This window comes from Glycine soja, chromosome 9 (assembly GCF_004193775.1).
Source record: "Glycine soja cultivar W05 chromosome 9, ASM419377v2, whole genome shotgun sequence".
Taxonomy (NCBI): Eukaryota; Viridiplantae; Streptophyta; class Magnoliopsida; order Fabales; family Fabaceae; genus Glycine; species Glycine soja.
Window position 1 is genome coordinate 31,821,068 of NC_041010.1, and position 72,089 is coordinate 31,893,156.

Below are 72,089 nucleotides of genomic sequence, written 5' to 3' on the forward strand. Positions count from 1 at the left end.
ACCAAGGTCGACTGAAAAGATTTGTCCAAAAGCTAACCTAAGAGATGAAATGGCCAAGGCTAGGCCAAAAATGTCCCTCTACCCCGACATACATATAAATAAGAAAAACATATAAAAATTCAAAATTAACTAAAATGATTTTATTCAATTAACATAAAGAAACTCATACGAGTAAAAGGGTCACATTCTCTTTAATATTACCAAATAAATCTTATTGAAAACATATCCGGCTCATAATAAGGCAATCAAAGTTTACAAAAGAAATTTTGTTAAATTAGTGAGGTAAAATAAAATAATATCATGCAATTAAAATAAAAACTCATCCCCAATGTCACATCTTATCATAGCATTGAGTCCCAGCGTTCTCTAGTATGAGGTTCTTTAAAGTCATCTACCCAGTCATCTGCTCCCACGAACACAAAGTTTGAGATCATCACAGGATCCAAACACAAATAGCACACAAGGAGTGAGTTATCACATTTCTAAAAAAATACAAATAAACAAAGACGAGATGAAAATAAATTATGGAAGTATTTATAATATAACTCAACTTAATACAATCCACGTCACTTCACCACTTTATCATTTAAAATTCATTTTTCAATCACCAATCACATTACACATGAATCACACACTCAGGTCAAGACATAATAACATTAATCAATTTCATAATAAACAATTAGCAAACATTATGCAACAATTATACTATGACTCAAGCCTATATGCAATATGGTATCATATCAATGAAAAACCACATTGGGGAACTTAGGAGTACATAACAAGACATACCACACAATGGGTATGTCAAGTTACTCTCACTAAGTAAAATCATAAGGTGACCAGTCAGGGTCACTCTATTTTGTGAGAATGCTCCAACCATATGAGATCAACATAGGCTTAAAGGAGCACTCAAACCAAGTGTCTTTATCCCCAAGGCCTAGACTCTGAAGAATCTGTTAGGGTCTCACCTTCCTGATTCAAGTCCAACCCCAAAAACAATTTTTGTACATAGATACTACTCATGAATTATACAGTACCCACAAGCTCACACTTGTGTTTCAAACATGCTTAATGCATTGTGCTAAAATTTAACACTTTAGGTTCCCAACTAGGAATCCTAAACTTTCACTTTAACACTATGCATAAACACTTTTCTCAAGGTAAACACCAGTTGAGTTATTGTATAATTCACAGCTCACAACACAATTATTGTCACATCAAGTGTTAACCACACACTTATTCACAACCAAATCTCACGACCACAATTTAAACATCTCATAATGTCACAATCCATCATCACATGTTTACGTGTATCTTACAAATTAACACATGTTTAACTTTGTACTTATACTTAATCTCAATGCAGCACGTTATGTCACAATTCATCACATATTCAATTTATCATTTATACACAATTTCATGATCTCAATATAGTAATCTCGCAATTATAATCATACATGAAGAATTGCAATACAATAAACATCACGAAATAAATCTCAATTTGATCCCCTAAGGATCCCTAAACATGTTCATTATAACCCCAATTGCGATAAATTCATCTCTTACCTCTAAGTGGGCTCATGTGTGTAATCCGAGCAGTGATAGAGGTGTCTCTAGCAATTCTCTAAGATTCCTCAAGTTTTTCCTATATTTGCTCTATTAGGGTTTCCAAGCGTTAGAGAGAAGAAAAAGAAATTGTAGTCTCCATTTCATTTTCAACATGCGAGACTGATTTCTCTCTGCAAAAACATTATTTCGCAATTCCCAATGGTGAGAATGAGCAAAAATGGGTTTCGAAGCTGGTGCAAATTTCATGACGATCAAATGGTTGACGAGTTCGAGATCGTAGTTTTACTGGGACAAGTTTGAGTGTATGCGGGAAAACAAAAAGCTCAGTGCGAGGGAAATTTATTCCACCAAAAACATTATCTCGCAAATCCCAACGATACGTATGTGCGGTAATAAGTTCCAAACCTCATGTACAAATTTCAGAATGATCCAACGGTTAACGAGTCCGATATCATGGTTTTACTTAGATAGGTTTAAGTGTATGTAGGAAAAGGAGAGAATTTTGGGTAAAAAAGAAGGAAAACATATTTGAGAGGGAGAGAACGTAGATACGTGTTGTAAACGTAAAAAGTGACATATTACGTCTTTATTTATAGGGTACTTTGGGCCTATTATTTACTCTATTTTTCTTTATTTTATCATTTTATATAAAGAAAATCTATTTTAGTCCTTGTTAAATGAATAAATAAGATATTTTTTTCTAAAAACATTATTATTTTATTTATCTTAAAACTATTATCTTAATTAATAAAACCATTTCTCTTATTTATTTAATTACAAAAAGCTCATTATTTTTCTAAAACTTTATTTATTTTAAATGAAAAATGAGATATTACACTCTAGCTAAGGTTGAGTTAAATATGTCTTGGTCGAGGTCAAGCTAAAGATGTTTTGGTTGAAGCTAAGGTGAAATCTAGTTGAGACTAAGTTAAAAATATTTTGGGTAAGATCGAGTCAGGACTAAGTTAAAATTACTCTGATTGAGTCCAAATTAAAATTAGTTTGACTAATGTTGAGTTGAAAATATTACTTTTGGACAAATGAAAAAAATAGTCATAACCCTCTTTAAGCAATGATCCTATCCTTGCACTAAGTATGGTTGTATGGGTTGAGGGCTTTTAGGAATCCTCATTAGGTGAGTCAAAAAGCCTTAGGACTATTATAATGGGCTAAGTGGACTAACCTTTGTTAAATGACATGTAGCTCCATTAAAAACCTCATTATTTTTTTGAATAAAGAAAAATTTATTAAAATCTAGGAGTGGGAGTGATACGAATAGGAGAGAAGCGGTGCAGACAACAAGGCCCAAGAGGCAAAGCATCACACCCATGCACCTAAAGGATTACGTGACTACGTAAGGAGCTGATGTACATGCAGTTTGGTAGCTAGCGCGAGAATATTCGAGAAGGAATAATCATGTAGTAGGTGCTTGCGATTAGACCGTTAGGCTTGTTGTAACTGCCATTTAGTGGTTATAAAATGTACCCACCATCTTAGTGAATGGTAGCAGAATAATAAGCATCCATCTTCTTCCTAAATCTAGATTCTCTTTCTCTCTTTCTCTCTCTCTCTCTCTCTCTGCGTTCTGGGAGGTTTGCTTGGGCCTCAAACACCAAGCACAACCATTGGTGCTTTCATTGACGTTGCCATGGCTGAAGCTACTCGTTCAAAAGTAAACACTGATCTTTGGGAAGAAGCGTTCGCGCGACTCTCGTCTTCGATGTCCTCCAAAATCGATGAGCTTCTGCATCGCATGACTCAATTGGAAACGGCTCATACGCCACCGCGAGCTCCGTCACCGGCCACAGGTGTGACGGTCGCGAACCCTAACTATCGTATGCATCGCGTTTTGATGGCTATGATCCAGAGGGATGGATTTTCAAGATTACACAATTCTTTGAATATCATTCAACACCAGATCATGAACGGTTAACCATAGCCTCTTTCTACATGGAAGGATCAACGTTAACTTGGTTCCAATGGATGCATAGGAGTGGTCAACTGTCATCGTGGCCTGCCTTCTTGCATGCCATTCATGCACGATTTTCATCTTCCACATATGAAGATCCAACAGGATTACTCTGTAAATTGATGCAGCAATCCACGGTCTTAGCATACCTATCGGAATTTGAAGCTTTGACAAACCGCATCATTGGGCTGTCGGCACCATTTGTGCTTAGCTGCTTTATTTTAGAACTGAACCCAGCAATTCGGCGAGAGGTGCAAGTGATGCAACCTCATTCATTGGTTCAAGTGATCTCCTTTGCCAAGTTGCATAAGGAGAAGATGCTGGATGGGCGACGACCTGTTGCGAAGGGAGCTCCGAATCTGTCTTATGGCCCTCCTCCCCGAGTCACGCCGCCAGTACTCTCCAAACCAGCTGAGTCACTCTTGCTTCCTCCACCAGCGAAACCACCGCCAACCACCATTCCTTTCAAACGTCTCTCCCCAACTGAATTAGCAATTATGAGGGAAAAGGGATTATGCTTTAATTGTGATGAAAAATACACAAGGGGGCATAAGTGCACCTCGTCCTTGTTTCTGTTTGTCACAGAGGACGATGAACACCTACAGGACGCGGAGTCACCTCCGGGGTTGCCACCATTATCGCTTCCAGTCTCGCAAGAAGTCTCTCCTGCTCAAATTAGTCTCCATGCACTTTCAGGTCAAGGAGCCCCTAAAACTTTACGAGTTACAGTCGTCATTGGACACCAACGTGTGCGCATCCTCATTGATGGAGGAAGCACACACAATTTTTTGCAGTAGAAGTTGGTTACAAAATTGAGTTTGCAGCCACAATCAACTTCAACCCTTCGCGTGACAGTGGGGAATGGCAAGGAGCTGCAATGTAATCAGATTTGCCACAAGCTTGCGGTACACATTCAATCATAAACCTTTTTGGTTGACTTCCATGTTCTTCCAATTTGTGGGGCTGATGTGGTACTAGGAGTATAGTGGCTTAAGATTCTGACGGATTACGCAACTTTAACTATGAAATTCATTTCCAATGATAAGTTGATTGTGCTCAAGGGGGATCGCGAAGCAAGCATTGATCAGATTTCGCCGTCACAGTTACGATGCCTTGTAAACACAGGTAACACTAGTACCTTCTTCCACATTCATCTTGATTCACTTACACCTGAACCCTTGCCCTTAACACACACCATACCCGCAATCCATACCTTACTCACCAAATACTCTTCCCTCTTCCAACCATTAGCAAACCTTCCTCCATCTCGAGCAACAAACCACTCCATCAATCTTATTCCTAATGCAGCACCAGTAAACGTAAGACCCTACCGATACCCATACTTTCATAAACAAGAAATTGAAAGACAAGTGGCCTCGATGTTTCACACTGGTCACATACAACACAGTTCCAGCCCTTTTTCATCACCTGTTTTGTTGGTGAAGAAGCACGACGGGACGTGGAGATTTTGCATGGACTATAGGGCATTGAATGCTATCACAGTGCGTGACCGCTTCCCTATCCCTATGGTGGATGAGTTATTAGATGAACTGGGAGGCACAACCTGGTTCTCCATGCTCGATTTAATGCAGGGGTATCACCAGATCTTAATGAAAGAATCTGATATAAGCAAAACCGCCTTCCGCACGCACCACGACCACTATGAGTTTCGCGTAATGTCGTTCGGACTTTGCAACGCACCTTCGTCATTTCAAGCAATGATGAATCGCTTGTTTCAGCCGCATCTGCGCAGATACATCATCGTCTTCTTCAATGACATCTTGATTTACAGTCACTCCTTCAATGATCACCTGAGACACCTAGAGATCGCGTTCCAAGTTTTAAAGAAAGGTGAGTTCACACTCAAATTTTCTAAATGCTCCTTTGCTCAAAAAAAGATCGAATACCTGGGTCATGTTGTCTCCGACGAAGGGGTTCAGCCATTATCAGACAAGGTGCAAGCCATTCAACAATGGCCACAACCTCGCATGGTACGGGCCCTCTGTGGGTTCCTCGGCCTTGCTGGCTTTTATCGAAGATTTATAAGGAGCTACGCAACGTTGGCAACACCACTTACAAGTCTGTTGACCAAGGAAGAGTTCCACTGGACCGTGGAAGCTGATGTTGCCTTCAACAAATTGAAGCATGCTATGACACATTCTCCAGTCTTAGCATTGCCTGACTTCACGAAACCTTTCGTGGTGGAGACAGATGCCTCAGGTTCGGGTATAGGTGCGGTGCTGTCCCAAGGAAGACACCCGATAGCTTTTTTTAGCAAGCAGTTTTGCCCCAAGTTACTTTCTTCTTCAACTTATGTTCGTGAACTCGCTACAATCACCATTGCTGTTAAAAAATGGAGGCAGTATCTTTTAGGGCACCACTTTATAATCTTGATTGATCATAGAAGCTTGAAGGAGCTGATGAGCCAGGCCATTCAAACTCTGGAGCAGCACCGTTATTTGGCACGATTGTTACGATTCGATTACTTTATCCAATATAGAACAGGAAAAACGAATGTGATTGGGGACACGTTGTCGCGGTGTTCGGAGTTACCCAATGCTTCATACTTCATCCTCTCCATGCCACATTTTGTGTTTCTTGAAGATCTCTATAAGGAGTTGCAGTTGCATAATGATTTCATCACTTTAAGAGAGAAAATTCAAGCAAACCCAGAAGATTATCCGGAGCACGTGTTAACACCCAATTTTTTTTGCATCAAGGGTGCATCTGGCTACCTTCAGATTGCACCTTCATCAAGGCTCTACTCACAGAATTCCATCAAACACCAACAGAGGGTCATATGGGTTTTCGAAAAACCTTGAATCGAATAGTGGAAAACTTCACATGGCAGACGATGAGTAACGACATTCGCAAGTTTGTGGCATAATGCGTGGATTGTCAATTAGTGAAGTACGAACCTGCAAAACCCCAAGGTTTATTATGCCCACTACCAATGTCGGCGCAGCCATGGGAGGATCTCTCCATGGATTTTATCGTGGGACTTCCGGCGTATCGCGGCAACACCTGTATTCTTGTAATTGATGATCATTTTTCTAAGGGACTACACCTTGGTATGCTTCCTTCTTGTCATACGGCACAAACCGTTGCTCATATTTTCATGGAACTCATTGGAAAACTCCATGGCATGCCTTGGAGTATTATCTCTGATCGAGATCTGCTATTCATGAGCAAATTTTGGAAAGCTTTGTTTCGTCTGAGTGGCACTAAACTCAGAATGAGCTCCGCGTACCATCCTCAAACAGATGATCAAACGGAGGTGGCAAATAGGATCATTAAATAGTACTTAAGAGCCTTCGTTCATTGTAAACCGCATTCCTGGGGTCATTTTTTGTTATGGGCCGAGTGGTCCTATAACACTTCAATTCACTCGTCCACGGGAATGACACCATTTGAAGTCACGTTTGGTCGTAAACCACCAACCTTTCCTCAATACGTGACGGGCACAGCCACGGTGGACGCTGTGGATGATCTACTCAATCAACGAGAGGTCATATTCACCTTGCTTCGTCAAAAGTTACTCAAGGCCCAAACACGGATGAAGGCCATTGTAGACAGGCATCGCAGGGATCACGGATTTCAAATAGGTGACGGGTTTTAGTTCGACTACGGCCATATCGTCAGACCACAGCTTTGGGTGCAGTTCATTCGAAACTCGCACGATGTTTCTATGGACCATTTCGAATCACCGAGAAGATGGGACCCGTGGCTTATAAGCTGGCATTACCGAAACACTTAAGAATCCACCAGTGTTCCATTGTTCAAATTTAAAACCATTTTGGGGTACGGCCCCTGCAGACGCAGTGGCAGAGCTTCCTCAGTTGGCAGTGGACAATCAACTTGTCTCCATGCCATTAGCTATTTTAGCTCATAAAACTATCCCTTCAGAGTCAGGACCCAAGCATCTCGTGTTAGTTCAGTGGAAAGGCCTTCATCCGGACGAAACTTCTTGGGAAGAATGGACAGCCTTCCAAGCAATACACCACCTTGAGGACAAGGTATTGTTTGAAGGTCGCGAGAATGATATGAATAGGAGAGAAGGGGTGCATACAGCAAGGCCCAAGAGGCAAAGCATCACACATATGCACCTAAAGGATTACGTGACTACCTAAGGAGCTGATGTACATGTAGTTTGGTTGCTAGCGCGAGAATATTCAAGAAGGAATAATCATGTAGTAGGTGCTTGCGGTTAGACCGTTAGGCTTGTTGTAACTGCCATTTAGTGGTTATAAAATGTACCCACCATCTTAGTGAATGGTAGCAGAATAATAAGCATCCATCTTCTTCCTAAATCTAGATTCTCTTTCTCTCTCTCTCTCTGCGTTCTAGGAGGTTTGCTTTGGCCTCGAACACCAAGCACTACCAGGGAGTATAAGGAATACCCTTACCCTTTACATCAAGATGCAACCCTATTTTTAAAATACGAGAATAGACATTTCAAAATTTGGCTGAAGATCATAATAAGAGATTGATGGTTTTTCAAGTTTAGCTTTTATCCACATCCAACTTCTAACTTTAATCAATTTCACCACCTCTAATCATATAAAAATACTAATATATTCTATTGATATATGATACATATATGTGATTAAGGAAAATAACATATATTCTATTGATATATGATACATATATGTGATTAAGGAAAATAACATAAATCGAATACAATATTCTCTCAATTTCAAATTATATGAAATTTTAAAAAAATTGAATTATTTTAAACACTATTATCATTTTAAAAATTAAAAAAATTAATTATTTTTTAAAACAATGTCTTTCTTTATTAGTATCAATCTTAACTAAATATTTATTTTAGCTTATCCAAAAAAAAAAACTAAATACTTAATTTATGACTATATCTCAACTCTTTTTTTTTATCAAATCATGAGATATTTAGTATTTCTTATTTGTCTCTCAACTAATTCTCCTCCCACAATATCCACTCATTTTGAGATAAATTGATATCTTCAATTGCGATGTCAGTTGAACTCTTTTACTAATGATATTTTAATCAAATAAAACTATTTTATTGTAATAATTTTGTCATTAACTTTTTTTATGTTGTATGCATTTCCTTGAAAAATAAATTTAAATTTAAATTCTTTCGAGGTAATATATATATATATATATATATATATATATATATATATATATATATAATTTGAAAAATATAAATATAATTTAAAATGAAAAATACCAATTAAAATTTCATAAATTTAACCAATACAGATTAAGGAATATTAAATATATAATCTTGAAGAAGGACAAATTTATCCACCCCCTTCCTAGTACCATTTGTATATATGAGGAAAAAAAATTAAAATTCAAAAATAGTAATAAAGGAAAATATATATGAAAATTATATTTTTAGTTGATATTTGTTTAAATTTTTTCTAGTAGTGGATCATATTTCTAACTTTATCCATAAAATTAATGATAAATATTTTTTAAAAATATTATTTATTAGAATTTAAATATTTAAAAATTATGTAAAAAAAAATCCAATCTCCGTTTAATACATTCCTGGATCCCTGTTTGCTCTTTAATGTTTTCAATAAGCAAAAACATTAAAGAATATTAGAGATATTCTCTTAAGTTCTTTCAATTATTTATAAAAAATAAGTACTTAACGACTTTATATCTTTTGTTATGGCATAAAATATTTATTACTGATTTTGTTAATAACGAATTATATTAGTGAGATTTCATTTCCTAATTATTTTTCTATCTATAATACTCGAATTTGGGATTTTATTTAAGAGATACGAGTCCCATTCAAATCAAACCAACATTCAAACATGATGTTGGTCTCATTTTTATATTTATGATATAATTATATGTTTACTTTCTAATTAAAATTTTTATTTTTGGTTTCTTTAAGTATATATGGCACTTGATGTATATTAAATAGAACAAAATCTATCCCCTTGGTAACCAAATATAGCTTTAATTAAGTATGGCACTTGATGCATGAGTTTTCTGATGTTACTACCAAGCATTTCTGCATCTATAATTACATCCTACCAAACTGCTAACCCAGTAAGCGTTATTAATTGGTCACAACCGCTCTCATGAATTCCATAAATGCTTCCCAACAACACTGCTCTATAACAATCCTGTAAACTCACGAACACACACATCAAACCAACATTCAGTTCATAATTTCTTCCAACAAATTATATTTTTCTTACAAAAAAAATGGCAGGTGAGGTGGTGAAGAAGGAAGAGTCTCTCAACCTGAAAGTCACTAACAAGAGCCATGTTCAATCAGAGGAGAAAATTGGAAGAAAAGAGTACCAATTGGTCACTTTTGATCTTCCCTACTTGGCCTTTTACTACAACCAGAAGCTCTTGTTTTACAAGGGTGAAGATTTCGAGGGCATGGTCCAAAAACTCAAAGTTGGACTTGGAGTGGTGCTGAAGGAGTTCCACCAACTTGCTGGCAAGTTAGGGAAAGATGAAGAGGGGGTGTTCAGAGTGGAGTATGATGATGACATGCTTGGTGTGGAGGTTGTTGAAGCTGTTGTAGCTGATGATGAAATTGGTGTGGATGATCTAACTGTGGCTGAAATTAGTAACACTAATTTGAAGGAGCTGATACCTTATAGTGGTATCTTGAATTTGGAAGGCATGCATAGGCCCTTGCTGGCTGTTCAGGTAAATATAATTTAATTAGTTTGTTCAAATTTCAAAGCATGTTGATCTAATTAGTTTTCATGCTCTTGATTAGATTAGCCTTTTGAATATTGGAAGTCATCATGGTCTAAAGGGTCAACATAACATTCAACTTCAAGTTTTCTTGTGTAAATTAAATTAATGAAACTGCATAATGATAACTATGTTCATAACATGGGGGCTGGATAAAACAATGAATATAGGGAAAGTTGGACTAGTTTGTAGCAGATCTAATTTAAAAAGAGGTTTTGGATGGCTCATAAGGCACTTTCCATAACTTCCAAAAACTAGTAGCTATGCTTAGTTTTGACACTTTTTTGGGGGGTTTATTTTCACCTAAATAGTCAAGCAAGGGAGAAGATTATGTAAATGGAACATTTGAGTTGATGTCATCAAAACACCTCTTTTTCCCTTCTCTTTTGCACCTTCTATTTAGATCAAACCATCTAGCTAGCTATACTAGAATTTTTAATTTAGATGCAAGACATTGGGTGATTGGTTGTCTTTCTCATATACCCTTTTAGATCCAGAGGAAACTGAGCCCACCACCCTATGAATGATATCTATAAGAGGTTAGTAAGTTGTAAATTCATAAATGAACCATAAATTAAGAGATCACTTTTAGCTTTTAGCAAAAGAATATAGGTAAAACATCAAATCACCACTACCAGTGTCCGTGTCTCATTTTGTCAATGACAAAAATAACTATTTAATTATTGAGGGTTAAATTTTGGTCCACTAATAATACTTAATTATTGAGGGTTAAATTTTGGTCCACTAATAATACATATGGCATCATTTAATAGGTGATTATTAAATGAGTTTGATTATAATATTAGTTTTTCTTTTGAAAAATTACTCTCCTTGATAACATATCAATACATGGTTTGGTGATGGTATAAAATCTTTGTAATTATAAATTAAGATTTAACTCAAAATGAACAAATGATCATTTGAGTGTGGCTCAGATGAAAAATAATAACACCACAATGAAAATCAAGTTTATGCAAATAATGCATTCTATATTGCTGTCCTAATAAATATACTATTGATAGACTATGTTACAAGACAAAGATTCATTTAATTTTTTTTCTGAAATATGTTTTTAAAGTCTATACGTCAACTCTGAATTCTAAAGATAAAGGTCAGTTGCCTCTAGTCCTGTCCCCACTCATCAGCTTGTGTGAGTGTGACTCTCAATTGAGTCCATTCGTTTTTACAATAACGAAAATAAAGTTTGAATTTCAGAGTCTAAAACTTCGTATAATCTACCCAAACTTGCCCACTAGATCCATCCTAGTAGATGATCGATTCCCCTCCTTTCATAATACCTTTGATTTTGAATAAGGAAAAAAAAGTGAGAGATTCGTACAAATTCAATTAGCAGCACATAGGTGTAAGAATTATTTTTACTCAGTACAAATCGAAAATAACGTGTTGTGTTAGATGTTAATAATAACTCATGTATTCTACTTAATTATAGAATCTAATCCAAAGTTTTAAATTTTATGAAGAAAAAATTTCAACGTTTTAGAAAATACTTAGAGCTGTGTAAGTTGTCCACACAACGAAGTTTAACAAGATTTTAATGCAAATAAGGAAATTTAACTGTTGAAAATATGCTGCTAACTTTTACTAATTTCTAAAATTAAAGGCCATTTTATTACAACGATACTCCATGCGTAGGTTGTCAATTTATTAGACAAATAGAGTGTGTTAAATTGATGGCGGCACTGTTAACCACCACGTTATGCCATTATAGTGCACCCCACTGATCACCTATCACATTCACTCTCTCTTTTATTATTTTCTGTTTTTCATCTTCTAACTTTCATTGCCTTTCTATTTCTTTCTCACAGTTAACGAAGCTCAAAGATGGGCTCGCAATGGGCCTAGCGTTCAACCATGCTGTCTTGGACGGGACTGCCACGTGGCAGTTCATGACCTCATGGGCCGAGATCTGCAGCGGTTCACCTTCCACGTCAGCACCACCCTTCCTGGACCGGACCAAGGCCCGGAACACACGCGTGAAGCTGGACCTTTCGCTACCAGAGCCCAACGGCCCACCAACTTCCAACGGTGAAGCAAAGCCCGCGCCAGCACTTAGGGAAAAAATCTTCAAATTCTCTGAGTCAGCCATCGACAAGATCAAGTCAACGGTCAACGAGAACCCTCCATCGGACGGCTCAAAACCATTCTCAACATTTCAGGCTCTTTCCTCCCACGTTTGGCGCCATGTAAGCCATGCACGTAACTTGAAGCCGGAGGATTATACCGTGTTCACCGTCTTTGCCGATTGCCGGAAGCGGGTGGACCCGCCAATGCCGGAGACTTATTTCGGAAACCTAATTCAGGCTATTTTTACCGTTACAGCGGTTGGGCTCTTAACGGCCCATCCGCCACAATTCGGGGCTTCATTGGTGCAGAAAGCCATTGAAGCCCACAATGCTAAGACTATTGAGGAACGTAACAAAGAGTGGGAAAGTGCACCCAAAATTTTTGAATTCAAAGATGCTGGGGTGAATTGTGTGGCTGTGGGAAGTTCCCCAAGGTTTAAAGTTTATGACATTGATTTTGGATGGGGGAAGCCAGAGAATGTGAGGAGTGGGACTAATAACAAGTTTGATGGGATGATTTATTTGTATCCGGGGAAAAGTGGAGGAAGGAGCATTGATGTGGAACTAACCTTGGAGCCTGAGGCTATGGGGAAGTTGGAGCAAGACAAGGATTTTCTTTTGGAAGCATAAAATTGCTAGAGCAAGTGCAATAAAAAAAATGGCTAGAAAAAGTACGTTGAGCAAATTTGGAAAGTAGTACTGCTCAGATTGTTGAAGGGGTCGACTTCAATGCCCAATTATGAATTCTGATGTGATTCATGGATGCAATTTAATTTAAAGTTGTGCTGTTTTAGGATTTTATATATGTTGTGGTTCTACGTTTGATTGATTTTGAACCTACTAATGTCTGTTCCATATGTATGGTCAATGATTGTAGTTCATGACAAGTGAAAGGAATTATTGTGAGTTTTAATTATAGTAATGTGTAAGTTATATATTTATAAAAAGAGAGAAATTATATTATTATTATTATTATTATTATTATTATTATTATTATTATTATTATTATATAACACAAAAGTAGTTATTTGAAAAAGAAAAGATAATTGTAATGCTAAAAGGGAAATAACTGAAGGGAAGCAAATGGATTCTTTTAATTTCCTCTTGTAAAAAAATGATTTTTTTAACGTCAGTTTGGAACGGTAGAAAGAAAAAAACTTCGTTTTCCCATTTGGTTAATTGAAAATAAGGAAAGCATTCCAAAAAAAATGAATGGCTCCCACTTCTTTTGCAATCCTCTCTCATTTTGGAGAGAAAAGAGGCACAAACAACATTTTTTTTAATAAAAGTACTAAATTATTCTCATTTCTATACATTTTTTTTTGTTAAAAGTATTTATGTAATTTTTATATACATATTTTTTCTTTCTTTCTACTTTTTATTCAATCACATATACAGAAAAAAAATATTTCATTTTCCCTCTTATTAAATAATCCAAAAATCGTCTCACTTTCCTTCTCTTTTTTTTCTTTTCCTTTCACTTTTTTTGGAAACAAACAACACCTAAGTGACAACAGCTGTCAGGAACATGCCAATAAGGTATATATACAAATATCAATTCATATTGAATTGCTAAAGAAAATTAATATGAGAAAAAGAGGATCAAATCACTTATTCTCTTTTCTGTCTCTCTAGCAAATAAAAAGTAAAATAAAATCACTTAAATATGAGAGAAAGAATTAAATGTGTTTCTTCAATTGGGGCAAACGATATTGAATTGGTGCATCATGCATGCCTTCAATACTTGATATTGAGATATGGAGGCTACGGACAATGATTTTATACATATACATTTGTAAAACCTAGTAGGTAAGCAATAATGGGACACAGAATTCACAGATAGAGTGACAGTTCAAGGCAACTGTAGTGATTAATATGGGCACATGCACAGGGTCCAGTTCTAGCTAGGGTCTTTTTCTTGTCAAGGGAGAAATTCTTGGTTAAGTAACCAAACTAGGCGTCATTTTATCCGAAGTGGTTTGTTATAATTGAAATAATTGACTATGATTCCCCACGAATTTCACTTGTAATATATGTTAGGGATTCAAATCGATCTTGGCATTATTACTTGAAGCAGAGTTCTGCCTAACTATTAAGGGTTAGTCTCGCTGTTAATTATACTTGTGAATATATCTAGACGTGAAAGAAAAAGGGAAAAACTTGACATCATTTATAAGTAATTTATTTACCAAGGTGATGCTATTTTGGAGATCATTTATGATATTGGGTGAACTTGCAGGTATGATCTGTTGAAAGTGATAATTTCTACTTCCTTAGGGATGTGTATACATCTCTCTTTGTACGCATTTCTTTTTACATTTTTTTTAAGTATGAGTATGTTAGTAAATTATATTTAGATATTAATTTAAAATTTATTAATAATGTAACTTGTTAACATATTTGGACTAAAAAAAAAGTGTGTATATATTAACAATGAATCAATGTGTATAACTGCTCTCATGGGATATTGCGAGTGTGGCGATTAACTGGTAAACCAGCATCATCAGTAGATTGTTGAGTTTTCGAGCTCCCTTGGAAATGCTTCTAGCCTTCCAACCTGAAATGTGAGATACATTTTGCATGGATTGTTCTTGACTGGTGTAACATCCTTGTTTCTTATAAGTAATTAGTTCTAATATTTAAAATAAATTAATATTTTTAAATTGAAATTTTGTTCTTTGTGGTTAATTGTTTGTTAGGCTTGGGAGCTAGATTAGAAATTTGTTGAGCTAAGTACCTTAGACTCAGAATTCTCTTGAGTAGCACATAAAACTTATAAATGATAGTTTTGCAAGGATAAATTTATATTGATCAAGATCTCCTAGATTTCAAATTTAATTAATGGCTAAGCAGAGCTAATTGAAACTTAATAGAAGTTGGAAATATTGAAGCCATCTAGAATGGGTCATGTGGGGCGTATTCTGATCTAGTGCCGGGAGAGGAAGAATAATTTGGGAGAAAAATGATTATATAACACTGTAAAAATTTTACATCATCATCAAATTATAATTTATTATATATAATAAATTTATTAATTTTTTATGATAATTATTTTAAAAAATATATTAAAAATAATTTATAATTAAACAAAAATATAAAAGTATTTTACACTACCGTCATACTATTAAACTCATAATTTATTTAGAGAAAGTTTTATATATATTTGGGATACAGTAAAGAGAATATATTTACATAAAAAAAAAAAAAACGTTAAACAAGAACTGATAATAACTAGGTGCATGAATGTAGGTAAGAGAATAACAGAAAAAACAAAACATAGGAATAAAGGAAAATTTGCATCTGAATTCCCACAAAAGTACGTGCTCAGTGAGTCTCACTTTGCCACCAGCTTTGCGTTAACTGGTGCTTCCAACGGTGGTGTCAAACCCCTTGCAAAATCAAAGCTGTCACAAAGTACGTGTTTGGAAACCATCAGAAAGGGACAAATTTCATTTCCAACATATATAGAAGCTATATTAACTTCTGATGAAACATGGAAAATCACATCTGCCCAATGTTACCAAACACGCTAAAAAGTGTAAGTTTGTTCTACGGATTATTTTATTATTCTTAGAATTATAAGATTGAAAAAAATTATCTCATATGTATTATTAGGCCATAAAAAAATTAATCATGGATATATTTTATTTCTGAAAAAAATATAATTTCACGTTCTATCAATACTTAATCCCTGACACAGAAAACGGAGAAAAAATATTCTTATGGTACAAGAATATCTCTTTATAAGTAAAAATTCATATATATCTTATTTCATTACTCTCTCATTGTTTCTTCATAACATGTGCTTAAATTTTTTCGATTCCCACAAATTTTGTTCTTGTCCAATTAATGTTTCTGCAGTTTGATCTCTTGTCGATTTCATTTCTATATTTTACCATAATTTTTCCTTTCCCTCCCATGCCCCCTTTTGATAGGCAATTTTTTCTCTTCTTTCAATTATCTTAATCATGAAACACATGAAAAAAAATGAAGGGTGTAACAAGAGTTTTTGTAATAAGCGCATTTTAGTAATAATAATAATATATATTCTTAGGGAAAAAAATAACTCAATTATATGTTTTGATCATTCCTAAAAATATTAAAAATCATCCCAACCAATTTAATTAAATAGTTAATCAAACATATTTTTTTAATAATATCTGAAAATAACATTCCCATGTTATATTCTCATAACTAAAAAAAATTATCCATAAAATAAACACCCTGAATGAATTGAATTATCAGACGCCATGTTCATGTACAACCAATATATTTCAAGGATTCTGTTTTTAACAAGATAAAAAAAGCAAAGAAATCAATAGCATATATAACATCACATATCTCACAAGCTAAATTACATCATTTGCTTTAAGCACATGTTAATTGGGATCTATTTTGTGTGTGTGTGTGTGCGCTTTAAGTACATGTTAGGAAGCTAACAAAAGAAACTATCGTGTGTGTGTGTATAAAAAAAGTAAAATAAGAGTGCAAACAGCACACAACAAACCTACAACCTTGGCATCGTGAAATATACTTCCTCCCAGAAACTCGTATGAGTTGCCTTTAATTAAGTAATTCTCATACTATTAACAAATGTTCATAATTAACAGATATTTCTCAACATCACTTTGACTATAGTTTAAAATGATAGGTATAATGTTTTAAAATAAGATGCAAGTGCAAATAGTTATACTTTACAACATATCCTGGAAAGCATTAAAATTTCCTGCCAGGCTACAAACATTAAGTTTAGTGTTTTTAGTCAGCCACAGTATTACAAATTGGACAATCCCTAATACAGTTGAGAATGCACCAAAGCAAATGAGATGCATTAAATAATTACCTACACTCTTATGTATTGGTCTGACTTGGTCAGTTATTAGTGCAAAGTTTGCAACCCAAAAAGTAATGAAAGATTACGATAACTACTTATTGCACTCCAATTTTGCTTGGTACACCCCAAATTTTCTAATATTTCCTTTTTGTCCTTCTTCCAAACAAAAGCCTAGCTTCCTCTCTCCCACCACCTCCTCCCTGAACCTTCATCACATGTGACCACCACCACTCACCTCATCTTCCCTCCATGTCGCATCGCCACCTCCTTTCCCCCGATTTGCACACGTTGCCCAACCATAACACCATAACCCACACACCACACACCACAGTCACCTCCATATTGCCTAGATATGCACACGCAACCACCAACACCTCCTTCCATCGCGTGTGTAATCCCCCTACACACTAGATTTGTGTGCGACTTCACTCTGCCACCTTCGTGATATAGTTACAGATTGATCAATTTGTAATGTATTTGTATTATGGATTGTTCAATCCATATTGCATTTTTTTTTTTGCATAACAAGTTAAGCAATCCATAATACAAAACAATAAATTATGGATTAGTCAAATTGTAATGTATGCATTATAGATTTCTTAATCCATAACATCATAAACGAAGAAGGTTGCAAGCTAACCAAACAACCACTTACAGTGGTGGCTTCAATAGGGAGGTTGCCAAGACGTCTAATGGCTCTCTACTGTCAATGTAGGTGATGCGCAAAACAAACATAACAAAGAATGGATGTGGCGGCATTGGAAACCATAGACAAGAATTAATAAAGGGTAAAAAAAGTCCATCAAGGTATTTTGTTATTTCCAATGGGGTGGACCAGGCAAAAAAGGGATGCATTAAGTAGTTGCCCATCACGTTTCTGTTAGGCCCAAATATGAATTAGCCCAAATTGCAATACATAATAAATAATAGGATTTTTTTTTCTAATCCACGTGTATCCTTCAACAAAGGTAATTCTTTTTGTCAGAATTTTTTGTCTTCACCTTGTTTAAGGGAAAGAACTCACTTTTATAAAGGATAAATTACACATTCACAAAATAAATAGCAGCTAAATATATCGAATTTGAATTTTAAATTTAAAAGTTGTGTTAAACTTATTTAAGTTAAAAACCAGCATATTTTGAAAATTTTCATGTTTCCTATCCTCACTTAAACAATTTTTAGAAGAATAAAAATCCATATATCTCAAATAAAACTTGTCTAAGATAATCATTCCCCCCTCCCCCACAATAAAAGTTTAGGTTAATTTAATCTCAAAGACTCACTAAAAATAAAAACATATTTTATGCCTTAAAAAACACTTATAAAAATACTTATAATACTTACCAGTTATCTATCAACGAAATTCTTACATTAATAATAAAAGTCGGATTCACTTGTGAAAATATAAATCATGTACTTACCAAGTTGAGCAAGCTATCGGGTTCCTGTATATATGCACGAAAATATTCCTTTAGCACTTATATCAGTTATCTGCTATATACCATATTTTGAATTGTGAGTTAAAAGCCAACTTATTATTTAATTATTTGCTCCTTTGAAGTTGATATCTCATTTTGATCATACTGCATGATTCGTGCAATCATTCATTCTAATATCAACAAACCATAATCTTAGCTGGAAACAACTATTGATTGTTTTCCAAGCATACGTTAAATCTGCTGGTTGTTGTCAAGAACTCTTTGGATGCGATTTTACTCCGAGGTCAAAAGACAGGAGAATCAAGGTGTGACCAGCATTGGCGCACTAAGCTAGCTCATAAAATCCACATACAAACAAATTTATTTTAAGAGTAAAATATATATCCTCCTCTCACTAAATACTAGTAATATTTAATTTATTCCTTTTTACTATTAATTTTAAAAACCCACATTTTTCTGACTTGAAAGATGAAACGTATTGTATGATTTTAGTTTGGATCCCCTAGCGGAAAAGTTATAATATTTGATGTAATAAATGTTGTATTTATTATCGGATCAAGATATATAACATGCACCGCCTCACAATAAATATTTGGCTTTCTTATTACACTTTATTTCATGAAATATGTCACAATAAATTTTGCTTCTTTTCTTTTTTGTTTTGAATGACAAATTTGGCTTCTTATTCTACTTTATTTCGTGGAACGGCAAAGGGCTTATTGTAGAGAAGACAAAGTCAACGCGGAGAGCTGCATGTTATCTAACCTTTCGATCTGTAGCCAAAAGATGAAAAGATGAATGAAAACCCTAAATAGGGGCAGAAGAAGAGAAAAAGAAAAAAAAAATGCAATAAATAATATAACAAAAAATAGGATAAAAATGATATAGAAGAGAATTTATATATATAAAAGACATATCATACAAGAATGATCATCTTATTAAGAATGAAAATGATAAATATCAATCGTAAGATTAAAATGAAAGATTAAGATTAAAACATTTTAAATTTAATTTAAAGTTTTATTTAACCATAAATTTCCAAAAGATTTACCAAACGAAAAATTAAATATTTTATATATGTTCTTTATAAAAAAAATAATTTAGGTCAAGATCGTCATCATAACAACCAACTCCACCATGATCATTGTCACCACCTCCCGCAGTAATAACTGTGGAGATTGTGTTGGTGGTGACGATAGTGGTCATGGCGATGATGGTGGTAATAGTAGTAATGCTAAAAATAGTCATGGTAGTGGTGACGATTGACGATGGTTGCGATGACAACCAATTGAGACAGAAGCGATCATGACAATGGTGATGATCATGGTGGTGATAGGTTTGAGATATTTTAGGATGACATAAAATTAAATCTTTAAGATATTTTATTTGTGAAAAGGAGTTATGCAATGGACACTAAAAAGTTTTACGTAGTCATCCAATCACAATCCATCATATATGTTAAGTTTGTTAACTTTTAAAATAACTATCTTAAAATAATTCAAATGATTATATGTGATTGGATAACAATCTAAAACATTAAACTCATAGACATTAAAATCATTTGATTTCCTATATGTTAAATCTTTTAAAGATTTTAGGTTAAATAAAGCTTTAATTTGAATATAAAATATTCTAATCTTAATCTTTCATTTTAATCTAATGATTGGAATTGATCATTCCTATTTTCACATAAAATGATCATTCTCATATGATACGCACTCTATATATATTTATGAAAAGCATTAATTTTTTCTACTCAAAAGTCAAAACCCTCCACTTATTTTTATTATTTAAATATTTGAGGGTTTGTGGTGAATTTTGAGATATACATTTTTTTAAAACTCAAATAATAATTTTACTGGAAACTTGATTAAAAAAATTAAACTTTTTGAGAGTTTCAAAATTGTGAGATGATCGAAATTGGTTAACTTTAAAATTAGAGTGATTTAATTATAGCTCATGAAAAGCTTGGAGAACTAAAAGTAAAATAATTCGAACTAGAAAGGTCAAAAAGATATGATTAAACCTTTGAAATTTTTAAAGATGAAATAGAGTTTTGAACACGTTTTTATTAGCCTATAACTTCATTCAAAATTATTATCTCATATTCTAAAGTTCTATAATTATATTAAAGATGAAAGTTGACTGTCAATGATGTTAGTGTCGATGTTAGAGGAAAAAAATGTTTATAAGCAATTTGTTTATATTAAAATAGACTAAAGCATAAAATATATTAAGTAATTTAAAAAATTCAAACAAAAAGTACTACAGTTTAAATATCTAAAGAATATAATTTATCCTGTCATCTTACAATTTTCTTATACCGATTGGTGATTGTGTTCTCCTTTTTTTTTATTCTTAGCATACACACATCGAACAGATTGATTTAACCAATTAGACCTGCAGTCTAATATTTTATACAACTCAACTCAAAGAAGATTGTTTCTTACAGAGCATAATTGTAATTTCATATAAAAACAAATTAGATGATATTTCTTTCAAAAAAAAAATGTAAAATCAAGCCACATAATTTCGGGCAGCGGCTTTGATAAAAGATTTCGTACCATCTATCATTTTCTTACAAAACTAAAGTTGCAAAATTTAATTCTATATATGTGTACGTGAACCTTTATTGTATCTATAAATTCAATTTGTTGGATCTAAGAGCGTCACATAAATTTTGAAAACAAAACAAGGGAGGAAATTTGCTAATACTTTATTAGCCATGTTGCCAGATCCTGCTAATTAAATAGTTTTGGACCCTTCATTAAAAAGGCTAGTTGATATCCAGCTTTTAAGATAAGCTGTTTTCAAACAAGTATGAGTGGTGCATTTTATCCTTAAAGGACTGCATAAAGGAGAATCATGATCCCCTTAGACAATTCTCCACGACCAAATGTTTTTTTAATAATAATTAAAAAAGTTTAAGTGATTTTTTTCTTTTTCTTTTGTTTTTATCTAACTATTATATTGATATAAAATATTTATCATCAGAACGAACGAGTGATTAATCTCTCTCATAGGTCATGAGTGCTCATAAAATAAATTATTTTTTTTTAACACAATTTATTTTATACCTATAAGTATTAGACATAAATTATTATCATTTGTGTCAACCAGTATTAATGAGTAGATTGTATTTTAGAGTTCTCTAAAATTAAAATATATTTCAAAATTCAAATAGCACTTAGAAAAATATTTATAAATTCAAATAAGATGATGACATTAATAAAAAATTCAAATTTATATATGAATATGATTCTTACTAATTGGATAAAAAAAATTTAACATATTTTTTTCTTGTTTTATAATATTAAAATGTGTAGATGAACCACCGCCTACTTGTTAAATTGGAACATGTGGTGTGCTGGCTTAGCTTTTGACTGGTAGGGCCATGGCCACACAAAGCCATCCCATATGAGGGTCATCTTGTCAAATATCAGGTAGTTCCACCTCCTAATGGACCCACCAATCTATGAATTAGCTAAGTGAATAAACTTGGTCTCTTTTTGCCCCCTCCCCTTTTTCTCTTCGATATTCATATCATTGAAAGTGAATCTATAAAGTCAAACAAATAATTTAAAACTTGATATAGCCCAAGCCCATCTTGAGGGTTGTAAAGAGAACAATAGGAAATATGCTTAAAAGATTTTGAAAGTAACATTGGTCTATGAAAGAGGGAAGGGGGAGAGGAGGAATGACATTTAAGGTCTTTGGTCTATGATAGATAAAAGGATAATAATAAGGTTATTTTTAATTTTGGAATGATGCTTTGTGTCTTTCACCATTAACATTTGCCATAAAAAATGAAAAATATAATAGGGTCCATTTTATAAGTTAAAAACATTATTTCTATAAGTAAGCGTAGTTTCATATGATTATTATCTTCATAAAATTGAGATATGAAATAGATAAGTAATAAGCATTAAAGTTGCTCTAAAAAAATTACAGCTTAAATTTTATATATATATATATATATATATATATATATATATTCATATTCAAAAAGACACACATAATTAATTAAGAAAAATAGAAGGAAAGAAAAAAATAGAGTTTAATTTCTATTCATTGTCAGTGTAAAAAAAATTATACTCTATTAATTAAAAATTATGATAGATATAAATTTTAAATTAAAATAATTATGTAAAATAGAAAGGTAAAAATAAATATATAATAAATTAAATTTAAAAAATGGTTATAAATTTATTAATTAAGGGGAGAAAAGAGAAATAAGAAAGAAAAAACAATAAATATAATGATATATACGATATTATTTTTTATAAAAAAATATAGATCAAGTATAAGAATTAGTATGCAAAAATAATCATTGGGTTTTTATCCACTTAACTGTGGCAAGTGGTGTGAAAAAAGGGAAAATCCTTGTGTGAGCCATTCACACATAAAGTAGATGAATCACACTGACGTTGACGTTAAAAGAACAATCTTTTGGGTATTTCCTTTTTAATCTCTTCTGTTCGGTTAGTGGTTAACTGAGTATCTTTGGGCTAATCATCCACATCTAAGAATAATTATAGGTTCAATAATATAGCATTCAACCTTTTGGTGTCGCAGGCAAGGTTAAAAAGTGGTGTTAAGGTAACAAAAGTTGCCTTTTGCTAGTGTTTTGGAAGAGAGAGAATAAGGGTAATAGAAAAAAAAATTAACAATTAATATTCTTAAGATATTGGTTAAAAAATTTTAAAAATTATTAAAATACACAAAATTATGTTATATTTGATATTTTTAAGTTATTTTATAATTTTCACAACAAATATATTTTATGTTAATTTTTTAATTAATATTCTAAAAACACTGGATAGAAAAATTCTAGAAAAAAAAATGAATGTGGAGTGAAGGATAATGAGTAATGAATGAAGGGAACCAACAGGTTTAAAAAAGAGAGATGCTTTAAGGGAATGCCACAATCTCTCTCTCTTTCTCACGCGCGCACACACACACGAGGGCTATGCACGAAAACCCATTCACATATGTCACCAAAATGCAAGTGGATTCCGCACACGTGCACAGCAACTTTCACAATAGAATTGGTTCTCGAGCTCAACCAAAGAAAGAAAATAAAAAGTATGCATCGCAAGGACCAAGGAGGAAGGAGCTTCTCTTATCTTTCTGTTTCTTTTTTCTTTTGATTTTTTTTTTAATTCATCAACCACCCTATTTCTCTAATTTGAAAATAGATGACATTACTTCAGTCACTTAATCAATAAAATAGTATTTTATATGATCCTTTTTCATACATTAATTATAAAATTGATGGATTGAATTAATATATTGTTATTTTTTAAAATTAAAATAGTGCTAACCTTTAATGATTAACGGATAAATTGATATTTTAAATCTAAATTAATAGATAAAAATTTATTCAAAGTAAAATTTGATTAAAATGATAATTAATCAAACTAAAATCAACCTCAAGTTTTAGATTTGATTCATTTAAATAAGTAGTTTAAATTTTAACAAACTTTTCTTCTATAAATCAAACCTAGTGTAAATGTATGTATTAAGTAGAGAAACCCATAAAGAAATATTTGAGACCTTTTTTCTTTAATATATTAACGTGCATATTAATGATTTTTTAATTTGTACATATTTAACTAGGAGTGTCTATCATTTTTTTTATTCTTTGTTATCCTTCACCAACTAAACTTTTTTTTTTCTAACAAATATCTCTTTTAAAAAATTAAGTTCAGTTAAATTAAGTTATATTATGATTATTCCTTTTACTCATCTACATTTTTATTTTCAATTATAATAATTTTATATATGAAAACAACCCTGGCTAAATATTAGAAATTTTTAATATTACTCTTTATAATAATAAAGCAACCAACAAAAAATATATTTGTTAACTAACAAGTTCAAATATTATAATTAGATTGTTTAACAGAGATATGCGTGTAACTAAGTAGAGAACTTTACGAGGCTATCAAGTTTTCTATCTATCAAGTTTGGAACATAATTTTTTTTAGGCACAGTGATATTTTCCTTATTGTATAAGACAATTATGTACCTAAAGGTCGTCTATGGTGATTTGTTCATGAATAATTGACTTTGGGCCATCTTTTCATGTGAGCTCAAATGTGAATTCTTCTCATTTGACTTTAGGTAGGATGTTTTAATTATTCTTAAAAAAAATTGAGAGTTTCTTAATCAATTTCAAGTGCGTATAAAATAATTTGAAGAGTTTTTATCATCATGTAATTAATTTGTCTTATGAACTAATGAGATGATTATGATATGTTATATGTTGAGTTACTATATGCACATGAGGACTTATAAATACTAATATGTTGAAGTGATGACACATGTATATGTCTTAATTATTGTAGGAAGAAATGTTCATAATTATGTTAATCAATGGATGTATTGAGTTGTGTTGGTTGAATTATTGATGATGATGATGATGAAATATGGTTAAGATGATGTTATTCTATGATTATAATTGACTTTAAGTTGAGATCATGAGATTCACTTTCATATAATTTTTTGGTGAATTGTTTGCAAGAATTTAAAGTATTGGAATGTCTTATTATGCTTATTGAAATATAGGTGAGTTCATGAGTGTGATGGACATATGAATGATGAATCTATGATATTATGACCTCTTATGATGTGTTTTGTGTATTCCAAGATGTTGGTTTGCTAACAATGGATGGATTGAATTTATTTCTTGAGTCCTTATTGTAACGTGAATTACTTGGCACTTCTTGTGACATTGCATGTAAGTAGACATGTAAGTTGTAAGTTGGGGGTGCTAAAAAGACCTTCAACCTACTACTAGAGGTTGTCGATGTTGGCTAATGGTGAAAGGGTTTATAGAATGGATGAGTGAGTGAATCTCTAGATATATTAAGGTCTTTGCAAGCCTTACTGATATAAGTCACTATCAACGCTCATCCATTTTTTTATAAAACCACATGTCATCTATAAGGTTAATTTGAGTATCTCTGAATGGTCAATGTGTGACTATGCTAAGAGATGTACTTGAGTAAATTGCTAAAATGTGAAATCTCTTTAGAGTAAAGAGTCAATATGATAGATAGACATGTATATTGATAATTGCAATTTGAGAATGATGTGTTACTCGATGAGTCACGAAATACTTTGATGTATGATGATTGATGGACTGATAATGATGCTTGATAGATGAATCATGGTGATGATGATGTATGATAATTGAATCTTGATGTGATGGTTGATGGTGATGATTATTATGAGATGTTTTGTTATATGAATTTCTAATATTTATGCATTAAGTATGATTTCCAAATATTACCTTTTATATGTATATAATGGTGTTTATTTATGCTTTAACTATTAACGTTGAGATCATGAAATTCATGTCAATATGCGGTTTTGGTGAGGTAGTTATGAGAATTCAAGGTGCGGAAGGTCTTATTTTGCTTAGGGAACTAATGATAGTTTGATGAATTTGATAGAGCTTATGTAATGTTAAGGTTTTTAAATTGTTTTAAGTATGCTTGCTTTTTGTAAACTTATCCTTGTATTGTTGCACATTTGGTTTTGCTTGTGATGATTTCATATCTAACATACATGGGAAGCAGATGGATAGGAGGTGACTTTGTGTCTTTGAAGACTTCATAGATATGGCTACATGGACGTGAAGACATGTTATCTATTTTTTGTTTCCTTTTTAAAGTTATGTATAGTTTTAATCAACTCAGATTTTATATAGTTTATTCTTATAATGTTATTTATATTTATAGGCATGTTCAAAGGAGATGAGTTATTATGGTATTTTGTGTGTGTGTGTATCATGTGATGTTTTATTTTAGTGTTTTGTGTTTTAGGATTTGACCTTAAAAGTTTATAAGTAATATCATAATTAAAGTTAATGGAAGAGTTTCAATTTAATTAAAATAAAATCTTATGCTTAAATTAATTCTTAGTTCCACGTAAGGATGATGAGTGGTTGCAATCCTCATATTCCATGCGAACTAAATATCGAGCCAAGAAATGTATAAACTCCTTCATAAGCATTGATATTATGGTTCACTCGGTGGAGACATTAGCTCTATTACCATATTGTAGAGAAAATGAAATACTATCACTATATATTTGATTTTCATTAATTATCGGCGTTTTAAAACTTAATTGGAAATCATACTTATGGTTAATTCTATCAAATTTTTCAATCAAAATTGCAAATGATTGGCTTGACTCGACTTTGAATTAGGCAAAATCCATGACTCGACAGAGTATGGAGTTAAGGAGTCACTCTCCTTTTCACATGTTGCATCATCCAACAAAAACTTTTTTTTTAGTCACACTTAACTCAAACTAAATTTTAGTCTGTACATTGATATATAGCATGTTTGGTTCAACATTGTTAACGTTCGTATGAGCTTTTTTCCATGCCCAATTGAAAAAAAATAAAAAAAACATGAAAGCTACTCTTAGTAGCGTTGAACCTGACGTGAGTTCAAGGAAACAAAACGCAAAACCAAACACACATAATCTATGTAATCACATTGGTTGAATTTTCATATTCTTTGAAGTTCTAAAATTTTCACGCATCGGGTTGAATTTTCATATACTTGAAATGCTAAAATTTTCACCCACATGAGTGACCATGTTAAAATTTGAAATAAGAAAACAAATTGACATGAGAGAAGGTTTAAACCCATGTTTATGAAGTATTTAAAAAAATTGTAATCATTATGTCAAATAGTTATATCAATTTAAATTTATGATGGAAAACTTATTCATATTTAATATTCTTCATATCAAATTAAAATATTTAATTATACTGGTTTAAACAGTTTAATTAGTGACTCACTATTCCGATTGAATCAATTATTGATCGGATTCTAAGCATATTATTAATTGTTTTAATATTAAATTAAGTATTATTCATTTACTTCATATTGAATAACTGGATTTTACTCCCAAAAGAAAACCTAATTTCACTTTCTTATTACCAAGGAGATATAAATCACGTGTGATAATTAGTTGACAATCGTTTAAATATGTCAGTTAATTAATACTACTAAAATACCAACATGAATCTTGGTTATTTCGCGACTGCGTAATTCTTTACTTATTATGAAAAAATTGCAACTCGTACTGAAAATAAAAATTAACACGTAAGGTTATTCAGGTCAACAAATTTAGACAAATTAAAGATAATTAGGACTTTGACAAAAAAAAACACCATGGTTGAATCAAATGAGGATCACAAGACCAGCCATATATATATATCAGAATGAAACATATCATTACAAATCAACCATAGCTTTCTTAAATGGTGGGGCCTAATGATAGAGTTGGAGCAAGATCATTATAATCTTCATTCAACTCTTATGTAATATGGATAACCTAACCAGGATATAAGATTGTGCAATCCCTATGTGCATAATTCACAAGATAATAAATATACTTGCAAACAGTGAGATTAGTTTATTTAAAAAGTAACTAATGTTCTGTTTAGCTACCTGTCCAAATATTAAAATCTGCATTAATAGTCAAATTGTAATTAATAAAAAGTTGTGCAGAAATTAAAATCTATATTATTATTATTATTATTATTATTATTATTATTATTATTATTATTATTATTATTTCTTCCACGACTCCAGAACTTTAAATTGCCATAAATTTGCATCTTTGAACGTTTTGCATAAATGGTAATTTGGCAACTTTAAGTTAAAAGGAATATATTGCCATTTCACAAACATGAAACATGTTAGTGTTGGTAGGTTGCTTTGTACAAACACTTAGACATGCAAATGAATCATCTTTAAATTTTAAATTTTGATTCTTTTATTTGTCTTCAACAGTAATAATACAATGCCTGTGCTTAAAAGAATACAACACAAATGTTGTGACAAGAGAGAAACAAATCTAAATATTTATCTCTAATTAGTAAACTGACCTTTTTTGTCTATTCTTTGAAAAGATTGTATAATTTCAAGTATGGATTAATATATGTGTAACATTTTTTCTGATGATTGCATTTAATTATTTTTTATGTTACAGGTGTAAAATATTTACTAACTGTAATAATGATTAATTTCTATTAAAAAAACCTAGTTGATTATTTTTTTTCTATCATATTTTTTCATCCATAAAATAACATAATACTTTACTTTGAAGGCATCCGAATTCAATTTCATATTACATCCATTTCGAAAATTTCCTTCAATTAATGGTGTGTTAGTCTATGAGAGAAATAGAGAAAGTACTATTTATATACCACATTGATCCCACTTTCACACCATATTCTTTGATTTAATCATTGGAAAAAGTAATTCTAAAAAGATATATACTATCAGCTAAATTAATTCTTAAATAATTAAAAATATACTTGAAATATATATATATATATATATATATATATAATTTATCAAATTGACCCTAATGTCAAAAATTTAAAGCAAAGCAAAGAAATATATATATATATATATATATATATATATATATATATTTGAGAATTAATTTAAACAATAAAATACATCCAATTTACATTATTTAAAACTTAATACAACCAACATTATATTTTACAAAAGTTTAATTTCACAACGTTTTTTCCTTCACAAACTTGGCAGTTATTAGATCATGACTGTCTGACTGAGTCAGATGCAGGTCAACAGATAATCGGAACACTTAGTCTACTGAATCAGTGGTCCTGATTCTCCTGATCAGAAAAGTTCCACCGGAAGCATGTGGTCCTGGCCACACAATGACCGTCACAAGTGTCACGTGAATGCTCAGAAAATAAAAAAGCAACAACAACATAACAACAAGAACAACCGAGTGCAGTGCAGTGAATCACGAGTATCTCACACCACCCTTAGTAGCCGCATCATTTCGTGCCTTTTTCACTGAGTGGCACAAAAGGGTAATTTCCACTCAAAGGAAAAGGTTAGTTCTGTAAATTCAAACCCACATTCACGTTTCACAGGCTGCGCTGTCATCATTATTATTTTATTTTTTATCCCTAACTTGCTACTACTAGATCTTAATTATTTAGAAATCTTAGTTGCATGAAACGTATCATATAATAGTTAGATAGTTATTAATATTTAGTACTAAAACCTAGCTTTTTCATAAATCTCCTCATTTCAACTTCCACTTGCAGCGGACATTCATTTTTTTTATTTTTTTATTTTGTGCTAACTAAGATCCAATTAATTAATTAATAGAATATTATAGCCACGTGAAGATGTGAAACCACAAGTGGCTTAAACCTAAACAAAGGATTTTTTTTTTCTCTGTAGCTTCCAGTCATCCTTTGTTATCAAAATTTCAAAGTTTGAGTAAGCAATCCATTTCCATTAATAGATATATAAATATAAAAGAGAATATTTCTTGTTAATGAGTTGGCAAGAGTAAATTACAAATAAATGGAATTGTTAAAGGTTAGTGAAAGATTGAGATATTCAAACCAATTTGAGTATGCCCTACATCCTATGTTAACTTGTTTCGTGACATATGAAGAAAAATTTAATATTTTAAGTACTTGGAAGACATTAAAACAAAAATACTAAAATACTAATAAGTTGAGGGGCTGAAACTTGAAAAACAATTTTTTCTCTGATGGATAAAAAAATCTAAAAAATTTAAAGTGTAAGGTGAAAGGAAATATTTTTGTATTAAAATACTTCATTGAGTAAATTTTATAGTTTGGCATATATTCACTTGTTTTTCGGTTTAATTTCCTTGTGTTTACTATTGTTTTGATTTTTTTAGAGTGGTTAAATTTCCTTATGTTTACTATTGTTTTGATAGACACTGCATACATCTTTTGCAATATGAATTCTTTATTTTTATTTGATATAAACGAATATAATTAATAATATATTGCTATAATTATTTAAAAATAGATTTAATTACTCATTTTGGTTTCTATAGTTTCATGATTGGTACCTTTTTAGTCCCTATAATTTAAAAGTATTTTTTTTAGTTTTTATAGTTTATATTTTAATTCTCTTTTAGTTTCTATAATATGAAAGTGATTTTTTAGTCTTTATAATTTATATTTTAATTTTCTTTTAATTCCTATAATTTGAAAGTTATCTTTTTAGTCCTTATACTTTATATTTTAATTCCCTTTAGTCCTTATCATCAAAATATGAATAATATTATCAATTACAATTAACTATAAAAATATTAACAAATAATTCGTAACTAATTTATTACAAGATAATTTGTAACACAAAATAATTGATAATTTATAACTAATTTGTAACTAATTATATATATATATATATATATATATATATATATATATATATATATATTTGTAACACAAATAATTCGTAACTAATTTATTACAAGATAATTTGTAACACAAAATAATTGATAATTTATAACTAATTTGTAACTAATTATATATATATATATATATATATATATATATATATATATATATATATTTGTAGTAAGGATTAAAAAATAATTAAAATATAAATTATAAGAACAAAAAATACCACTTTTAAACTATAAAGACTAAAAAAAATTAAAATACAAATTATAAGGATTAAAAAACTACTTTTAAATTATAAGGACTAAAAAAGAATTAAATATAAACTATAAAAATTAAAAAAATTACTTTCAAATTACAAGAAATAAAAATATATAAATCGTAAAATTATAGGTACTAAAAGAATAATTTAACCTTAATTATCATGTGAAAATTTATGAATGTTTAAAATCTTTGATATTGTGAGAAAAAAATGAATAATATGATAGATAGTGATGTGAATTTTTTTTTTTAAAGTTCATTACATATTTTCGGACTCAATGTTTAAATAACTAGTTCTTCCTTATTTATGAAACTTTGTTCATTCACTTTTTATTGATGCATATTAGCCCTCAATCTATATGGTTATCTACGAATAATCGCTTTTAATTAATGTTATCTTTTCAAAGATAGGACAAGATGATAACTGGTCATGCATACGTATGAACAACTTATCATTGCAATGGCTATCTTCCATGAAAAAAAAGCAATGCTATATCTATCCTACAGTTTATAATTTTGTACAGGAAAATGATGTTAATAATGGACACTCTAGCCATGTGTTTACATCCTTAGAAAAAGCAGAAAAAAGATAAAATTGACAAGTGATGCAACGAAAATAAAGAGAAAAAGATAATTTTTTTTAAAATATGCCTTCTCTAACCTACGAATAACTTTTATATCAAGATCTCTCTAAATTTAGTGATAGTAAAAAAAAGAATTAATATCAATTTAGCGCATATTTCAATCAAATTTTATATATAACATAATTTTTTTCAATTTATATAACATAACATTATATGTCATTTTATTATTAATATATTTTTTCCTGATTTTTATGCAGTTATATAAAATGAAAGAGATCAAAATAATGTAACAAATATTAAAGTATTAGATACAGTTTTATTAAACTTTGATAAATACAACTGTGATTTGTCTTGCGTAAAATTCTCATCAGTTTTAATCTATATTTCTTTTTCCACAAACATCCTTCGAAGCCAATCCATTATATATACTACAAACGTATGACGTATGCAATCAAATAAAGTATTCTGAAATAAAGTATTCTAAGATAATAAAAAGCTTTCCTGTCTGTATTACGTAATACATCAAATAAAATATTTGAATTATATTAAAATCTTACACGTCAAAATATTAAAAAGAATGCTACTTATAAATATGGTTAATACCTTAAAAAATGGTTAATAAATAAGTATAAAAGAACATTTATTAAAACCATCAATCCTTAAACAAATATTCATATTTCAAAAAAAATTAGTCTTTGATGAAACAAACTCAAGATATTCTCGTGAACACCAAAAAACTTAAGAAATTCTTACCTTTTACAAAAAAGAATATTATAATTTCCGACGTTATAATTTTTACTTAAATATATTTTTTATTCATGTCATTTTGTACTTTTTCACTGTAATTCATTTTTTTTCTTTTTAATCTAATATAAGATGTGTTTGTTTTATTTTTTTCATTTATAAAGTGTTTTAGATATTTTTTTTACTGTTTTAAGTATTTTTGTATTATTCAAAGAATTATCTAAAATATTTTATGAAAAAATAAAATAAGCATATTTTACAAAAGACTAAAATATAAAAATTATAAAACAAAAATGAAAAAAAATTAAATTATAGAAAAAGAATATTTAAATTTATATTTTTATACAAGTGTGACATTAAAATTTAATATTTTACCGTGATTCATATTATCAAATTTCTTCATCATTAACCTCTCACTCTAATTTCTCACATTTTTTAAATCAAATATATTTTTAAAAATAATTTTATTTAAATCAGATATACTTATTATGAATAATTTTTTTAAAAAAAATATTTAATACAACAAGTTATTGTATCTTAGTTTTAAATCCAGACTTCTAATCGAAACTTTTTGATTAAATTAAAACATTTCATTATAAATTAATCCATATTCTCTCCCAAAAGGAAATAATAATAGTAATAATAATTAGTAGAGTGGGGTCCAATAAGGTATGAGGTGACATGGCAATAGTTTGGTGCAAAAATGGAGGTATCCGGAGGATATAGACTGCAGGGAAAGTGAACCAAGACACAAACATAACAACATAAGAAGAGAGAGAAAGAGAAAACAGAGAAAAAGAATGAATGAATAAAATAATCATTCACTCTGTTTCTATTCTTCTTTCTACCATAGCATAACTATGATATGAACACCATATAATAATTAACAACAATAATTTAATAATACTCTCTTCATTGTAAATTCCATCTTCACTTCACTTCTCTTCTCTGTTCTGTGGAGTATTTAATCATTTCGTAACAACATACTTTTCTTTTCATTCTCTCAAATTTTTTTTTTTTTTTGCTTTTCGTTTGTTTTCTTTGGTTTTTAATTCTCCGTTTTCCAAATCCATGATTGCTTCTTGCTGCCGAGAAACCGTTCCGCCGCCGTCCATTCCCGATCTCCGGTAACCGGAAAATGATCCCTTTCGCGCATCCGAATCCCGGCATGGCAAGCCGCAACAACTACAACCGCGCCACCGCCGAGACGGTTTTCGCCGCCGCCAACGCCATCGTCGCCGCCGAATCCAGAGTCCAACCCACCGACGCGCCGGTGAGATTCTCTCTCTCCTCCTTTTCTCTCTCTAAAAAGTTCCTGTTGTTTCTGTGTCTGTGTACGTGCGCCTGATTCCTCGCTCTTTTTTTTTTTGCTTTTTGATTTTCGGAATTCGATGCCGTGTTTGGTTACCGAGAAAAGAAAACAACGTGCGAAAGTGGGAAAAAAAAGGATCTTGTGTTCTGTGTTTTGTGTTTTTATGTTTCTCTCTTTTTTGTTTTTTTTTGGTTGATTTTTTTTTTTTAATTTTCATGATGGTGAAGGTCTGGTCTAGTCTTCTATTATTTGACTCTATGGTTGTGGCGTTGAAAGGTTTGAAATTGTGAATCGCTTTTTTCTTTTTCTCTTTTCGTTTTGTGTTGAACATCTCAAACTGTTTCGTCTGTGGCTTTAAAAAGTGTAAAAAGAAGGGAACTTTGGAGTGTGGATCCTGGGGTGTCTCCCTTTTTTTTTATTTTTTTATTTATGAGTTTATGTTGCATAATTAATCAGAGACAAGGGTTTGCAAGTAACGAAGCACAAACAGCCTTGAATTTTTATTTGTAGTTTACTTGTTTGTATAATTTTTCATGTTTTTTGCCTTCTGTGTGCTTTGATTGATTTACCTACCTGTCAAGAAGCCCAAGCAGCATTGAATTTTCATTCTTTTTTATAGAATTTTCATGTTTTCTGCCTTCTGTGTGTGCTTTGATTGATTTAACTATATATTAGAGCTTTTTAATCTGCAGTTTGGTGTTCTGCAATTCGAGTTATAATGTCCTCTCTATTGTGCATGGTTAAGAGAGAAACAATCTTTTGGGAGAAAGTTGAGTTAACAACTTGACATGATTGATGATTTCATAAACTTTCTTTCCTTACAAATGATGAAAATTTTTGGATTAAATTGAGAGCATTGTGTTCTGATTTGTGGCTTGTTATGTGGTTCTAATTCTATAATGCGAATTAAAACTGATGATTATATAATCATGGGGACTGACTTCAGTTATCTACACGTGCGGTCCGCAATCCGACAAACTGCTGTTTTATTTTTCATGTTGCAGACCTTTGATTGTGCTTTTAATAAGCCCTCCAGGTTTTATTATAGCTAGGTGCTTCCGGCCGGTTACTCAAACTTACGTTTCAAAAACATATCAATTCAGTTAATGTGTGAGAATTTAGTCAATGTCTGAAATTGGGGGCGCCGTAAAACAAACTTGTCCTGCCAGGTAGTGACAATGGAATTTAGTTCTGATTGATTGCTATTTTCGAATAGGATGTATTTGAAAATAGATTGCGGCGGTAATGATTGTTCTGTCAATGCATTTGGATGATATTGGTGGTTTTTCTCCTTCTGTTAAAGGAATGAAGTCATGCTTTTTGTGTCGCTATTCGGCAATGATTGTTCTGTCAATGTGATTGGGTGATATTGGTGGTTTTTCTCCTTCTGTTAAAGGAATGAAATCATGCTTTTTGTGTCGCTATTCGGCAATGATTGTTCTGTCAATGTGATTGGCTGATATTGGCGGTTTTTATCCTTCTGTTGAATGAATGAAGTCATGCTTTTCGTGTCAGCTATTCGAATTCTTTACATGTCTACTAAAGATGTTTGTTCATGCGATTCTTCCATGTTCTATAAAAAAGTTATGCATTCATTTGAAATTTAAATGTTTGTTGATTCTTTTGATTTGATTGCTAACATATATTTTTCATATCTTTGATGTAATTAGCTATGTCAAACAGTTTACAGACATAGAAAACTTAGAACTTTCTTCTTCCTTGCTTTGCAATGGGTAGGCTGATGAATCAGTCTATATGCTTTAGTAGCACCCTGTCCTCATTAGTCACTAATGGAAATTGAAGACTGCTGCAAAAGATTTTTTTGAAGAAAGTCAATGTGTGTGTATGTTGATTAGCTATCAGAAATTAGATGTGCTTACTATCAAACTAATTCTAATGGATATTCCATATCTGTGTAATATCTTTTGTTTTGGCCAAACCACTCTTTTGTCCCTAAATATTGAACCATGTGTAACTTAAACCTGAGAATTGGATAGTGTGTAACAAAATTGCCAAAATGATAATAGTCACAGATCAAGATATTTGGTGCTTATTTTAGAGAAATTAAGCACTTTTTGGTATATTGTAAAATTTCTCTTTCTCTGTAAATGGATTGATATTGCTAGTGACCGAGTAATGTTTTGATTCTATTCCAACTTCTGATGTACAATTTTCTCTTCACTAACTGCAGAAAAAACGTTGGGGAGGCTGCTGGAGCCAATATTGGTGTTTTGGATCTTGTAAGAGCAGTAAAAGCAGCAAGCGAATTGGCCATGCTGTCCTTGTTCCAGAACCTGCTGCTCCAACAGGTCCAGCAGCTGCTGCTGCTGCACCAAATCCTTCAGCCGCCATTGTAATGCCGTTCATTGCCCCTCCATCTTCTCCTGCATCTTTTCTTCAATCTGATCCACCATCTGGTATTCAATCACCGCCTGGATTACTTTCACTCTCTGCTCTTGCGGCCAATGCTTACTCTTCTGGTGGTCCTGCATCCATGTTCACCATTGGTCCATATGCCTATGAGACCCAGTTAGTTTCTCCACCTGTATTTTCAGCCTTCACAACTGAACCGTCCACTGCTCCTTATACTCCCCCACCAGAATCTGTGCAGCAAACGACACCTTCATCCCCTGACGTTCCATTTGCTCAGTTGTTGGCATCTTCACTGGACCGGGCTCGTAAAAGTAATGGGAATCATAAGTTTCCATTATACAATTATGAATTTCATCCTTATCAACAATATCCTGGAAGCCCAGGTGGCCAGCTCATATCACCGGGATCAGCATTTTCAACTTCTGGTACTTCAACCCCATTCCCTGATAGACCCCCTACTCTTGAATTCCCCTTTCCCAAAGGGGAAACACCAAGGATCTTGGGTTTTGAACACTTCTCCACTCGAAGATGGGGTTCAAGACTAGGATCTGGGTCGTTGACGCCAGACGGTGCATGGCAAGGTTCAAGACTAGGCTCGGGATCGTTGACTCCTGATGGTATTGGGCTTGCTTCACGATTAGGCTCTGGGTGTGTGACACCTGATGGTCTGGGGCTGGAATCCAGGTTAGGTTCTGGCTGTTTGACACCTGACAGTGCTGGGCCAATCAATCAAAACAACATCTCTGTGCAAAACCAGATATCTAAGGAAGCAACTCTTGCAGATACGGACAATGGACATTCAAGTAATGCAACATTGATTGATCACAGAGTTTCATTTGAATTAACCGGGGAAGATGTTGCCCGCTGTCTTGCTAATAAAACCGGGGTATTGCTTCGAAACATGTCAGGGTCTTCACAAGGTATACTTTCCAAAGACCCTGTTGACAGAGAAAGGGTGCAAAAAGACACTGATACATGTACAGAGAAAACCGATGATAAGCCTGACAATTCTGTAGGAGGAGAGCAATGCCTTCACAAGCAAAATTCTGTAAATTCTTCCAAAGAATTCAATTTTGACAACCGGAAAGGTGATGTTTCTGTTACTGCTGGCAGTGGCTCTGAGTGGTGGACTAACAGGAAGGTTGCTGGGAAGGAAGGTAGATCAGCCAACAGTTGGGCTTTCTTCCCAATGTTACAGTCAGAAATGAACTGAGGTTTTAGTTTATCGCAACATGACTTAACCTGTATGGTATAAAAGCATAAAGGATTTTCAGAACCTTTAGTATACTGAATTGTATATTTGAAGACCTTATCTTGAATGCTGTTCATCATATACCTTTGAGGGGAAATTGTAGTAAATGGATGATTAAGACTCGGATGAACCAACAGTTGTTATATTCCTTTAGGACCTAAAGTAGAATGCAAGGGGAGCATAGTGGTAGTAGGTAGGGACCAATAGTTGGTTATATTATATTTATATAATTATGTGAAACATTACTTCTTGCATTTCATCCTTTCAAATATACAGAAATAGCAAAGTATAGGTATTTCGTGTTGTGGATTATTGTATCCTTTCATATGCAATAATGAAAAAAAATATTATATTATTTATCCTTTTTAGTATTATTATTCGAGAAACTAGTGAGTAGTGATACTCTTTCTGACACTCTTCCTCAAAGACTTTCTTTATGATTGGTTAAAATTTATTAGAAATCATCAATTTTGGTAGATTTTATTTCTCATCTAAAATAAAACAAAATCTATGATTTTCAATAAATTTTAATTAATTATAAAATAAGTCTCAGAAAGAATATCAAAGAGAATGTTACTAGGATTTCTCTTATTATTATTATTATTATTATTTGGGTGCAATTATTATTATTATTATTATTATTTGGGTGCAATTGGATTTATAGAAAACCATTTTGATGGAATCTCTTCTCTTAGTTACATGCCTCTGCAATTGTTGCAAAGGTGGGGTAGTTTCAAAAATACATGTGGTGTACATCGTTGGGTTCCCAATACAGCTATGTTTCTACATGTTTACCTGTATTTGTGCCTTTTAATTAATGCAATGCTTCAATGGCGGAGCTACACTTCAGCTACCACAAACTTGGTACTCATCTGCCACTAACTGAGGCATGGTCCCCTTGCATGAATGTGCAGCAGCAGCAGCTCAAAGGCTGCAACAAAGAAGTCCTTCTGGCTCATCATTTGCAGGTTGGTTCAGTTGATTCCTGATTTCAGTTTTCAACCCAAATGAATAATAATAATAAAAATGGAAAAAAGAAAGAAAAATGAGTTGATTTTTTCATCTCAGATGGTGGCAGAAGTGTATGTGTGTCATATGAAGAGGGGGGGACCCTTATAGTGCCATGCACTATGTTGTGTATAGTGTTTGTCTTAGTGTTTCTTGTCTTGTTGTCTTGCTAAGTCCACCCATAAGTACCGCCATGGACAAAATGTTTCGCTTTTGGGTCCAACCCCCTTCAATCGTAGGTGGGTGCCTGCTTCATTCGATCACCTGCAGGATCAAACTTTTCTCTTGACCTTGTCCAAAAAGGCAAAAGCTTTGTGGATTCACAACAAGGCATTGGTTATAAGTTATAACCTCTGGTGGCAGTTAAAAACTAGCAAGACCATATGCAGTAGTATGTTTCTCAACTGAAAAATAGTGTTGCCGTATCCTATTTTAACCTTTCCCTAGATTACAGTAACACCATTTTGACACCTTTGCACATACCCTTTTGAAATACACGTAATTGAATAAATTTGAGTAATATAACTATAATAATAAATAAATAATCAACGCGTAGTTAGGAAGTTTAAAATTAATTGAATACTCGCTTTAAATAGTTATGTGTACTTTATTACTTATAGGGTTAACGTGTTTTTAATTTCTGATTTTTTTTTAAAAAATTGGCTTTAGTTTTTTTTTTCAATCTATATATATTTTGAAATATCCAAACTTTGGTGTTTTTTATATTGGAGGAATAAGTGTTAGCTTTAGGGAGTGAAGTTTGGATATTTTAGAAAATATAAAGACAAATTATTGGTTTTAAAAGTTAGAGACTAAAATTAAAATTCGAAATTTTTTTACGGACTAAAAGTACCATTAACTCTTACTTGTATTACAAATTTGTTGAAATTGAAGACTTTTTTTTATGGAATTTCTTAATTCAAATTTACACAATTCTTTTTAAGTGGCACGGTGCAGCCATTCACCTGGTTCATGGTTTACTCCTAAATGATTGAAATAATGTTTTGTTTTTTGTTTTGGGTGCTCCAAACTCAGCTTAGAGAGTAAACTCAATTTTATGTCATGATTGGTTATACTCAAAAGTACGTTAGCACATTAAAATTTTGCCTTGAAAACTTCATTTTGTAAAAACTCATTGGAATCTTAAGTTTAATTCAAACTTAAGTTTGTAAACATTAATCCAAACATGCACTACTTTATTTAGATGATTTGCAATTATAATTGAGATATTGAGTTGCTCTTAGGTGGAGTTAAACATGGTTGTTGAACCTGAATCTGGGATTGCAATTATTTATTTATCTGTCATTCTCTTATCTCATTCTTTCGGACTTTTCCTTCTCTATTCGTGGGTGGCTTAAACTGGTCAAACGCTCAAATGTAAAGCCATTAAGCATTGCTGGCTCTATTCACATAGCAATACTTTGGCCCATGCTAGGTGCACCAGGCATATTGCTTGTGCACCCAGCATTAAAGAAAAAATTTCAAAAATGTCCTTAATTTTGCTTCTACGATATACATGATCCATATGAGTTATATGTATGATTTGGACCACGTAATTTGTAAATAAGTGTTTTTTAAATTTTTTTAAAAAATATGAGTCGAATTCCTGTGACTTTTAGGTTATTAGCATGACGCTCTAACCAACTAAACTAATAGGTTAATTATATTATAAAATAAATAATGTTGTTATGTATAACACTAAAATTTTTAATGTATATTTAATGCACATGTAAATTTAAATAACAAATTTTATAACAATTAATTTTAATATAATTCATATGATTAACTAATCTGTATGTTTTTTTAATTTATTAATAAATTAATTTTGATATAACTCATACGATGAGACTTATGGATTAGCTGATCCGTATCCCTTTTATGGAAGAACAAACCGGAAAAATAGTGTAATTGGTGGATGTACCAGCAATTTCGCTAGGTGCATGTAGCAATGCCCCAATACTTTGTAGGACGTTAATTTGGGCTGGTCCATTTTGGTCAAGTAAAATAATAGGGTATATGAAATTGCAAAGAATATATATTTTTTAAAACTATTTTTTTTTCACAACCCACATTTGTACTTTTTACTTTTCAAATTTTAGTTTCTAAAAAAAAAAAAAGATGCAAAGAGAAAAGGGTGCAAAAAGAAGTTACCAAAATTCTGTTGATTCTAGACTTTTAGTGGGTTAAACAAATTCATCCATAGACTGATGTTTTAGTTTTTTTTTTTTTATATAAACTTAGGTTTTAGTTGGATAGAAGTTAGAAACATATTTTTGCAAATTTTAATGCATAAAATGATAAAGAAAAAAATTATTGCATTGAGAATAAAAGTAGTTCTAAACACTCTCAATTGAAATCCAAACATTTATTTTTGTTTGATTTTCTCCTTTTTGGAACACGGTATCATTGCTTTGGATCTTGGCCCTTATTCAAAGTTTAAAAAATAAAAGTTTAAGATTAAGTTTGTCTTTTCAACTTAGAACAATTTTGTGGTTTGCATTTAAGTTAGGTGCAATTATTATTATTATTATTATTATTATTATTATTATTTAAACCCAAACAAGACCATTTGTACGATCCGAACCAGCGTAGGGATGTTGTTCCAAACTTCACGGGTGAGGGTGGAGAGGGAAGATTGTAGAAGGCTGGTTCTATAAGCATCAAGGATTGATTTTCTAAGCGTGTGTGTGAAGAAGATTTTAGTAGGAGAGACAAAATTTACTTCAACTATTTCTATGCCTCAAATGTTAGTGGTATATTTGATTGTGGGGATACCTTGCTTCCAGAGAGAAAAAAAAAAAAAAGATGATTATGTTAAAAGAGATGACGTAAAGGAAAAGTGGTGTTCCAAATTGCTATGTTAAAAGAAATGGCGTAAAGGAAAATTAGTGTTCCAAATTGTTATTGTGAATGCTAAAAGGAAAGGCGTACCCAAATTGTGAAGGTATAGAATACACGCAAATAGTATTATTCTTTTTTGATACTTCCTAGTTCCTAGTATCTATCCTCATAATGAGCGTGAGACTCATTGCATTCGGAGTAATGCCTTTCCTAACAATGTGTTATTGCGTGATGGAGTTATTCGTATTGTTGGAGAAGTTCTTCAATTTAATGTCTAAAGTTTATATATCACTCTATATATGTCAATTTATTCTAACGGAGATAATATTTTTGAGAAAGGGTAAGACATTTAAAAACTCTCGTGATGAAAACCAAAAAGAGAATAAACGGAATATTTATGAGTTGATCTATACGCACCAACATAATCGAGAGAGAAAAATATCGTAAAATTATGATTCCCCCCCCCCCCCCCCCCCCACCACTAATTGTAACATTTCCACAGTTTATATATAAAATTAAGTCATGCAGTTTAAAGGTTTAATAATATTTTAAAATAAAATTTTTCAAAATGCTTAAAATATTACTATTTTTTTTTTAAAAAAACGTTAATTCACTTATTTGCAACTTCTAAAAAGACTCCTTTTTTTTGTTACATGCGAAAAATGTCGTTAAGTTACTTTTTTGTAACCTTTGAATAGTTGTTTCTTCTAATATGTTTTTAAGACGAATAAAACACTCAAAATCAGGAAACTCACATGGACATGCATCTAGAAAGATTTCAAAGGATACAATTTATTTTCCAAAAGTAGGAGTTCTATCATAGTAGAAAAAAATGTTACGTACAAGGGATTTCATGTACTTTAGCATTTTGTTATATGACAAAGAGTATGACATAAGAAACTGTAATGCGATTTCCATAGTAGTATCCCCAACTCGCATCTGCAAGCTCATAAATAACCTCGCATAAATATTAGTAGAACTGGCTTCACACTATTACATATCTTACTTTTAACAATAATTTTGTGACATTTTTTGAATATCATAAAAAAAAATTAGTAATATTTTATAAAATGTTAAATAAAAAAATATTAATAAAAATCACATTTGTAGTAGTGTCCCTGTACAAGAAATATAATCAATATTTGTTCATCAATTTCCTTGTGCCAATGTAACATTAATTTAATCTACTGTCAAATCAAAGGCGGTTATCCAGTCTATTATATTATCCTTGTAATAACTTCATAAAATTAAAACCAACATTAGGTCCATTTCTCTTCATACTAATGTTATATCCTTACCTTGATCAACCGTCACTGCACCACATTGACTAAGAGTAATATAATTTCATTTAATTAATAAAATCATATATGAATAATATATACAATGTGTTGAACTCATCCAAATTCCTATAGATCTGTCTTCATGAGCTACGTCTTGTTGAGTTCTAGCAAGACAATATAGGTCTGAATGAGTGAATGAGTCATAGAAATGTACTGAAAGTCAAAGGTGGTTGCCGATTGTACTGAAAGTTGAAAAATATGATTTCTATTATTGGTAATTTTTACTGCTATGTTTGGTAGGCTAGAAATTAAGTGTCAAAGAAATTGAGGGAATATAAGTAAAAGAGGTAAAAAAAAAAATACATAAGATTAAGACTCTTTGATATGATGAATCGAGAAGAGAGAAAATAAAAAATTGGTGGTTCCACATTTAACATTTCTGCTCTATTTTGTAGGCTAGAAATGCCAACCATATTGAGGAGAGAGAAGTGAAATAAAAATCAAGGTTGTTGATGTTACAGAATTAGAGAAGAGAGAAGTGAAATTAAAAGAAAAATAGTGAGTCTTGTGCTTAAACTTTTATACTCTTGGATGCGATGAAATAGAATGAAAATTTCATAGAACATGCTTAAGGGTAATTTTTAATCGCAAATTTATTTGTTTTTTTTATTTAATCAATTGAATCTTTAAAATTGATTGTTTCTTCTATTTAATTAATTAAATCAAAATAATTTAATTGATTAAATTAAAAAAACAAAAAAATATTTGATTTAAAACTCCTCTTTAATTATTTTCCTCTCTTTCCTATTCTCTTAAACCGAACACTCTAATTTCTATTCTATTTCAGTAATTTTCCCTTATTTTTATTCACTCTATTTCTCTCTTCTCTTATTTCTATTCTATTTCAATATTTTTCAATCTATTTTTACTCAAAATTTATTTCTTTCCTTCCAATTGAGATGCAATGGAATAATGCATGTGAAAATTGCACATTAATACACACGTTACATGTCATTAATAATTAATTATGAACGACTCATAATTGATTGACAATCTTTTATACTTGTAATCTTTTTTTTTTTAATTTTATAGATTAAATAGAAACATTCAATTATTTTTTATTTAACCAATTAAATTAAATATTTAGCTTCAAACTCTATTTCAAAAAATATTTTTTTATTTTATTTTCCCCCCTTTTTCCTATTTCTCTTAAATCAAAAACTCCTATTTTTCATTCTATTTCTCATTTATTTTTATTTACTAATCCATCTATTCCTCTCTTTTCTATTTTCATTCACTCCATTTCTCACATATTTCTTTTGTTTCTACCCTACAATCTACACGACTATAGATATTATTAATATTCTCTCGATACTATTTCCCAACCATGACTTACAATGAATATTTAGTATTATGAATGATAATTAAAATTCTGCATGTAAGAGCATCTTTAATGCAAGATCTTGTGTAACATTCTAATTTTTCGTAAATAAATTTAAAAAGCGTTTTAGTAAAAAATAAAAAAATAAATAAATATAGAGCAAATAATAGGCCGAGTACCCTAGGTATAAATAGCTATGTTAAGTCAGGTGCTCTTTCTTCTTCTCGCAGTCCACCAAACTTGTCTCATAAAAACGACGATCTCGGACTCATTTACCGTTGAATCGTCATGAATTTTTAGCAGCACGTTCGCAATTCAATTCCGAACATTCTCACCGTTGGAAATTTCAAAATCATGTTGGAGCTTAGAGGAAAACCTTTCGCATTGTAGCCTTTTATTTTTCCCCAGAAATCCAAAACTATCTCGGTAAAACTACGATCCCGGTTTCGTTAACCGTTGGATTTTCATGAAATTTGAATATGTCGTTCCAAATTCAATTACTCACACGCTCACCGTTGGGATTTGCTAGAAAATATTCGTGGAGGGAGAAAAAGGAATCGAATGAAGACAATACAAGTGTAGGCTTCAATCTCTTCTCCGTCTCTCTGACGTTCAAGAATTCTATCGGAACAATCAGAGGAAAAATTGGAGGAATATCAGGGAACCGCTAGAGATGCCACTATCGTTGTCGGAAGACACGTGAGTCCGCTTAGAGGTAAGGGATGAGTTATTCACAATTGGGGTTTAGTGAGAACATGTGTAGGGATCCTTAGAGAACTAAATTTGGGTTTATTTTGTGATGTTTATTGAATTATAATTTTTCTTTATGATTATGAATACAATATTATTGTGTTCTATGTACCAATTGATGTCCTGATGAGAATTGATTGATAAACTTGAGTGCTTTTGATGTCTTTGTGTTTAACCCATGATTTTGATACAATTGTGAGAAACTAGTTTAGAGGTTTTACATCCCATGTTGTGATAAAATCTTTTATATAAATTGTTATGTTGAGGTTATGAAATGATGATTCAAACTGTGAGTATGTGATAAATTGAACATGTGACGGATGATGAAATACATGTGTATTGAGATGAGATGTGTGTATTGAGTTGTGAACTATGAACTGTGCAATCACACAATTATAAGACCCTTTAAGGGCGACGAGTATTGTGATGGGATCCACTGTGGGAACCCGACGAGTTAAAATGATTTTGAAAACAATTGAGTAAATGTGTGTATTGCATAGTTCATAGATAAAGTGTATATGATTCATGAGGTGTGATAACATGTTAAATTGAGATTATACCATTGTGACTGGGATTAAGTGTATGTGATAAATTGAGTATATATATGATTGAGATATATATGTGCATTGAGGTGTTGTGTGCATTGAGTTGTGAACTATGAATTATATAATCACACGATCATAAGTCCCTTCAAGGGCGACGAGTTGATGCTAAGTCCCTTTTTGGACGACGAGTTAATGTTAAGTCTCTTTAAGGGCGACGAGTTAATGATAAGACCCTTAAAGGGCGACGAGTTAAAATTATTTTGAGAACAATTGAGGAGTCGTGTGTTTTGTACGGTTCATAGATAGAGTCTGTGTGCTAAAATGTTTTCTGGGTTGGACCTGAATCAGGAGGGAGAGACCCTGATGGACTCTTCGGAGTGTAGGCCTTGAGGGTCACACGGTTTGAGTGCTCCTTTAAGCCTATGTTGATCCCATATGGTTGGAGCATTCTCGCAAAACATTGTGACCCTGACTGGTCTCCCTATGATATTACCTAATGAGAGTGACTTGACTTGCTAGTGTGTAGTTTGTCTTGTCATGTACTCTTAGACGCCCGTCGAGGTTTTTCACTGACATGGTACCACATTGCATATAGGTTTGAGTCTTAGCATAACTGTTGCATACGCTTGCTAATTGTTTATTATGAAATTGATGTGTTATTATGTCTTGATTGGAGTGTGTGATTTTTGTGTATTGTTATTGATGATTGAAAAGTGAATTTTGAGTGACAAAGTGATGAAATAATGTGAGATATGCTAAGTAAATTGTATTTGGCTACTATATGTTGTCTTGTCTCTCTCTAGTAGTTAGGAATGTGATAACTCACTCCCGGTTTGTTGTTTGTGTTTGGATCCTGTGATGATCTTGAACTTTATGTTCGGGGGAGTAGATGAATAGGTGGATGATTATGAAGAACCTCATGCTAGAGGACACGGGAACACAACACTCTGATAGGATGTGACATTAGGATATAGGTTCTATATTAATTGTATGAAGCTTAGACGGCCTTGTTTGAGTCGAGATGACTTTATTATTTATTTGGACAAGTTTGAATATGATGCAAAAGAAAGTGAATGTGAGCCTTTTACCCCTTTGAAAGGCTTGTATTTAAAAAAATGTTTAAAAAATACTTTTAATTAATATTTGAATTTTTATTCCTTTATTAGTATATATGTGAGGGGTAGAGGGTGTCACATTTAGTGGTATCAGAGCAGGTCGAACCTTTCGGCCAGTGTGTTATGTGCTTATCATATTCTGATGTGCACTTTGTATGGTTACTGCTGAGTACTTTTGTTGAGTATGCTTGAATTATTAATTGTGTTTTTTTTCTTTTTCTTTTTTTTTTGCATAATCAAATGGGACTTCTTAATAATGCTTGTATGTACCTTGCATCCTTAATGTTTACTATACCATAAATCCACTGTTGAGTCATGAGTTATGAGACTGACCATCTCTATAATTTGTGAAGTGCGGTTGGACATTATGGCAAACCATTAAGTGATCTAGATAGTCTTGATATTGATGGATGATGCCTTAAGGAGCTCTTATCTCCCTGCGTGTATGTCGTTAATAAGCTTATTTCTCTCTTCATGTGTGGGTTAGTGTTGTGAAAACCTTTTGAACAATATATATATGTCGTGGATGAGTATGTCTTTCTTGATGTGCAAACACATGACTATACTAAACTCCCTTTATTTTGTGTGTAGTCGTGAATGTAGTTGTTGAAGTTTGTGATTCCTTAATACCTCCTTAGTGACTGTTTAATTCTATATTCTTATATGTTTGTTATATACTTGTTATATGAACCTTATAATTCTATGTATACTTGTAGTATGGTGTTTACCTTAATTGCATAAAGAGTATGGCTGTTTGTGATTCTTGTTCTTAGTGATGGTGATACTCTATAGTTCAATGACTCATATCGAAAAATATTTCATAAAGAATACTATTTTGATCGTACCTTCTAATTCTAGTACAACCCATTTTTCTTTGTGTTGCTTGCTTAAGTCAAGAAATTTGATTATACTTGAAAGTTTGAGTATAATTCATTCCTTGTGTTATGAGCCTACATCAAACAATTGGATTACTGATGTTTCTATCACAATCAAGCGATTGTTAACGTCTTCATATGGGTGTACATTGTGGTCATGTTTTCGTTTCTTGAATTCATTGAAATATTGTTGTTGATTCTGAATAAGTGATCATTTTTTTATTCAAAATTATTGTCTCCTAATCAATTGACTGTTCATCTTGTTATTAGTTGCTCATCTTCCAATCATGTTTTGTTAAACTGTTCGATCTGTTGTCATGTGTTACTTCTGTTATGAATAGAGAGCGACTTCGCCCTTGACAATTACGTTAAGATGTTTGAGAGGAAATACATGAGTAGGCATGATCCTTGTTACCTGTAGATGAAAGTCAAACTTAGTAAGACATGTACCTGTGTTCCTTGAGGATATGCTTAGTTACCACCTAAGTGCAAGATTGAGAATCTTGTAGGCATAATACCTATAGAAACTTGTAACCGTAGTTCTTAAGAAATATTTGGTATAGAGTTGTTTAAGAACATGGAGTAGTTGGAAAAGTTGTGAATGATAATTAAGAGGTTTAGTGTGAAACCTTAAGAAGAGTGTAAGGTAGTTAGTAAGGCATTAATTGCTAAGCATGGAAGGATTCAAGAGTGAGTGTTCTTGCATAAGGTAGGTGAATTAAAGGATTATTGATATTAGTTGTATGATTAGCAAGATAAATCTTAGTTTTCTCTACCTTAATATGGAAAAAAATCTGAGAATACTCCGATGACTACCTTAGTATCTTTTGTGGCCTTTTACGTGTACCTGGTCATGTCTTGATAAGATCAATGCCTTTGTGTGTTCGTGGGATGCATGGTAGGGATCTCCCACCCCGAGTTAACTTTTGTAGTGGTTCGATGATTAGTGCCTAGTGAATTTCCAGTTAAGTTGAATTATGGTGTGTATCATAAGGTTGTTATAGACCCTTGGGAATCATGTTTTGTGCTAAGAGTTTTGTTATGCATTTTAATTAGATAAAGATGATCCTTAGAGTATGTTATGTCTAGGTGAAAGATAACTACAAATCCTTCTTGGGCAGAAGTTGTTTTGAGATGAATGAAACCTAAGATTAAGATAAAATTCCCTTAACTAGTAGTCGAACCAAAAAGTTGTTTTAGGATTCCTTGAATTAACCTTAATTCTTGTTGGAGATGACTCAAGTAAGTTTAAGTTTTCGGGTGAGATCCTTGTAAGGAGTTAGCTGTAAGTTCATAGAGAAGTCGACCCCTGTAAACCATTGAATGTTATCTTAGTCGCGTAAGTCCTCATTGGAGTAGTAAAATATTTGAAATAATTTTTAAGTTTAGAGGAGTGCTTGAAGAAGGACAAATAGTGATAAATGTTTCTTGACAACTTAAGACTTATGAAAAGATTTATCTTATATGTGATTTAGAATAGGTAAACATGGTGTTCACCATAATATTTTGGGAAGCATTACCGTTAGTTTGATACATTGTGAGGATCTTTAGAGTTAAATCCGAGGAAGAAGAGATGGGTAGAATTCTTAACAATCTTGTTGTAAGTTTAGTTTCAATCGTTAGAACTAGCTTAGTAGTTGGAGCTTGAGTAGGAAACCCTTGGTATGACCAATGTCATAGTTATAGAGTTAGACACCGTAAACTACAATCGACACCTCAACTTTAAGTGGGAAGTTATAGAGTGGCATGAGTATAAACGTGTCAAGATTATCCTAAGTTGAACAATTTTACATAAGTGAGAAGTGGTCTGTTTTGCTTATTCAATTAGTACCCAGTAAGTACCAGGTAACAAACCTTAGAGTGGAACCATTGCAATTTCTTGAACCTAAGTGAAAGTTATGAGCTAAGTATACCAAAGTGAGAAAGATCGTGTTGAAGGAAGAGGCTTAAACTCAAGGGTATGCAAATCATGTATTCTCGATAGTCATTGTGAACTAGGATTGGTGGAGCGTGAAAGTCTCGACAATTTTTTTTTCTTTCTTCTTTTCTTGAACCGTCCCATGTTAAAAAAAAAAGGGTCGACCATGTGTTTAGTCGCGTTTTCTGTAGAGATCTTGCAATAAAGACAGTGCAGAGATCTCCAACGTGAAGAATGAGTTTTTGTAGAAGAACCCTGAAGAGCTCTGCACAATGTTAAAAAAATAAAAAATTACAAGCAGAATCACAAAAACAACAATCAACCCATAGGAATTACAAGAAAACAATGGAAGAAGAAAAAAAAAAAACAGAAAATGGAAGAACAAAAGACGAAGGAAAAAAGATATACCTTTGTTGATTAGACGTTGGGGATGGGGAAGGTCGTGCGAGAGGGAGAGTGAGGGGGAGGGGGACAGAGGCCGTGTCTGTGGTGGAGGGTGTGAATGTATGAATACATGATTTTGATGATGCCAAAAGAATAATCAAACAATGTTGCTTTCAAGATTACTTCAACAAACATTCAAAGGTTAAGCATTGCTTCAAGATTAATACAAGGTTGCATAAACAAACAAGCATTGCTTCATGGATAATTGAAGATCAAGCTTCTGCCTCAAAACAAAGTATTTCCAAAGCATCCAAGGCTCTGGTAATCGATTACCATAAGACAATTTTGAAAAATCAGCTTTTAGAAGGGTTTTGAAATTTGAATTTAAAAGTTGTACATAATCAATTACCATTGATGTGTAATTGATTACCAGCAACGGAACTCTTGAAATTCAATTTGAAAAGTCATGACCCTTCAAAATATAACTGTACATGTAATCGATTATCAAAAACCTGTAATCAATTACCAGTGAAGAATTTTAGAAAAAGCTTTTTGAAAAAATAAATCTCTTCAAACTATTTTGAAAAGGTACGAAGGGCATATATATATGTGTTTGACTTCGAAAAGTAAGAGAGAAATATTCTAAGAGAACTTAATTGTCAAATGCTCTCTCAACATCTCTTGGGCAAACACTTGCAAATCTATTGAGAATTCTTCCAAGAATTTCATCTTGTATCTTATTCTCTAAAAGAAAGAAAAACATTTGTACTTTCTTTAAAGACTTATTGAGATCAAGAGACTGTTTGTCTCTTGAATTGTGAGTTTCCTGAACACATGGAAAAGGGATCCCTCGAGTGTTCAGAAGCTGTAAAAAAGATTTTTACAAAGTTAGTGGAAATCTCAAGTGGATTACTTGAGGACTGGACGTAGGTACGGGAAGTGACCGAACCAGTATACATTGAGTTTGCATTTCTCTCTTCCCTTATCCCATTTATGTTATTGCAATCAATTTTGTCTTGCATGTTTAAAGAACATTATTAAATTGATTGTTGCTTCTTCTTTTACATTCTGAGTCTATCATTTAGAAGGGGGTTAAAAGTTTGTTAGTGGGAAATTTTGAAACTTAATTCACCCCCTCTTAAATTATTGAGACCACTTGTCCAACAGAGGGGAAGGAGGAAGGAGGCCATGACCGCGGCTGAGGGGAAGGAAGAAGGGGGCCGTGACAGAGGAAGAAGAATGAAATGAACAATGTATGAGGAGAGAGAGGGGGAGGGGGAGGTAGCGTGAAGTGGAGGGGAGGGGGAGGTAGCGTGAAGGAGAAGGAAGAAGAAGGTGGAGAGGAGAGGAGGAGAAAGAAAAGAAAGAAAAAGGAAGTGCATGTTGGGAGAAGAGAAACAAAAAAAATGTGTATTGGAAGAAGGAAGTGTCCATTGGGGTGGGGGAGGAAAAAAAAATTAAAAATGAGTACATGTAGAACCTACAAAAAATTGTTTAAGATCTCAAAATGAGATCAACCATTAAAATAAAAAATGAAGCAGATCTTAAGAGATCTTCAATCCTACTTACAGTACAAGATCCAAAAAAAATACTCTAAGATCTCAATTTAAGATTTACCATTAAAGATCTTCTAAGAAAATTTGTAATTAAAACACTACTAATTAATCTATCTACTCATCTAGCATTTGAACTTCAATATTCTCCCAAAGAATATGACTCGTCTAGCACGATACCCAACCCTCTGATCGGTGATGAATGATGTTTATTTAACCAAATAAACAAAAAATAAATAAATCTAACTTCAAAAATTTTCATCCAATTAGACAAAGACTCCACTAATAATTGAATTGACTAGGGATTCATTCCCTAGAATAATGACTAGGCTCAAAGTATACGCAGTTGAACTAAACACATTTACTTTAACATAACATATCAAACAAAATTTCTCCTTACGAAAATGATAACTTGTAGTATATGGTCAAATTTGGATGCATGCATTAAACATTTTCATACACACGCAGTATGAACGTGCAACCTAAAATTAATGTCCTTTGAAACAATTTTCCTCTTCAGCTTTCTTTATAAGTACAACGTCCATTGATGATGACCATGGAAATCTGAAGTTTCAGTTTTTAGGGCATATTGCATAATGCATTTTGGGGTTTTCTAATGTGTACTGATGTATGTATACATGGTGACAAGAAGAAAATATTACTAGCTGAAAGATTTTATTAAAAAAAGACAATACTTCTTGAGTCAAAAACACAAAATTTGTTTAATTAATGCTTAATTTTTGTAATGATTTAATTATTTATCCTCATCATATATATATATATATATATATATATATATATATATATATATATATTAACTAATGTTATATTGAAAAATTAATTAAAATTAAAATGATAATTTTGAAATAAATTTATTTTTCTTAACGATTGTTATGGGATGAATGAAATATTTATCATTATCAATCTCTTATGTATGAAAAAAATAAAGCCCTAACTTGAGTAGAAAAGGATAAAATTAATAAGACACTACCTTAATGTTTTGTTTGGCAGAGAGAAAAAAATATACTAGATAAAAATATATTTACTCAGTGAAAAAAAAGAAATATGCTTAAATATATTTTGTGTTCTTGATAAATTAATGACTTTTGTTTTGGATTTCTTGAGTTCCTAATAATATAAATATTTTGTTTTTTTTATTTCTTATTATTTTGTTTTAATTCTTTTAATATAAATATAGTCCCTATGTAAATCATTTGTTATTAGTTTCTATCAAATTTTTCAAAAGGATTAATACAAAATGAAAAAAAAATATTATAAAGACTCAAAGGAATATATATATATATTATAGAAGGACCAAAACAAAATAATAAGGATTATAAATAATTTCTATTAACATAAATTTAATTTTTTTATTAGAAATCTAAAATAAAAGTAACTAATTTATTAAGGATTCAAAACATATTTAAAGAATAGTGAAAATATCTGAAAAATAAGATGAAAAAAGTAATTATGTCTTTGGTTAAAGAAAAGTTCAAAAGAGATGGAAAGAGAAACAGGGAGAAGAGTGAGAATAGAAGAAAAATAATACAAGTAAATTCCATCAATTTATAGTTATTTTTCGCCTATATATATGCTATACCAAACAAGCTAGACTCATTTCCATCTTCACATATTATTTTTGTCTTTCAAAACAAAGAGCATAAGTGAGGAGAAGAGAAACAAAAATTAGTCTTATCTTACGTAAAGGGGATAAAAGAAAATTTATTAAGTATTTAAGGAAAAAGAAATAAAACATAAGAAGTTAGAAATTAAGATTTAAAAAAATACTACTAAAGCAAGATCATAATGTTGGTTATTTTCAATAAACCTTATAAAATACCAAATGAGTATCAAAACACATTATGTCAGATTATCAAGAGGTTTTAAGGAATACCTGGATCCATAGAGAGCTTGATCAACACGCAATGGAATCTGACAGTAGTCACAAACAATTGGTTTAATGACTTTCCTCAACCAAATCACCTTCTTCCTTATGGGACCTTCGTTTTCTCTTCAGATGGGGAGGGGAGAAATTATTTATTGATTTGGTGTGTTGGGGACCATAACCATACCTTAGGTTTTAAACCTATTTGGGTTTCTATTATCCCCTAATGGGCCAAACTAGTTTCCGCTCATTAAGCCCATATCAATTTTCTGGTAGTCTAATGGACTCACTTAAATAGATCACTTTATGTTGAACCCATTTAAATTTAAATAACTAATATAAATGTTATAATATAATATGTAGCGCATATTAATTAATTAGGAATTATAAAATTCCTAACAATCTCTCACTTGGGCTTCATATTAACCTTATATATTTATATCACAAAATTCTTTAGGCGCACAACCATATGTTATTTACTTTTAGACTCCTTTTATACAATCTGATCCATCTCATATAGCAATAGGAAATCACTGCAGTTTTCATCACAATTTAGCTTGACTAAGTCACAATAATCACCACTGTTACTCATACTCAATGACATAGATCAAATATGGATAAGCGGCATGGAAATTACATACAATGTGATCTTAATCATGTCTATTTCCAACTAGTCCAAACTTTATTCTTTATAGAGATCAATCCAAAATGCAATACGAATATTGCACACAAAACAAACTCAGAATAAAATGATAAACATCAACTTTATTTATGCAGAAAATTCAAATAATAAAATGTTTGTAAACCGTAAGATATAGAACATGAGTAAGACTCCCACTGAATTAAGGTACTATCAGGAATTAAACCTATATGAGTAGTGTGCTCGTGAAAAAAAACTTTAGTGTCATACTTTTAGTAAGTGGATCAGCTAGCATGAAGTGAGTTCCTATATGTTCTATACAAATATGTATTTTCTAAATTCTTTATTCAATAACCAAATACTTTATGTCAACCAAAAAAAGATACTTTTACTTAGTTGAATCCTTAACAAGACTGCTAAGATATTGTCTCAATAAACACCTGATGGCTACTTAATGTTGGCGACAACAGGCAAGCCAGTTACAATAATTTAACAATCATAAATTCTAGTATGATGTCTCATAGAAAAATATTAACTCCACCAACATGATCAAATGTGAATCCTTATGTGAAGTGATTGCTATTAAGACATTATGAAATAATCGAAGTCATAATACCCAATGATCTCTAAACTTCTAGACTTTCGATATGAAAACATGTAGTTCCTTGTTCTCTTCAATTAATGCATAATGCACTTTATTATTTTCTAGTGTTGCATACCAAAATTACTCATATATCACCTTAGGATTCCCACAAAAATAATTTCAAACTCTAAATTTTATACATGCATATTTGGGATTCACATATGAGTAATTTAAACCATAGTAGTAACAACAACAATTAAAGAAGAGAACAATAAACATGTAATGCATAAATAATCTTTATGGTAAATTTTAAGACCCAAACAAGATACCTAACACACAATTAATCCTCAATCTTTGGATTGAAAAAGACTAACTGCAAGCGGTACTCTCAACGCATTGATCAAACATTGGTGATAAGTCCCGTCAAACAAAGGTTGTCTTTGGACACTCCATTGCTCACATGGAAATCTTATATGATGATTATTCCGGTCAAATAATGATTGTCTTTGAACATTTCATTATTCACATGGAAAATAACACTATTTATAATCATCACATGTTTACCATTGCAAGCATGTAATTATTCTGTCAAAATTGTGTCTTCCTTTGGGCCGAGCACACTTCACATGAATAATTCCATGCAACATCCATGTAAATTCAATCAAATTAACTTATACAACAGATGCTACTTTGGCAACATGTTGTTTCAATCAATTTAACCAAAAATACAAGACAAATTAATATAATAAATGGGAGGTCTTAAAATTATACAAATTTTCTTAAAATTACACAATTTAACCAAAAGAATCCTTTGAAGATACTGGAGAAAAGGTTTCTTTATAGTCAATGCCTTCCTTCTGAGTAAAGTCTTTAGCAACTAAACGAGCCTTATATCTCTCAATATTACCCTTTGAATCCTTCTTGAGGTTGTTGAGGTTGCTCTAAAGGTATTTGAGGGAGAACCTCATTGTTGTCTTGTTCTGGAACAATGTCAATAGTTTGAACATTGTCTTCTATTATTGGAGTTGTATCTTGAACAGTAATAGGTACGAGGACATGATCACTGTAAATAATAGGTTCTTCCTCAAAGACAACATTCCTTATGTTCTCTTCCTTCCCAAACTCAACTTCCTCAAGAAATCTCGCATTTCCCGTCTCGAAAAAGGATCTTAAGGTGGGATTGTAAAATTTATAGCCACGAGAGTGTTCAACATAGCCAACAAAATAACAGCTAATTGTTCTTGAGTTCAACTTTCTTTCATATGGCCTATAAGGCCGTGCCCCAGCTGGACAACCCCAAATGTGTAAATGTTTAATGCTTGGCCTTTTACCAGTCCAAAGTTCATAAGGGGTTTTATTAACTGCTTTACTTAGCACCCTATTAAGGATGTAAACTGTGGTCTTTAAGGCTTCTCCCCAAAGTGACTCTGGCAAAGAGGAATGACTAATCATACTTCTCACCATATCCTTAAGAGTTCGGTTTCTTCGTTCTACTATACCATTCATGCTGGGTTTGACCGGCATAATGTATTGCGAAACAATTCCATGCTATTTTAGGAAAAGCGCAAAAGGTCCTGGACGTTGTTCTCCTGATCCATTATATCTGTCATAGTACTCACCACCACAGTCAGATTTGACAACCTTAATTTTCTTTCCAAGTTGAAGTTCAACCTCAGCCTTGAAAGTCTTAAAAACGTCTAGGGATTGGGATTTTAAGTATCAAATATAGGTAACCATATCTAGAGTAGTAATCTATAAACGTAATAAAATATTGTTGTCCATTCCAAGAAGTTGTAGGAAAAGGACCACTAATGCCTGTATGCACTAGTTCTAAGACGTCTTTAGCTCTTTCGGCACCTAATTTCCTTATGTTTGTTCGTTTTCCCTTTAAGCATTCAATACAGACCTCAAAGTCTGATAAATCCAAAAGGTCAAGAATTTCATCCAACACAAGTTTCTGAATTCTTTGTTTAGAGATATGGCCCAAACACTTATGCCATAAGGTGGTTGAATTCTCATTCAATTTTTATTTTGTACCATGTGAACTTATTTGCAGTATTTCATTATAGGAACTAAAAACATCAAGCATGTAAAGATTATCAATTAAAGAATCAGAACCAACCATATTTAAATTTTGGTAGAGACTAACTTTATTATTTCCAAATGAACAAGAAAATCCAAATTTGTCCAAACTAGAAATAGAAATCAAATTCTGTCTAAAAGACGATACAACAAAAGTCTCAAATAAATTCAAATAAAATCCAGTTTTTAACTGTAATTTAAAAGTTCCAATAGCTTCCACAACAACCTTCTTGCCATCACCCACAAAGATGAATCTTTCATCATCATTTGGCAGTCGGCTCCACACGCAACCCTGCATAGTCATACTTATGTGAGTAGTAGCATCAAAATCTACCCACCAAGTATCTTTAGGTACAAAAGCCAAATTAATTTCTAAACAAACTAGAGTAAGAAATTTACTTTTCTTCACACGTCATGCGACATACTTGGGACACTCTTTCTTCATGTCTCCCGACTTCTTGCAGAAGTAACAGGTAAATTCCTCATCCTTATTTTGTTTCTTTTGCTGAGAAGTCCCTTCTGCAACACCCTTAGTCTTCTTCCTTTTCTTATTCTGAGAGGTCGAAGTCAAGTAAGCACTTTCAGTCCTATCTCTCTGCAGCATCTCCTCCTATTGCACACAGTGAGATATAAGCTCATTGAGGGACCATTTGTCCTTCTGAGTGTTATAGCTCACTTTGAATTGTCCAAAGTGTGTAGGAAGCGAGATCAAAACCAAGTGCACGAGCAAATCTTCACCAAGCTCTAACTTAAGTGACTTGAGTTTTGATGCGAGATTGGACATCTCCATAATGTACTCCCTTATGTTCCCTTTGCCTTTATACTCCATGGAGATGAGTTTAGCCAAAAGGTTACTCGTCTCCTCCTTTTCATTTTTGGCAAAGTATTGCTCAATTTCCTCAAGGAATTTCTTTGCACTTTGACCCTCAGAAATAGAGCCTCGAAATGCCTCTGGAATAGAGCGCTTAATGATCATAAGACACATTCGGTTGGACCGATCCCACTTCTCAATTTTTTTATCTCATTAGAGATTTCTAGAGTGGAAATGGGTCGTTTTGTCCTCAGTGCCAAGTCTAAATCCATATAGTCAAGAACAATTTATACGGCTTCCTTCCAGGCCTTAAAATTTATCCCATTCAGCATTGGTATAGAATTCACTTGGGCAGTAACATTTGCAGCATTGGTAATATTAACTAAATAGAGAACAAAAATAACATGTTCACAAATAATCAAGCAAGTCATATAACGTATATATAACAAGACATGCAAATATTTCCTATAACAAATCCATCACAAGATACCTAGCATAATATTAATTCTAGTCTTTGGACAGAGAAATTAATTTGTAATTGGTACTCTAAAGGCAATGATCAAATATTGACAATTTGTTCTGACAAATAATAGCCTTTCTTTGCATCGACTATTATTCTCATGAAAAAAAACTTAATAATTGTCACATATTTATCATCGCATGTATGTTATTATTTGGCCAAATTGTGTCTTCCTTCAGGCCGAGCACAATTTGCATAAATAATTTCATACTAACATCCATGGAATTTAATTAAATCAATTTACACAATAGAGGTTACTTTGGCAACATAATGGTTCAGCCAATTTAATTAAAATTACTGGACACTCAATTAAATGAAAATGATCTGTAATGGTTAAATTTGCACCCAATTGTGATAGCAGTAAATGTTTGAAAAACAACATTATGGTAAACTAATTACGCACCCGAAACAAACATACCACGGTACCATCACAAATTTACACTAACCACATGAATATCATAAATTATCAGTTTATCATTCATAATATATATATAAATAATTGTGTCACGTACTAAATATCAATACCAGATACGTAGAACCTTTATCCCAAATAGAATAATATGTCAGCAAATGCGACACAAGCAAAAAATAAATAAAAATTGTACAACCCTGTAAATCAAATGCAGATGCCTTTTATTAATTCTAAAGAGGAGAAAAACTTTATGGCCATAACACATAAATTTAGGGGTTTTACAATTTTATTGATCAAAATAGTTTCTCCCCAAAATAAAATTAGGGTTCATATAACTAAAAAGATTTAGATATAACACATATCAAACAGAGCTTTAAATCCCAATAATCTAACAGTAATGGTGGCTCTAATATCACTTGTTGGTTATTTTCAATAGACCATATAAAATATCAAATGAGCACCAAAACACATTACGCCATATTATCAAGAGGTTTTAAGGAATATCTGGATCCATAGATAGCTTGATCAACACGCAACGGAATCTGACAGTGGTCACGAACAATTGGTTTAATGACCTTGCTCAACCAAATCACCTTCTTTCTTATGAGACCTTCGTTTTCTCTTCAGATCGGGAGAAGAGAAACTGTTTATTGATTTGGTGTGTTGGGGACCATAACCATGCCTTAGGTTTTAAACCTATTAGGGTTCTCATTATCCCCAAATGGGTCAAACTGATTTTCACTCATTAAGCCCATATCAATTTCCTGGTAATCTAATGGACTCACTTAAATAGATCATTTTATGTAGAACCCATTTAAATGTAAATAACTAATATAAATATTATAATATAATATATAACCCATATTAATTAATTAGGAATTATAAAATTCCTAACACATAAAAAATGTTAGAATGCACTAAAAAATATTTATTAAATACTAAGGTCAAACAATTTTTTTCAGTTAGGGTGTTCAAATCTTAGATATTTTAGCATCAACCGATGCATTTTTTTTAAAAAACAATTTCTAACGAAGATTTTGTCTGTTTAACTGACTTTATCCATGGTATATAACTTAGGAAACTTTTATGGGACAAGTGTCGAGCAATGCTTTAGATTAAACAACTTCAGTTTTTATTTGTATACTTTAACTTTTTTTAATTCAGGTATTTTTTCTCTCTCAATTTAAACTTCAGTTTTTTATATTAAGACTATCCAATGCTTTAGATTATTAACATTATTTATTTTTCTATATTTTGGATAATTATTCTAAGCTAAAAACATATGTATTATTTTCTATATTTAATTTTATTTCCTATGATTTTTTTTACATATTAAAAAATATAAGGACCACACAACGGTGGGGTAAAGACTAGAAATAGTTTGTTTATTTTAATTGAAGTGTTGGATTATTTAAATAACGATATATATATATATATATATATATATATATATATATATATATATAATTAGTAACCGTGATGTTGATTTCTCTTTCATTAAATTAAAAATTAAAAATAAATATCAAGTATATATTTAATATAATAATAAGAAATTATTAAACAAAAATAATGAAATTAATCAAAATGATTTGAAATATATAATTTTATTATATTATTATACTCAATAATTATATGGTATAGGGTAAACATTTTATATTTAATTTTATTAAAAACACGTTTCAATTTATGGTATATATGTACAATAACAATTAATTAATTTAACAATAAAACATTTATTAAATATGTTGGGAAAATATATAACTTTTTATAAATATTTTTAATTTATGAAATTAATAAAAGTGTCTAAAATATAAAAATTAATCTGTAATTATATTTTTAATTAAAATATTTGATCGTATTTATACCGTGCATGCACGGGATGGAAACTAGTACCAAGAAAAATAGAATCATCAACAATCAACATGGTAGTCGACACTAAATTCCACACTTATTTTACTATTTCGTCATAGCGAAGGGTGAAAGTTGATGTCACATTTCTAATGTTTTCTTGAGCCCGATTTGAAAGATTAAAAAAAAATTATATTTATATATTGAATCGATCTTACTGATATATATTTATATATAAACAAAAGATCTTACTGATATATACGTTTTTTTAGTGTCTTGTAAATTGGACACGTACGTTTCCTTCGAATCCATTATAGAGATTTAACCAACTAGTGTGACAGTAATTATATGCATTTTTTTTTTCGCTTGTGATTGAGATAGGTTGACGTTGAATATTAGAGTCTCAGTTTTGTCGACAAAACTTTGCCATAGGGGTTGGAAAAACTTGGAGTACAAGATATGAAGTTTGAATTGGGTTTGGGTTGAAATTTCTCGAGTTTAGACCTACGTTCTTTCCAAGCCATTATTGAAAGTGATTGCTTCTATTAGCTTTTTCTTTATAGAATCTCAGCATAAAACATAAATTTTTTTAAAAAAATATAGAAAGTTAAGGACTTTAGTTGAAAAAAAATAAAAGGTACACAATTTTAAAAGTCAAGGATTTAAATTTACATAAAACAAAGTTAATATATAAACACAATTAATTTATCTTTTGCATAAATTTATACACATAATTTTAAAAATATAATTGATATGCTATCTCATATTTAAAATTAATAATCCTTTTAAGTTATAACTAAAAATTTTGTAATCTAGTCAAAACTAGCGACTGGAACTTTAATGGCCAAAATAATTGTGTTTTCTTGTACTTTTAAACTAAGAAGCATTCATACACAATTAATTACTCTTTTAACTATTGATAAAAAAAATTACTCTTTTAACTTCGGAAGTTATAAAATTTAATTATTTTTTGTGAATGAGAATCAAGCTATCTACTTTCACTTCTAAGAATAAGATTTCCAGAAATATAATGGTGAGAATGACATTTTTGAGTATTTAAAAAAATTCTATTTGATTAAGAACTAATATTTGTTGATTTTTGTTTTTGTGAAAATGGAGTACAGACCAAGTTAAAATGATAATATATATATATATTCTCACTCCATGAAAATTAACTTATCCGTACACATCCTTCCTTAAGATAGAAGTTATTCTTTTCTTAAAATGTTTTATGCCTGAATTTTTTTTCCTATTTTATAACAATAAATATGATAAATACACATTCTCTACCCGTATACTTGTGAAAATATATTAAGATAGCTTGAAACCAACACCTCTTTTGTATCTGTAATAGTCATCATATATGTTTAAGCTAGATACCCAAATATAACTGTGTTGAGTGCTAATTGATTTTTTAATTTTTATATTAATCAATCAGAATCAGTTCATTAAGCTAAAGTAAAACAGTTTCAATACCATTTCACAACAATGACAATTTGTTCCATCCAGATTGTGACTGCATGATTCCAACCAAGATCAGAATGATACTTATTTGCTATATTTTTGTGAGAACAGCACTTATAGTATCACATTTCTTTTTCTCTATACAAGACAAATCTTCCCTTATATGTTAATATTCTTATTGAAAAGACATGATTTGTAATTGCTTTGCATCGATTCTTGTCTCTTAAATCCTTTGTTAACAGCACTGGCCACTGAAAATTGCATGCACCACTTAAAAGAGAGTTCTAATTTGCACTTTCTAATTCTCTTTTTAATTAACAGTTGCATTTAGAAGCCATGTCATCTTTATAACACTCCTTGTCACAAGCTAGCCAATATACTTCTTTTCAACAAAATTGATAAGATTTCGTTAAGAAATTGTACTTCCAAAAACACTTTTATGCTCTAGCAATTGCACTTTTCGTATACTGTTTGTAATATACATCATTTTGAAAGTTACATAGAACATTGATGGATAGTCTTACTTGGATTCACGTAACTCGATCACACCAGATCATTTTGTTTCAAACATAATTATCATGTACTTTCCCCCCAGATTGCATTATCATATTTTAAAGCTTTGTTAAGCTAAGTAAGAAAGCCAAAATTGGCAAAATATTTACCAAGGTTATCAGCCCATATTTAATATTAATTAAATACGTAATTTATTTCTAATGTACAAATTGTCTTTATGTTAACGCGTGACTATAAACACCATCTTATCTGGCAATAATTTTATGTTGAAAACTATTTAATATGTGTAGTAATTTGGTGTGACGCAATGCTAATACAAGTACGTGTCAGTATGTATATTTAATTATAAAGTTGGTATTATGTCCAATATTTATTAATTTTAGGGTATCAAAAAATCATTTTGCGCTCACAAAGTGATGGCCCACAAGAGGAAAAAAATGATGAAGTATTTATTGTTCCTCAACACTTTAGTAAATGAAGTTGTCGTTTAATTTTTATTCTCAAGGTGTGGTGTATATATGCCGGGGGGGGGTCATGTGGCTATGAAGTGGCTTGAGAAAACTGAACATGCCGCAATTCCTATCTACCATTTTCCTAACTGATTAATTTTTTTTATTATTCTCAATCTCAATCCAGAAAAAAGAGACTTTAATTTCTAAAAGTTGATAGCTTTTCATGGACATTGCATGAACTCCAATTCAGGGACACCAAATCGATGAAAAGGTTCATTGTGTTAGACTTCAGAGCGTGATAGATTGTTGCTTTTTAAGGTAATTGAGATTTCTCTTTGCTAGTTTTCTTAATTATATCTTTGGTGATGATTTGCACGTACGATGCACTTTTACATATAATTTGATTAATTAAAGCTAAAATGAAAACTAAGCCTATGGGCGTTCGCATTTAGATGAGATTGCATGTCACTTTTTTCAATGTTAATGTTGGTTTAGTTGAATGAGTTTTGCTACACACACATATATATAAATGCTTTCCGTTGCTGGGTTTTGTGTGTCTTTTATAATTCACTAAGAAAGTTATAGTCTTATCTGATCCATTCACTAAGAAAGTTATAGTCTTCTCTGATCCATCTGATCCATGCACTTGGCTTTGATGAAATTAACTTTCAAAGCCTGTGTTTGAGCCTGAAGCAATTGCTCTATCTTCTCCTGCCTCTTAATCTTGTTCTCATGGGTCTGTAATGAGTTTTGCAACTCATCCATTTCACAATGGCAAAACACATGCAATACCAACAACAATTAACACAAATAATAGCTGTTTGTGTCCTTTAATCAAATGGTTTAAAATTCGAATTATAACCTTGGGTATAAATAAATCATATTAAAAAAAAAACCCTTATGTGTATTAAGTGTTCCTCAACAAAAAAGATAAAAACAACTTCATATTAGTATCATGGTCAGAAATATAAAAAAAAACTCTTAACTTATTCCTACAAATAAGTTGGATTAATATTAATGGTTACACATTGGATATATAAAAGAAACTCTTAAAATAACTCCAACTTATTCAGTCAACAAAGATACTGTATAGGGGTGGGTAAGTGGGTCGACCCGTCTCACGTAAGGCCCCCCCCATAAACCTGCATTGGCAGTGGATCGGGTCGGTCCGTCCCGCATTCTTACATGAACCAAATAAATTTGTCTGCCCCGCCCTACGAACCCCACGGGTCAAACAGGGCCTAATTTTAAAAGAATTTCAATTTCAATAAAAATACAACACAATCAAATTTAGTTCAATACAAATGTAAATAAAATCTCAACAATTAGTCAATTACATCAATAAAATAAATAATATCTTAACAAAAGAAAATCCAAATAATAAATCTAAAATATGAAACTTAAGCATCTCCAACAATAAATGATTTCATATTTGAAGTAGTTTCAACCTTCTTCATTTCCACATCTTCATCTTCTTTTTCTAAAACTCAAAATAATAATAAATATTAGAATAAAGTCAAGTGATTAAAAGACAACAATTATTACACATTATTTATCGTTGTGGTGTGTCGCGTGACTGCGTGAGCGTGAGTCGCGTTTTGTTTTTCTTGTAAGAAAAAGAGGTCGTATGACCACGCGCGTGCGTGACTGCGTGACGGAGAAGAATCTTGAGGAGAATGCAATGATAAGTGCTAAATATGAGTTATTTTTTATAATAAAAATTTATTGAAATATCTTTAAAAATATTTATTTAGCAGTTATTTTTTGCTTAAATAATAAGAATTAATATTTTTTATTTATGACTTGCAAATATGAAAATGGTAGATTAAAAGAAAAAAAAAGATAGAGAAAATATCAAAAATGAAGATTTTTAGCAGCTCAGGTCCTAACAATATCACTTATCTTTTTTATCTTAATCTTTTATTTTTGTTATCTTTTACTTTATTTTTCTTATTTTATCTTTTTTATCTTCATCATCTTTTAATTTAAATCTTTATCTCATCTAATATATTTCTAACTGTTTTTTTTTTTTTAATTCTAATATCTTGCTTGTAACTTGGTCACACAAATCAAACCTAGTGCGGGCAACCCGTGGGCCCAACGGGCTAAACCCGCATAATTCACGGGTTAAGCGGGACAGACAAACAAATATGACATAATCATGAACCGTTTAAAAAAATTGGTCTGTTACCCGCAGGTCAGTCCATGGACCTAGACCCGTTTACCCACCTATATTGTAATTACCATCCAATATTAAATATTAATTACGCGTGACCGTAAATACTACCTTATCGGACAGTAATTTGATTTCTTTTTTAGAAAACAGTAATTTGATCTTAAAAACTATTTAATATGGTGTGACTCAATGCCAATACAAGTACGTGTCAGTATGTAATTTTAATTATAAATATCGTACGATGTCATTTTAATTATAAATATCGTACGATGTCCAATATTGATTAATTTTAGAGTATGAAAAAATTATTTTGTGCCCATAAAGTGATGGCCCACAAGAAGGAAAAAAATGATGAAGTTTATATCGTTGCTCAACACTTTATTTAATGAAGTTGTCGTTTAAGTCTTTCATTCTCCATGGCACGTAATGTGTGTATATATAAGCCAGAAGGGGTCACGTTCTTCCATGTGGCTATGAGGTGTCTTCAGAACGCTGATCATGCCGCAATTCACATCTGCCATATTTTTCTAACTGATTGAAATATTTTTTATTTCTCAATCTCAATCCAGAAAAAAAGATACTTTAGTTTCTAAAAGTTCATAGCTTTTTCATGGAGACTGCATGAACTCCAATTCAGGGACAGCAAATCGATGAAAAGGTTCATATGTTAGACCTCAGCGCGTGACATATTGTTGCTTTTTAAGATCGAAAATGTGTGATGTGTGACAAACTCTAGTGCCGTTTCTCTGTTAGTTTTCTTATCCTTGGTAATGATTTGCACGATGCACTTAACATAAATTGATTAGAATTAAGATGAAATTATGGTTATATATGAAGTTCCCATTTGAAAATGTTGGTTTAACCTGAATGAGTAATTTGCTAATACTGTATATGCTTTAAATGCTATATATGAGCGTTTTTTCTAATTTATTTATAATTCACTAAGAAAATTATAATCTTGCATTATTTTGAAACAGTAATGTTATATGGTTGGAAGGATTTTCGTGAAAAGTGTGAGATTTTTCAAAATTATTAAAATGTTGTTAACCATGAACACATATAACTGCTCTACCTGCTTGATCAATGATCACTAAACCTTATTGACATAAGTGATTCACATTATTTGTTACAGTCACATAGTAGTAGATTGGATTCCCACGAAGGGAATCTCACAAGGTTGGATTTTCATGCATGCTTACTAACCAGTCAAATTGGCTTTTCATGTTCAGGAAATCTCATTCTACTATGGCATTGTTAATGGCCTAGAGGAGGAGTTTTCAGTCTCTGATTGTTGCTTCTTTTACAAGTCACAAGAATGGCACTAGCACCTGTTCCAAAACTTGTCCTGGGTTCAGTTGCCTTCGCAATCTTCTGGGTGTTAGCAGTTTTCCCTGCTGTGCCTTTTCTTCCCATTGGGAGAACTGCAGGATCCCTGCTAGGTGCAATGCTTATGGTAATTTTCCGAGTTATTAGTCCAGATCAAGCCTATGAAGCAATTGATCTTCCTATTCTTGGTCTTCTTTTTGGCACAATGGTTGTCAGTGTTTACCTTGAAAGAGCTGACATGTTCAAATACATAGGGAAATTGCTCTCTTGGAAAAGTAGAGGAGCAAAGGACTTGCTCTGCAGAATCTGTGTGATATCTGCTGTCTCCAGTGCACTCTTCACGAACGATACTGCTTGCGTCGTTCTGACAGAGTTCATATTGAAAATTGCAAAGCAGCATAACCTCCCACCACATCCTTTACTACTTGCACTTGCTACAAGTTCAAATATTGGGTCTGCAGCAACTCCAATTGGCAACCCCCAAAATCTTGTTATAGCTGTTGAGGGTAGAATATCATTTGGACAGTTTCTATTTGGTATTCTTCCAGCTATGCTTGTAGGGGTTGTAGTGAATGCTTTTATTCTTTTGGCTATGTATTGGAAGGTGTTGTCTATTCAGAAAGATGAAGAGGATCCAGTGGCAGAATATGCAGCAGAGGAAGAGGTTAATTCTCATCAGTTCTCTCCAGCCACAATGTCTCATTTCAACTCCCTTAATTCTCAAGAATGGAACACGCGCATAGACGGTTTTAACATTCCAAATTCCCCTCAAGTTCAGACTCTAAGAAACCAATCAGCTGTGAGTCATGGCGAAATTGACAGGGTTTTAGATTCCACAAGAAACTCAAATGCATCAAAGGAGGAGACAAATGGTATGCCTTCTCTGACAAAGGAGGAAACAAATGGTAGTCCTTCAAAAGCTGATGCAATTCTAGATAAACCAGTAGAAGCAGATCTCTTGCTCACTTCAGAAACAAAGGACTATAGAAGTGTAAGATGGAAATATGTACTGTGGAAGTCCTTTGTTTACATAATCACATTAGGAATGCTGATTGCAATGCTTCTAGGTTTGAATATGTCATGGACTGCTATTTCAGCTGCACTAGCTTTGGTAGTTCTTGATTTCCAAGATGCTAGGCCAAGCTTAGAGAAGGTAAAACCTATGAACACAACATCTTGTTTAAGATTTCTTTTTTTATTTTTTATTTCTCTTCCTCTTGAAACACTAGCAAGTAGCTATTGTTGTTCTCGTGCAACTTTAACTTTGAACAATCTCTTAGAATGTTTTTTTCTTCTTGGAACAGGTTTCTTATTCACTCTTGATATTCTTTTGTGGAATGTTCATCACAGTAGATGGCTTCAACAAAACTGGGATTCCAGGTGCTCTTTGGGATGTCATGGAGCCTTATTCTCAAGTAGATCGTGCCAGTGGAGTAGCAATACTTGCTCTAGTTATACTCATCCTATCAAATGTGGCTTCAAATGTACCAACTGGTACGTGGGTGATTATTCTGCCAAAATATTTTCATCACCACTTTTTTTTTTCTTCTAGCTTTTTTGTGAACATTGAATGCATCAGCATGTTAGAAGGAGCTTTTTTGTGAACATTGAATGCATCAACATGTTAGAAGGAGCCTGATTTTTAAAGTCCGCTTTCTCAATATTCGCTGAGTTGGTTGTTAAAATGCTCTTTAATCTTTATTGAAAGTTTTATTGCCCTCCAAGAAATACAGGAACTTGGATGATTGACTTGTTAGCAGAAAACATTAATGTCCTTGAATATCTTCATTAAGGCTTTCCAAAGTCAAGGGGGGGCTTAGGCATTGTCAACATAATAGCTTTTGTCCTTTATGATATTCAGCATACAATTGGTGGAAAATCTTGTTTTAAGAGAATCAAGTGAAACAAAATAGTTCATTTTTAGAACAAGATATCCTTTTACCGTATATATTTATAAATTAAGTGAAGCACCACTGATGGTTATTTTCTGTTGTAAACGTAAATGATTGAGCAGTTACATCTGCAACAAGTTGATTTAATAAAAGGGTCTTGAAATTTTGTCACTTTATAGTCTCCAACCTAGAAAGTAGTTATTGGAAATTTTTGAGCTTGACAGTTTCACAAATCATTAACCATTAAATTGCTAAACGTATTCTGTGGTTCATTTCTAATCCAAAATAGTGGCTATGTTTTTGCACAAACTTTCTGATCACAGAAAACTTGAAAAAACCTACCAATTTATGGGTCACCAAATGTTCATGGCAACGTATAGTACATATGCAGTCTCCTTTTTCTGAGACACGGCCTAGCGACAAGAACATAATCACTTTCATTTTATTTTTGAAAAATCAAAAGTTTACAAAATTAGTTAAATCTATATATGCATTCTACAATTAGTCATAACTCAACTTTATCTTCATTTCTTTCTATCAAAACTGTTTTTGGGTTGATATTGTCACTTTGATATGATGCACCCTTTACCAATCTCATGTTTATGTTTGCCAGTTCTATTGCTTGGAGGACCAGTTGCAGCCTCAGCTGCTGCAATTTCCCAAGAGGATGAAAAAAAAGCATGGCTCATCTTGGCTTGGGCCAGCACAGTTGCAGGGAACCTTTCACTATTGGGATCAGCTGCTAACTTGATAGTGTGTGAACAAGCTCGCCGAGCCCCCAACATTGCATACACATTAACCTTCTGGAACCATCTGAAGTTTGGTCTTCCTTCCACCCTTATAATCACTGCTATTGGTTTGACACTCATAAGATGATTGGAATTTTATTGAACACAGATAGTCTTACAGTAGAAATTTTATCCAAAGGCAAAATAAGTTTAGTGCAATGTGATTTAGGGGTAGTTAGGAAAATGTATGTATCATTAATGGATTTTCTGTGTTCTGATCATTCATGTTACTTACAAATAGAATCACTGATTATTCTGAAAGTTGGCCAGGGATGCTTTGATATTTCAACTTTGAAGGAAAAAGGAAAAGAAAAAGCTAATCTAAGACTTGTTTCTTATTAGAAGGGAATATTAGAGTGGTCACAAGTGTTAAACTTGGGTACTTACGCCATCTCCAACTGTGATTCTTATAGGGATTCTTAGAATAAATACTAAGGCTTACGAGTTTTTACTATTGAAGTTAATATAGTGGCTTCCCTTCTTGGAAAATAATCAAGTCTTTCTATCTTTTGCTGCGTTCTCAAGTCCTGAACTTTTGAAGTTGCGTTTCTGTAGTATACCAATTCGTTAATATATTACCAAACCATTTTTAGTTAACATAATGACACCGAACTCTTACTGTAGTCCGCATTACTGAATCAGTTTTTTTTCTTCAACAATTAAGAATTGTTTTCCTCCCCTCACAACTTCAGAGCAGTTCTATTAAGATTTGTAATAATGTGACTGACAAGTGTAGAACCAGTTCTAAGTTTTCAATATTAACAATTATTTTGATTTTCAGAAAGAATACAAAATATATAAATTTGAGTTACATTGTGAAGCTTATTTGAAACTTTTAAGAATTCTACTATTGAATTAAAAATTTGTGGAAATTCTTAAATGGCAATGTAGTATTCATTAAAATTTGTGGAGATACTCTTAGAACCTGTTTTTTCCTGTGGACATAATTTTACCCATCCTATTAAAATCTAACTATAACAATACACATGAAGAGCTAGCATGTTACTTTAATACTGTTGATTCTACAATGCATTTCCATTTTTGACCTCCTATTGATTTTGCGGTTGGGCTTTCTCAACACTGATTGCAGGCATTTGTTTTCTGCACTCTCACTATTAAATCCTGCACTTCCCATTGTATTCCGGAGAGCACATTCCGAAATGCAACAACATTCCAGGATAGGCATTCCAAAATGCAAGGGGAGGTGCAAGATTCAAATGCCCTGTTTGCAACACTTCATTTTATTTTGTGGTCTGTTATAATTGGCCTGATATCATCTATGGCTTCCAAATTTCCATATTCATACATGGATGGCTATTGCATCCCGAAGTATTAGAACAAGTATCTAATAGGATCTTCCAGCTGCAAAATTCAGACTTCACAGGTGGTGACGGAAGGAATGTTTTTTTTCAGACTAACTTCTCAGGTTCAGTGTATCTTGCAGCTTTTCTACTAAATCAATTTCAATATAACTGTTATGCATTAGGACAATGAATTTTTGCTGTTTATTATATGTGATTTTGGAAATGGTTTCTTTTGCAGGTTATTAAGTAGACGTTTATTGTATTTAGTATTTGTTTCAAACATCTATATTTGTAGGTTATTAAGTATTTGTAGTTATGTTGTTCACGTCTATATTTAGTATTTGTTTCAAACATCTCTGTTCTATTTTCAATATCTATTCAAGTTAAATGTATGGCTTGTATGACAAATTGAAGGATGTTTAGGTAAACAGACTTGGAGGTTTATGGCGGGAGTGGTTTGCATTTGTCATGTTAGTCATCCCACCAAAGCTAAAGTTAGTATTTATCTCTTTTTTAAAAAAAATTTTTACGTGTGTTCAAGTGTTTGTTAAATTTTACATTGAATCTTTATATTGTGATTTCTGTGAGATATTAGTTGATGCCAAATTTGTAGAAATTAGCATAAAGAGTTTTCAGAGTTTGATAAGAAATCACAAGACCTGGAGGCTCAAGAATATGCAATTTGAAGGGATCATATATCCTTCATTGCAGAATAGTCATTATTGTTCATTCTCTTCTTAATTCAAATCTTCTTTTTTACGCTCTTTCAAACTGTATTAGTATTTGGTGTGGCTAATCGATTTTGATTTGTGACAAACAAGAAGCACATGAGAGCACATTGTCTAAGCAGAGAGAGAGGACTAGCACAAATGGAAGATGTTGGGTAATGAATACTCCCACAAACAAAATTATTAACACCCACAAAGAATCTTGAGAACACAAACATAGATTACGTCATAAGAAAAATAATAACAAACATAAGAATTTAGTGTGATTCCGCACTTCTTGCTTATGTTCACGGAATCGTCTTAAAATATTTTTACTATCACAAGAATGATTGCAAGATTATAAACCACCCCAGATAGTGTATCACTCTACAAACATGAGTACTCCACTCAATGGTTACAAGAAATGATAATACTCTCACACAAAGATATTTTTCTTTCAGCAAAGTAACTTTGGTTCACAATTTCTCTTCTCACACACTCTCTCTTCGTGTGTTGTGTTTCTCCACTAATTCTCTTTCTTTTTATAGTGAAAATTATCACCAACTATAATAAATAAGCTCTCTTGAAAGTTGAAACAAAACAACTTTCAATGCATCCATTCAACTAAGGTTCATCTAGTAAAATGTAATCTTTCATTTTGCATTTAAGTCACTTAGTGATAAAAATTTAATTCCCAATTTGCATGCACCTTATTTTTGGCTTGAAACTCTCCAAAAGAAGAATTTTAAGACCTCTCTTTTGGTTCCTATATTCTGTGTTCTAGTAATTTTGTTAGTGGCCAATTTGAAGCAAAGCATTGTCAATGTCATGTCTGTTTAGGTGGCCAATTTGAAGAAATATAACCGATTATCCACATGTATTTGTGCAGAGATGTTTGCAAAAATATATCACAATGATATTTTATACAAGGAAATGTAGCATGTCTGTGTTGGACCCCTTGACACTCTTTTGAGGGAAGGAGAGTTTATTACTTCCGCAAGGTCATATGGAACATGTACAAATTATATGGGCGTGTGCATGTTTTCTTAATCTCCGACTTTAATTTCAGTAAGATGCTCGTGCTACTACTTTTTTCTTGCTCCATATCATGTTTTGGATACTCTGGCTTAATTGTTCTATTTCCATAAAAATTGAGAGATTATACTAGATTTGGGTGTATTTTAATTATAGATTTCATGCCGGGATGCAGTTATTTTAGATTTCTTCAATGTCAAGATTTGTGGGTTTATGTAATTTTGATTTATTTATTTTCTTGACTGATTTATTTTTGCAGTGTGTGTCTCTGAATGTCCAAGATCTTCAAGGGCAATGCTTTCTCTGAGAAACATTTTTCTGAGAAATGCTTTATCCAATTCTACAAGCTTGATATTTGCTTTCCTTTGATGTTTCATGTTTGTTCCTTTTTGGGACTTAACTGTTGAAGAACGAATTTCTTTCTGCAGTGAGAGGGCAAAGAGAAGAGCAACTCATTCCTTGAAAATTCTTCTTTTTACATTGAAATTTGGCTTTAGAGAAGAGTCCACTAATCATTTTATTGGGCCAAAGTGCCAAACCAGAAGGGAATTGGTTCTAATTTTGTGCATCAAATGATCCATAATTCAAGAGAAAGAAGAGACTCAAGACC

The 72,089-nt window shown here is 31.9% G+C and overlaps 3 protein-coding genes across 5 annotated transcripts; all 3 read left to right on the plus strand.

Annotated features, from left to right (window-relative positions):
• The first annotated feature begins 9,560 nt into the window (after positions 1 to 9,560).
• Positions 9,561 to 13,292, plus strand: LOC114368047 (BAHD acyltransferase DCR-like). Its single transcript, XM_028325386.1, has 2 exons — positions 9,561 to 10,210; positions 12,088 to 13,292. The coding sequence occupies exons 1-2, from the start codon at positions 9,752 to 9,754 to the stop codon at positions 12,973 to 12,975; spliced, it is 1,347 nt and encodes a 448-aa protein (XP_028181187.1). The 5' UTR covers positions 9,561 to 9,751; the 3' UTR covers positions 12,976 to 13,292.
• Positions 13,293 to 33,215: 19,923 nt separating this feature from the next.
• LOC114368049 lies at positions 33,216 to 37,698 on the plus strand. The gene is made up of 2 exons (XM_028325387.1): positions 33,216 to 33,727; positions 35,958 to 37,698. Exons 1-2 carry the CDS (start codon positions 33,593 to 33,595, stop codon positions 37,350 to 37,352), a joined length of 1,530 nt encoding a protein of 509 aa, XP_028181188.1. The 5' UTR covers positions 33,216 to 33,592; the 3' UTR covers positions 37,353 to 37,698.
• A 24,642-nt stretch (positions 37,699 to 62,340) lies between these two features.
• On the plus strand, positions 62,341 to 69,073 carry LOC114367062 (silicon efflux transporter LSI2-like). 3 transcript variants are annotated; one of them, XM_028324148.1, is made up of 4 exons: positions 62,341 to 62,569; positions 65,657 to 66,906; positions 67,058 to 67,247; positions 68,259 to 69,069. In XM_028324148.1, the coding sequence occupies exons 2-4, from the start codon at positions 65,743 to 65,745 to the stop codon at positions 68,519 to 68,521; spliced, it is 1,617 nt and encodes a 538-aa protein (XP_028179949.1). In that variant the 5' UTR covers positions 62,341 to 62,569; positions 65,657 to 65,742; the 3' UTR covers positions 68,522 to 69,069. The 3 variants fall into 3 exon arrangements, with proteins under 3 accessions (XP_028179949.1, XP_028179948.1, XP_028179950.1); XM_028324147.1 differs by lacking the exon at positions 62,341 to 62,569 and adding an exon at positions 64,884 to 65,085 and having other exon boundaries at positions 68,259 to 69,068; XM_028324149.1 differs by lacking the exon at positions 62,341 to 62,569 and having other exon boundaries at positions 65,774 to 65,880; positions 66,008 to 66,906; positions 68,259 to 69,073.
• Positions 69,074 to 72,089: the final 3,016 nt, after the last annotated feature.

Coding starts and splice junctions, on each gene's coding strand:
- LOC114368047 (XM_028325386.1), top strand. CDS start 9,752: ATGGCAGGTGAGGTGGTGAAGAAGGAAGAGTCTCTCAACCTGAAAGTC. Junction 10,211..12,087: donor GGCCCTTGCTGGCTGTTCAG/GTAAATATAATT, acceptor TCTTTCTCACAG/TTAACGAAGCTCAAAGATGG.
- LOC114368049 (XM_028325387.1), top strand. CDS start 33,593: ATGATCCCTTTCGCGCATCCGAATCCCGGCATGGCAAGCCGCAACAAC. Junction 33,728..35,957: donor TCCAACCCACCGACGCGCCG/GTGAGATTCTCT, acceptor CACTAACTGCAG/AAAAAACGTTGGGGAGGCTG.
- LOC114367062 (XM_028324148.1), top strand. CDS start 65,743: ATGGCACTAGCACCTGTTCCAAAACTTGTCCTGGGTTCAGTTGCCTTC. Junction 66,907..67,057: donor CTAGGCCAAGCTTAGAGAAG/GTAAAACCTATG, acceptor TTCTTGGAACAG/GTTTCTTATTCACTCTTGAT. Junction 67,248..68,258: donor GGCTTCAAATGTACCAACTG/GTACGTGGGTGA, acceptor TATGTTTGCCAG/TTCTATTGCTTGGAGGACCA.